We start from the raw sequence: 72,089 nt of genomic DNA on the forward strand, positions 1-72,089 counted from the left end.
CTCTCTTCTCAGTAATATCTTTTCTCAAAAGGAAATCCTTCACATTTGCATGGGGTACCAACAAATGAATCTTATTATGAGACAAAAGGTGTCTAAATTTCTTTAAAGCTCTAATGACTGCAAGGGCCTACTTCTCTACATAGTTGTATTTGTCTTCATATTCTTTAAGTCCTTCACTAAAGAAGGTTGTATGCCACTCTTCATCTTTATCATTTGTTTGAGTCAAGATAGTAGAAATTCTTGACTCACCACCTAGGTTATAAATGATGAAATCCTTTTCAAAATTTGGATTAATGAAAGTAGGAGCTGAGGCTATGATTTCCTTGATCTCTTCAAAACACTCCTTCCCTTCCTTGGTCCATGCAAAGACCATATTTTTCTTGAGCATAGCTATAAGGGGTTTTACCATGGTAGAAATATTAGGGATAAATATTTTCACAAAATTTATCCTACCCAAAAAAATTTGTAGCCCTTTCTTATGTCTAGGAAGAGAGAGAGCAAGTATTTCTTTTGGTCTCTCGAGATCAATGGTTAAACAATCCCTAGATACAATGTGTCCTAATAATTTTCCTTGATTGATAGAAAAGACACACTTTCTTGGGTTAAGGGATACCCCAAACTCTCTACACTTAATGAACACCTACCCAAGATAATCAAAATGATCTTCTCCATTGTTTGAATACACTATGATGTCATCAAGGTAAACTAATACAAACTTTTCAATTATGTTTTTGAAAGCCATCTCCATTGCCTTCTAAAATGTAACACCTGCATTAGTTAGTCCAAATGGCATCTTACAATAACCATAGGTACCCCATTTGGTGGTGAATTCAATCTTGTACCTATTGGAATCCTTGACCAATGCTTGATTGTAACCAGAGAGTCCATCAAGAAATAAAAATATCTCTGAACCACTGATTTTGGAAAAAATTTACTCCATGGAAGGAAGAGGATGGTGATCTTTAAGGGAAGCTTGGTTAAGGTCCCTAAAGTCCACACACAATCTAATTTCTCCATTCTTCTTCCTAATAGGGACAAGGTTTTCTACCCATGATGAGTGCTTGATGGGGAAAATTATATTAGCCTCAATCAATTTGGATAGCTCTTTTCTCATTAAGGGTTCAATTTTAGGATTCACTAGCCTCTATTTTTATCTTACTGGTTTGTCATTATCAATTAAATATATGGTATGCTGAAACAACCTTGGGTGAAAACCCTTTAAATCATCATACATCCAACCAAATAAATTGTTAAATTCTTGACATAGATATATAAAACTTTCTTGCTCAATTTTAGAACATACCTTCCCTATGTTTAAGGATTTCCCATCGACAACCTTGACTGAGATGTGATCATCTTTGTTAGCAGCTAGGTTCATGAATCTTCCTCTTGCTTGGTCATCAGGATTGAAAACACTTTGTAAGGTAATGAGTCCTTTAGGTAATTTATTGGAACCAACATTAATGATCTGATCACTATACTGATCCTGTAGTCTCAACTAGTTTCTATCTAAAAACTCTGCTTCATTTTACAAGAAGCTTACAATCTACTCATTATATTCAAAGACTTGCCAATGGATGTTATTTTCAAGGATGGCACGCTTACTACCATTTTGATTTTTTGCTTCCTCTTCTCCTCAAGATTCCCTAGCACATCATAAGATGTACCTATTGCTACAAGTCTATCAACATATCTATTTTCTTTTGTAGGGATGCTCTAAATATTAAATGCATTGAAACTTTCAAGAAAATCCCATAACCTATGTTTATAAGACTTGAGCAAATTTTTCTTAGTGATATTTTGATTTCTCACTTGATTAACCACCAACTCACTATCTCTATATACACTTAAGGCTTGAATCCCTCTCTTTTGAGCAAGTAGGAGACCCTAAATCAAGGATTCATACTTGGCCACATTATTAGTGCAACTGAATTGGAGCCTAAAATAGAAGTAATACCTTATTTGTACAGGAGAAATTAACATTACAACCACCCTTGATCCATTCTTATTTCTCGATCCATCAAAGTACAAGCTCCATACCCCACTCACATCCTCTTTAGTCTTCATAAGATTGTGAACTAAGGCCTATCTCAAGAGTTTCTATCATAGGATCAAATTGATATGCATTAGCCCATTGATCTAAGAAAAAATTGGGTATCTCTGCTAGAGAAGTGGCAGGCTTGTTCACTATGTCATTCTCCTCCATTTTTAGGATAGTGCAATTCATATTTATGAGATTAGGGGTGTAGGGTTCAATGTGATGGAGGGCTAAAGGATCTTCTCTGATTGAAGCTTTGGCCCCATATCTTGTTCTAAAAAACATATATGATCAATCTAAAGATATATAACCACCTATTTGGGTAGTGAAGTCTCTTGACAAACAGATGGCAAAATGTGGCTTGACTTCAACAACAGATATATCTTGAGTTACAGTGCAACCAAGGAATGCATGTAGGGCCATTTCCATATTCCTAAGGATCCTTATACTCTTGAAAGTACTACCATCTAACTATAATACATCTCTAACAATGGGCTCATATTTCATTTCTAAAGCATCAGCAACACACTTAGGCATCACTAAACTACTAGCCCCTAAATCAATCATGCAATTTTGGACTAGTTTGTCCCCTATAATTAGAAAAACATAAAATGGAAGGGGTATAACCTTTTTACTTATTTCCACCTCTCTTGATGGTTGTACTAGACTTGTTCCACTCTCCATGCTAGGTGGCTAATTCTTTGGTTCAATACTTTCCAATTCCTGCTGCAACAACCTCTTTTGCATGGGTATAGTAGCAACAACACCCCACATGGAAATATTCACATTTTTCTTCTTCATTTCTTCTACCACTCTAAATTATGTATTAGGTACTTTGGTAGAAGCCTTGGGAGCTACATTCATCGGAAGTTGAGATGGAACAACCTGAGGATCACTTACAACCTTTCTGATATTATTTTTCCTTTGCTGCTAAAAGTTATTTGATTGATCATTCACTACTTGTACATGAGGTATTGCGTTTGAAGTTGAGGCCTAATTGGGAGGAGGAGGGGTAACATCTCCAATGGCTCTTCTTTTGCTCCTAGTGTTATGCGCAATGGATACCTGGTTTACATTACAATGTTCCTCCACTTGTTGATTCATAAAAGAATGATCCATTGACTGCTGCAAATGGGCAATATTAGTGGACTGAGGGTCATTACATTGCTATCTAGCATATGGATCTTGTGTAGTTCCTACTAGGAATTCTTTTTCCTTCTGGCACATACAGGAACCATATGAATAATTACAAGAAGGACAAAAGTCTTGGTCTTGTGCCAAGTTGTTTTGAGGGACTATGGCTCTACTTTGGTTTACATTTGAGGTTGAAGCATGACTATTTTGTCTACTCTAACCAAAAGAGTTATTTCCATAATTATGATTTGGAGGCCTACCATTGTTTGAAGTTTTCTATTGCAATTGATGAGTCTTATTACCTTAAGCTTGTTGCCTTCTGAATCATAGAGAGATTGTCCTCCAATTTCTTATCTTGAACTTGCAACTTTTTCCCAATATCTTTCATTAATGCTTTCAACTCTCCTAGATCAGTAGATGATGTGGAAGGTTGAGGGACTAGAGAAATTGATTGTGATGTGGAAGTTGTGGGGAATAGGGGTCATTGCTAGTTGGTGATTTAGGACATCAGGGAAGAAGGGCATAGGAGGCCTTTGGGTGAACTTTCCTCCTTGTATCAATATGTTTCTTCCCTTTATTGTTATGTCATAAGCACTAGGTAAAGTGTCTCCTCCCATAGTTTGGATTGTGGTGGCAATTTCATTGTTGAAAGCTCTAAGGTAATGCAAGAAGGAATTACCAGGGGTAGGCTTTACTGAAGTTGGTATTCTATCCCATGTCTTCTAAAATCTATAGTTAAAATCGATCATATATTCATGGGGGGCTCTTTTTATAGTAGTCAACTATTCTAAAAGTGACAAATAGTCACTTTTGTCCTCAAAGTGTTTACATAGTCCCACTTCTAATCCATTCCAATCTATTATAGAACCATGAGCCAGACCTCTATACCATTGTAGTTCTTTTCCTTTCAAGGATGAGGCTAGAAGCCTTATTTCAAAATAATCTTCTGTAATACCATGGATATTGCAAACATTTGAAACTTCTTGAATGTGTTCTAAAGGAGAGATAGAGGTTTCACTAGTAAAATTTGGTATACTTTTGAGTGTAGCTATTGCTATGTCATGTCTTTGGGCCAATAAAAGAGGACTTCCACCATTAAAGGTGGCAAAAGCATGAGCTCTAGGTTGCACCATATAGACAAGTGATCTATTGATATGTGCTAATGGCAATCTAGGCTGAGATCTAACAACAAGAGGAGCAGAGATGGATCTTGCAAGTGTATTTGTTACTATTACACTCCTAAATGGTGATAAAGATACTGTAGTCTTCCTTCTAAGATTTGAAAATCAAAGCTCTTGATACTAAAATTTACCTCTAGAAGATGTCCTTGTTTTAACCTTGGGCATGAATCACTAAAACTTTGGCTTGGAACCAGATGTATTTGAAGCTTAGAGTCACCAAGTACTTGAAGAATGAGCCTCTTGAAGGCTTGAATAAAGAAGCCAATACTATCTCCTCATTATTAATCTCAAAATCTTCCTTTTGACACCAGTAGACTTGAAAATTTTTGAACCTTGTCCCATTGGGTGTGCCAAAAACTATTGTCACAAAAGGTTGCACCCTTGTCTAGAGTTTTTACCTAAGGACAACCTTGTGAAACATGGAAACAACCTCCAAGCTATGGGACTTGAACTGTGAGGTTGAGTCTCTGGAGAAGGCCAACTTCCTTTACTATTAGGGTGCACCTAAGTACTCTTGGAGAGAAAAAGGGAGAAGGAATGCATGGAAGAAAATCTATTTACTCTAACCTAAGGGGGTGATGCACCAAAATAGAGTGTTCAAACCAATAGCTACCCATACATGCACTATTGAACCGTCATGACACCAAAAGATATACACATTTAGACTTGGTTTAATCTAGCAATCACATGTAGATCAAGAAACCAAAATAAATGACACAAGGAAAGAGGAGGTTCACTTATATACCATTTATAGGCCAAAAGACATATTGTCATGCAAGATTAAAAATATCCACAATACACCAATGAGAGGTAAATAGTTCTTACACTTTACATTAATGGCTAAAGGAGATAAGGTAGAATGTCATATAGTTCAGAGCCAAACATAATTTACAGTGAAATTGTAGAGTAATATCAGAGAGGTCAAAGAAGATTTGACCTTAACAAAATCTACAAAAACTATCTTTATAGTTCAAGCATAACTGAGATGTTCTCTAACTGAAGTTACTCCACAACCACTACCATTAAGTGTTACTGACAATAATCATGCAGATCTAGGGAAAAAATTACCTTGGCATAAACTAAAAAATAATGAAATCCAAAATTCTACCAAAATAGGGCCTTGAGAAGATAGAAAATAGCACCATTAAACCATTCTAAACAAGTAGATGGATAGGATCAGAGATGGTGGAGTGTTCTCCTTCATTTACCAAGCATGGCATTCATTTGGGTGTGGTTGGAACTGATCATGAAGATTAGATCATGGAAGAAAACTTGAATCCCTTTGTTTCTAGCTTATGAGTTAGCAAAGTTAGCAAGTCAAACAAGTCTTGCAACTAGGATGAGCCACATGGGCCAATAATCTAATTTCATTTTTCCACCTTGCAAAAATCTCCTTGTGGTTGACCATACTTTTTTGACTAATTGAGCCACCCTTCAAAACCCTGACCTTGGTGGTCTCATAACTACTAGCCTTAACTGCCAATGCCTTAGTTGGGCCCATAGGGACATGTGTCCTTCAAGTGATTTCTTTCATTTTTTAATTACCTTGCATCTTCATATTGCGAGAAAGTTTCAATCATTGATCTCTATAAGATCACTGATTGTGAAATATCTTCACCACATTGTGCCACCTAAAATTTCTAGGCCCACAAACCACTCAGCACACACCTCAGCAACCTAGCACCCAACTAGCATCACCCTCTAACTTCATAATAACTTGACCCCACAAGGACATGTGGTAGTAAGGTGCTTGTCCACATTCCTTAACATCCTTGTATCTTCATAAAGTGGGTATGTGCCATCCATTGATCTTGGGAGATTAGACGGTCGATGAGAATTCATAGTTATTGACAATTTGTGTTAGTTCTTGACCAATGAAACATCTTACAACCCATTTTCCCTTTCTATGGCCCACAAAAGATAAATTGACCCCACTGATCCATGTGGTGCGATAGCACTTGCCTACATTTTCAAGAAGTCTAACAAAACATAGAATGCAGGAAAGCATCCACCAATCAAAATGCCAACTCATGCAGTGGCTTTCCCCTCTATGATCTATAAGAGAACAAAAACCCACTTGCCATAAGATAGTGAGGTGCTTGCCTACATTATGTAAAGGTAGTGCACTTTGATAAAGTGGGAAAGTGCTTGATGTAGATCTATGCAAGATCTGATGGTAAGGAACATTGTAGGCCAAGAGAAATAAACTAAGGAGATATGGAAATACAATACAGTCTTTTTATTTTTTTATTTTTTTATTTCTATGGCATTTAAATATTATTAAAGAAGGGAAGTAACTGTTGGGTGGGCATAGGCATTCAAATTCAAATGTTTTGGCGAGAGGGAAAAAATGGCCAACAATTACCAAAGGAACTTTGTAAATGTGCAGTGTTAACCAAGTTTACTTTGTCAACATAGGAAAATCATTTATGAGTTAGTGTCTACCGAGTATGGTCAACTAATGAAGGATTTTCTTGTTTTGGCATATTGAGTTCAATAGATTTGATTGTTGGTTCTAGCTGACTTAGGAGATGAATATTAAGTATTCTAAGTTGTATTCAAGCTGACTTGAAAATGTGTAATATATATAAGGTCAAGTTGATAATTGAACGTGTGGAACATAACAGAAGACTTGAAAATGTTTAGAGGAAGAGAATTAGAAGGATGAGAAGAATATCCTTATCGAGCTACAAAGATACATTCAATCTGGAAGGATCAAGTATACAAGCTAGAATTGAGATCTCTAATCAGCAATTCAGTTGTATCAGAAATCATATCATCTCATTGTTACATTCTAATGATTGTGGCAGTGATCTAAATCTCTTAATAGAGTTGGCTTAACAACTATTTGTAAATCCTCTAACAAGGTGACATTTCTATTTGAAGTGTCTTAATGACCTCTAACAAGTCCACTCCTAACAAGCTAATCAAATCTTCTAATAGGGTCACACCTAACATTATGTTTTGTAATCTTCAATAGGGTTGGCTCCTAACAGGGCTCACTTTAGAAGAGTGAAAATCAGTAACTAGTTACAATTGGTAGCTTTTCCCAAATTGGGTTTCCATGTTAAATCTTAGTGTTCATGCTATTTACTTTATGTATTTCAACTAAGTTAAATAAGAATAATCATAGATAATATCTTAAGATTTTCATATTAAGTAGTTTTCAAGTTATTTCAATGTTTACCAAGTTACAACATTTTCTAGTATATACCGAGTGTATGTGTATTTATCAAGTTACAATAGAATATAGTTTACTTAGAGTTTCTAAGTGTATTGGCATGTAAGGGATCTAAGAAATATGTTGTGGTAATTGATTCACCTCTCCCCTCTTAGTTACTCCTCTTATATTTCTAACAATTGGTATCAGAGCCTTTGGTGCTTGCAAAGAAGGTCTCAAGGACCTAAGTTAAAGGTTATGATGTCTTATAGAAGAGAGATTCCCAAGTTGAGCAGAGACAACTTTACATCATGGCAAGAACTTGTGAAGTTGCATTTGGAAACCATCAATGATTTAGGTTTGAAAAACTTAAAAACTTCTTACAAAGATCCTACTAGTACAATGACTATCGAAGAAATTGATGAAAAGAAAAATCATAATATCATTATGATTTATATAGCATCATCTCTTAACTATGTTGAATTTGATGAAGTCACAGGATGCGCTACTACTCATGAAATGTAGACCAAACTAAAGGATAAATATGGAGGTGATGATAATGTAAAAAGAGCCAAGCCAAAAAGCTTGAGAGGCCAGTTTGATAAGATTAAAATTAGAGAGGATGAAAACATTGCAAAATATGTTGGAAGAATCAAAGCTAGTGTTAGTGCTATCAAAGCCTCTAGCGAAACAATTGAAGATATAACAGTGGTAAGAAAGGTACTTAGAACCCTTCTTCCTATTGATGTAATTAGAGTGTTTGCTATTCAAGAGATGGGATATGATCCAAATAACAAGATAACTTTGGATGCTCTAGTTGGAAGATAGACTACATTTGAACTAGATAACTATGATAATTATACTCCTAGTACTAGCAATCTTGAGTCTGCATTTGAAGCCACAGTATCACTCAAGAAGAAAGCTAAAAGGTCTAAAATAAAATAAACTAAAAGTGAAGAGGAAGATAGTTCTAATAGTGATATTCAAGCCATTGAAGCATTACTTACAAGAAGGTATCCCAAAGGCAAAGGAAAATAAAAAGGTACAATTCTTTTAATCTATTTCTCATGTGAAGAAGTGGGACACATTGTTGCAAGATGTCCAAATCAAAGAAGAAAAAGATCAAAAGAAGCACAACAAGTAAAAAGGAAAAAATGATTTTAATAATTTCAAGGACTACAAGAACAAAGGTAAGAAATCTTATTTTATAGCTAAAGATTCAGATAGTAGTGAAGATGATGAAATGGTATATATTGTTGTAAAAGATGAATTTGATGAAGAAGAAGATAAAATGACACTTATATCTCATGTTAACAAGAATGATACATGGATTATTGATAGTGGCTGCTCACATCATATGATTGGTGCTAAAACTATGTTTGAACACATGGAACATTATGATGGTGATAGTGTGAGATTTGGAAACAATGAACCTTGTTGAATAAAGGGATGAGGTTGTATCTCACTAACCAATGAACTTAGATGTGATAATGCTTATTGGGTTGAAGGAATAAAGCATAATATAATAAGTGTGGCACTATTGAATAACATTAGATTCAAGGTAGAATTCATGAATGGGAAGGTCAAACTGCTAGATGGAAAAGGAAATCTGGTTGGGTCTGGAAAATAAACAAAAGGTTATCTATTCTACCTAGATCTTGATGAAAGTTCATGTTTTATTGCTCAAGTTGAAGAAATTTGGTTGTGGCATAAAAGGTTATGTCATGTAAACTTTGATAATCTAATCAAGATAAGCAAGACCAAAAGAGTAGGATGTATTACTAGTTTGAGGAAACTAGATATGGGTCTATGCAAAAATTGTCAAATTGGAAAGATGGAAAAGACTAGTTTAAAAAGCAAGAAATATCATTAAGAAGAAGTCTTAGAGTTGTCTCATATAGACCTTTATGGACCTATTGGAATATAGAGTTATAGTGGAGATAAGTACTTTATTCTTTTTGTTGATGATTATTCCCTCCATTGTTCTCATCCTTAATTTTTTCCTTATTTTTGTTTTATATTCTTCTAGTCCTCTTTCTTTCTCTTACTCATTCTTATGTTGGCGATGATTATTTTATTTCTTATGTTTTATCTTCTTCTTTCTCTCATCCTTTCTTTTTTCATAGTTTTTATCTTCCTCTTTTTCTTACTATTGTTTCTTATATTTACTTTTATTTTTATTTCTCTTCTACTTGTACCTTTTTCTTCTTCTTGATGGAACATGTAATAGTTGTAATGTCTTTTAACATTTCTTAAATTATGGGCACAATGAAAATGCATAACAAAGACATGAAGCATTTAATAAATCTAAAAGAAAAGTCTAAAGCATTTCAAAAATTTAAGTTATCGGGCAAGAGTAGAGAAAGAAACTAGAAAGAAGTTAAAATGTTTTAGATTAGATACAGGTCATGAATTCATTTCAAATGAGTTTAATGAATTTTGCATTGAAAGAGGAATTAAGAGACAAGTATCGACCCCTAGTATACCACAACAAAATGGTATAGCTGAAAGAAGGAAAAAATCCATCATAGATTGTGTAAGAACCTTGATGATAGAAAAGAATGTTGCAATCAAATACTAGAAAGAAGAAATCAATACTATAGTGCATACCTTCAATAGAGTACAGTTGAAGAAAGACTCAAATCAAACTCCTTATGAACTATGGTATGGCTATAAACCTAATGCAAGTTACTTGAAAGTATTTGGTAGCAAGTATTATATCTTAAAGGAATCTACGAAAGGTAAATTTGATGTCAAAGGTGATGAAGGAATATTCTTAGGATACTCCTATAGAAGTAAAGCATACAAATGTTTAAATTTATCCACTCATAAAATCATAGAGAGTGCACATGTGAGAATTGATGAGTTTGCAGAAAGGAGTGAAGAAGAAAGCAACAAGGAACCTTAAGATTACAGAAGGTTTGTTTACTATGAACTTGATACATTTCCAAATAAAATTAGAAGTCAAGAGGATTCACCTCTCGAGTCACCAAAATATCCAAAAGCTACTGAGTTGCAACCAGTGCAACTCGAGTCATAGTCTGAAGGATCCAAGTTGCAGAAAAAAGCTACCAAGCTACTGCTAGAGAAAATCGAGTCTGATGGACCCGAGTCACAGACAATGGGACCCAAGCTTGATATAGAAGATCATGAAGAGGTTAATGGATCAATTTCTAAATATAAAGTACCTATGTTAGTAAGATATGTTAGAAGACACCATGCACCTAATTAGATCATTGGAGACAAGTCAGATGGAATAATGACAAGAAACAAATTAAAAAGTACATGTTTGCTTGCTAAATTTGAACCTAGATCAGTGAAATATGTGTTGGATAATGAAAGTTGGATTGAAGTTATGAATGAAAAAATATAATATATGGAGAGGAATACGACTTGGACTTTTATTCCTAGACCCAAGATTAAAAATGTAATTGGTACAAAATGGGGTTTCAAAAATAAGTTGAATGAAGATGGAGAAGTTTCTAGAAATAAATAAAGGTTAGTTTGTAAAGGTTACTCTTTAGAAGAAGGCATTTATTATGGTGAAATTTTTTCTCTTGTTGTAAGATTAGAAGGTGTTAGAACTTTACTAGCATATGTGACACATAAAGGACTTAAATTTTATCAAATAGATATAAAATCTGCATTTTTTAATGGAATTTTTGAATAGGAAGTTTACATAGAACAACATGAAGGTTTTGTGGATCCTAGGAAAAAGGATATGGTTTGTAAATTACACAAAGAATTCTATGGTCTCAAGCAAGCTCCCATAGCTTGGTATGAAAGACTTCATAACTACTTGATAAAGATTGGTTTCAAAGAAAAAATGATAACATCTACTTATATATCAAAGAAGAACTAGACAAAAAAATTGTGTTGGCTAAAATCTTTGTGGATGAAACTTTATTTATAGGAAATGATGATTTATGCAAAGCATTTTTAGAAGAGATGAGTAAATAATTTGAGATGTCCATGCTTGGAGAGATAAAATTCTTTGTTGGATTATAGATATACTAGAAGAAAGATGGTATCTACATTACTCAATCCAAATATATCCAGGAGATACTAAAGAAGTTTGGAATGGAATATTCAAAACTAGTTGGAACACCTATGTCTACTAGACATAACCTTTTCCAAAATTTCAAAGAGGTAGATCAAACCACATATAGATCAATGATTGAAAAATTGCAATATGTAGTACACACAAGGCCTGATATTGCATTAGCAGTTAGTATGGTGGCAAGATTCTCAAAAACTCCTAAAGAAAATCAAATGATGGAAATCAAGAGAATCGTGAGGTATTTAAAAGGTATTGAAGACTATGGATTATGGTACAAAAAAGGAGGCAATTTATATTTGAAAGCATTCACAGATATTGATTGGGCAGGAAGTGTTGATGATAGAAAAAGCACCATTGGTGGAGCATTCATTCTTGGTAAAAGACTAATGTCTTAGAGAAGCAAGAAGTAGAATTGTATTTCTCAGTCTACAACAAAGGTAGAATATGTGGTAGCAATAGTTAATTGTTTGAATGTTGTTTGGTTCAAGCAACTATTGGCATGTATGAAGATAGAAATCAAGGATCTAATGATTATATTCTATGATAACACTAGTGAAATTAATATATCAAAGAATCATGTGATGCATACCAAAACCAAACATATTTTTATTAAATATCATTTTTTTAGAGAATTGGTACAAGATAAAGAGATAAGATTGGAATATGTGAATACTAAAGAACAAATTATAGACATATTCACTAAGCCATTACCTAAGGATGCATTTTTTTATCGAAGAGGTAAGTTAGGGGTCATTCCCTTATCTAAAACTCATTGAATGAAGTTTAGTGGTGCATCAACCAGAGCATGCTAAACATTAGACAGTTGATACAATATTGACAAAGGCACATTGCATATGAATCAATACACAAGTTACATTGATATTCACTGAATATTATCTTTGGCATGAGATGTCAAAGACAAAGAAGTTTGATGTCATATCTCATATAAATTTTATAAAGAGTGACAGTGTATATTTCTAAAGATGTCAAAGATGGAGAACTTGGTTTGATATGAAAGAAGGGAAGTTTGCTATCAGAAAAAGATGTTGGAGACAAAATTTTGTTGAGAGAGGAAGAAACTAAAGGTAGAAAAAGTTTACACTAATAGAGGGAGTTCTCATGGATGAGAATCAAAATAAAACTAAGGATATGTTCCTTGCTTTATTCTTGCTCTAAAAATTTCATTGTGTTATGACATATGGTGTTTCCATCAATGCCAAAGAGGGAGATTGTTGAAAACAATTGATTAATTGTATATTTTCTTTGATTTTACACAAAATGTCATATCATTTCCAATCAGTGTATGCCAAGCTCACTCAAAAATAATAAAAATAGTTTCTTGTGTTTGCCAAGCATTCCAGAGTTTGCCAAGTTTAGAAGACAATGTCTATCAAGTTCACTCGGCTGTCAAAAGAAAGTTTATAGAAGTTGAGTGTTAACCAAGCTAACTTGGTTAATGAAGGAAAATTTAGATGGGACCAATGTTAACTAAGGTCACTTAGTTACCAAAGGAACTTTGTGAATATACAGTGTTAAATGAGTTCACTTAGTTAAAACAAGAAAATCATTTCTAAGTTAGTGTCTACCGAGCAGGGTTGGCTAACAAAAGATTTTGTTGTTTTGGCATATTGAGTTCAATTGATTTGATTGTTGCTTCTAGCTGACTAAGGAGATGAATATTAAGTATTCTAAGTTGTATTCAAGCTAACTTGACAATGTGTAAGATATATATATATATATATATATATATATATATAGAGAGAGAGAGAGAGAGAGAGAGAGAGAGAGAGAGAGAGAGAGAGAGAGAGAGAGAGAGAGAGAGAGAGAGAGAGAGAGAGAGAGAGAGAGAGTGAGTTAGAAGGATAAGAAAAATATCCTTGTTGAGCTACAATGATACATTTGATCAGGAAGGATCAAGTATACAAGCTAGAATTGAGATTTGTAATCAGCAATTCAGTTGATCATTATAGCAGTGATCTAAATCTCTTAATAGAGTTGGATTAATAGTTATTTGTACATACTCTAACAAGGTTGCATTTCTATTTGAAGTGTCTTAAAGACCTCTAACAAAGCCACTCCTAATAGGGTGATCAAATCCTCTAATAGGGTGACACCTAACAATGCATTTTGTAACCTTTAATAGGGTTTACTCCTAACAAGGCTCACTTAAGAAGAGTGAAAATTACTAACTAGTTGCAATTGGTGTTTTTTCCCAAATTAGGTTTCCATGTTAAATCTTGGTGTCACTTGTGTTCATGCTATTTATTTTATGTTTTTTCAACTAAGTTAAATAAAGAAAATCATAGATAATATCTTAATATTTTCATGTTAAGTAGTTGCTGAGTTATTTTAGTGTTTACCAAATTACAACATTTGCTAGTATATACTAGGTGCATGTGTGTTTACCGAGTTATGAAAGAATACAATTTAATTAGAGTTTTGATTATATTGACATCTAAGGGATCTAGGAAATATTTTGTGGTAACTAATTCACCCCTCTCCTCTCAGTTACTCCTGTTATATTTCCAACACTTACAATGAGTTACTTTAGAAGCCACTTAAAGCCTCAACCCTCATTGCAAGTCAGTCTCATAGACACACACCTAGACAATGTTCCCAAAACTCAAAAACCGTAATTGAGTCCCATACCAAAAAAGTAATATTGATTGAATTTGGTTTCTTAACATGAAACCCAAAAAAAACCCAAGTTCTCATAAATGCTCATCAAAAGAAATCTTATTAAATAAATCTCATTTTAAATCATAAAATACATGATGACATCCAGTTAAATAATCATAAAAGAAATCACAAAAACACCTCTAGTGCACATCCCAACTTGGTGGACTAAACGATCCATAAAGAAAACCCATCATTAAGATAAATCTCTTTGTGCATATAAAATATCATGCAACATTATCATGTTATTAATTTAAATAATCTTAAATCATAAATGATTTAATTAGTAACATAAATATATATATTATTAGATTAAAATATTGATATTAATTCCATTTCTAAAATATTAAAATGACTTCTCTCTAATTCTAATATTAACATTTATTTTTCCTTTAATTCATAATGCAACTAGATATAACTCAAACTTACAATTATAATTATAATTAAGTTACCTACAATTTATGTCTATAACTTCTCTTAAAATATAACTACATCACAAATATATATTTATTAACTTATAGCTCCTCTCACATTAATAAATATATAACAAGTTATAACTAACTAAGAGTTCTAAAATGAATTAATATTAAAAAATTGTTTATAAGAAAATAAGTAGCATTTATTTATTTAATTTTTAAAATAAATAAAAAAATAAATTTTGAAATTAATAATTAATCATAAAAAAAAGTTTCTTTTATAAATAATTTCAAAAATTAAATTATATTTTTATAAAATAAAATAAACATGTAATTATTGTTTCCACATGCCTTTGATCTTCAAAAATAACATTCAAAGATAACATACTTCGTTCTCTATCTTGAATGTATGTGTTTTTTTGAAATTTTCTTCTCTAAAGTTTCAATTAAGGGTTTGATAATAACAAGTTTTCCAATTCCTCCAATTTAGATATGAATTTTCTACCGTTTGCATAGATCCAAGTTACTAAAATAAATCAAACAACCAAATTGCAAGCACTCAAGAGAACGTAAAGAATACTAATATTTTCAAATGAATTTACTACCATAGGTTTCAAACCCTTCCTTAATTTGTTGCTACTAATTAGGACAATCTAATGAAACCCTTGCTAATCTTAAACCCTTGAAGCTTTCAATAATTCTTTTGCTTTCATTCCAAGATTTGCTCCCCAAAACCTGTGTCTCCCAAATGAACTCCAAAACCCTTTAATAAAGAACCAGAACCCTAACTAGGATTTCTATTCTCCAATATTTCAAAAGCCACTAACTTTATTTAAAATATTGATGTTTTAATTATTTAGTCATTTCATGCACACTCGAAGGATTATTTATTAAAATAATCTTTTGATTTTTTATCCAATTTATTAAATTGTGCAAGTCTTATAAAAAATATAATTTTATTATTTAAATTAATAATAATTAAAGCCCATTATTTAAATGCAACTCTAATTTAATTATTATTAACTGATGAATTACATTACCAATATATGAACTCTTTAATATTTTAATCTATTTTTATCCAATTTCTTAGTTTAGACTTTTAAATTAAATCTTTTATATTGAAGCACATATTTAATTAATTTACAATTAATGAAATATCATCATATTTCAATTTCTCTTTAACTATTTTTCAAATTAGGCTTTCAAATTAAGTCTTTTAAATTAAAGCACACATTTAATTAGTTTTTAATTAATTAAATATTCTCATATTTTAATATTTTATTTTTAATCAAATAATATGCAATAATTCTCGATATTATATGATTAACCCCAATATTATAATTAAATCATTTACCAAATAAATCACATAGCCAAATTTGTATAAAAGCCACATTAAAAAATTAACCATAACTCAAAATCAAATGACACATGTAAAGATAAACTCATTGGTTTAAAAAGGGTAGACAACTAGATACAAGTCCTCCTTCTTAGGACAAATAATTAGGCTATGGCTAGGATTGGACTTGAAGATTATCTCCTCATTTTTACCATTGAGTTATTGTGACAAGGCATGTTCATCCTGGCAATTCAGGGAAATCGATGCTTAGTACCTGCGAATCTATATAAAAGATAAGCATGCACATGTGCATATATATCTAAGCTAAACATGCAATGGTAGGGAGTGGCACATCATGTAGATCTTGCTTAGCAAGTGACTACGACTCCATCCCTCAACCATATTAGGCACATCAAACATGTGCGCATGTGCACACACACACACACACATACAATACATGTGCAAGTATGGAGTAAGTACAATAGTAAATCCTAAATATAAATAACATCATATTCTAACATGACCATCTCATCATTATGAGGACTTAATAAGCAAATTTCTAAGACACATCATATGGCATCATCATAAAAGTAATTTGATTAACTAAGTAAGAGAATTTAAAGCATTATCACTGCAAGTATGAAATTGTTACAACCTAAGATAATCAATTACTCAATATATTGAAGTATTGCATTTAAAATATCAAATAAGGGCTAACACATCTATAGAAGAGTCATATTAAACTTTAACAACTAAGTCTAAAATGATAGGAAAGGAGAAGTATTACATCGTACATGTCTTCTCTTTTTTAATATACAAAATGTGGCATCTACATATGCACCTTACTACAAAGTTATAACATTTCGCATGAGATAGGGATGAGGTCCAGATGGATAGGGAGGAACAAATGGATAAGGTTGTTTCCCCTTTACGTGAGAGTACTGATGACATTTGTGATTCACCACAGAGGGACAACAAGCTTTCCTTCTTACATTCTGCAAAGCTCAAAGTAGACTCTATTCTCCAAGTTGATTTTTGGATGTATAATGAAATTATGGGGCTGAAGAAGAAAGTAGAAATAATGCAACACAATCAAGATTCTGATCAGGCCATAATTAATCACTTGGAGGTGCAAATGAGAGATATCCCCTAAAAACTTCAAGATTATGAGTTAAATCTTAGAATGCTCATCAAGGAAAGTGGTACAAAAATGGAGCAGGTAACATCAAGCATTTGTGACACTACAGCTAGCCTTGGAAAAAGAGTAAATGAAGACACTATTTCTTTGGAGGGCCCAAGTAAGAGGACAAGGCAGAGTTCAAGGAAGAAAGCCTTGCAAGTTGCTGTGTCTTCGGCTGCCACTTCCATTCAGAACACTACTATGATCTAGAAGGAGGCTATCAAGATAATTATAGAACTGCAATAGAAGCCTTGGGTCCTCTGTGTTGTTTCTATTTATGTATAGGTCCTTTATCTGGTCTATGTTTTTGGTTCTGGTTTCTAGTTTTGGTCCTATTTTTTTGGTAAAAATTTATTTCAAGTTCCAGGTCCTTATAAAACCTGGATACTTTTATTGAACTTTGCTAGTGGTTTAGGTCCCTGTAAAACCTAATTTTCATTCTTCTTTTTAGTAGGTTTCAAGACTGTTCCTGGTGGTCTTAATTACCTATCTTTCTTGTTTTTGTTAAAGGGTTTTGGGGCCCCTTCAAAAACTGCTTTTACCATAATCTAAAATGTTTTGCATGAGATATACACAATTTTTTAAAGAATATTTTACAATATGTAGAATAAATCATCTATATAACACACAATTTGCCTCACCCAGATATCCTTAGTACAAGGTTAAATAAAAGCCAATAATTTTATTTTTTTAAGAACAAGCATGGAATTAAACAACATCAACATGCAATTGATCATGAGATCAAAATGGAAGACTTAACCAACCAATCTAGGAAACCAATGGATCTCCAAGCATTACTACTTACTAACATGTTTAAAAAAAACTATAAAAGAATATGTAAACAAGAAATCGAAGATCTCTAACCTGTCAGGGCCTAGGAAGGGGCACATCCCAAGAGGGTAACCAAAACATCCTTTGACTCTTGACCAACAAGTCTAGAGATACCTTATTTTTGCCTAAGAAGGTTTTTGCAAAGATTTCAAGTGATACTTTTCCAATATTGTACAAAATTTCATAGTAGTATCAGGTGATACTTTTCTATGATCGTGCGATAATTCTTATAACTACTAGGCGACACTTTTAGGGACCACGTAGTAGACTTTACTACTACTATGTGATACTTTACTAGTATCACATGATAAAACTTACAATTGTCATGTGATACTTTCTAATATCATAGAATATTTCTCCTTAAGGCATGCCATACTTTTCTAGTATCTCCCAACACTAAAATTTTGTTGCTTAGGATTGGAAAGAAACAACTCAATGAATAAACAAAAGGGAAAAAGAGTTAGAACCTCCACACTAAGGAGTACTAGATATACAATAATCGAGGCCCAACCACTCAAATGAATGTAAAAAAACTAAGTATGATAAAAGGGATGAATAAAACATCTAATCACCTATTCCATAACATCTAGTGACCATGGAGTAAAATAACATCACAATAAAATACATTGGAATAAATAAACTATCTCTATGAACTTATATAACATAAATCACATGGAAACATCCTCTAGAAGATATAGAGAACCAAGTGAGCATCCTGCTCTGGAACTAAACAAGGAGAAAGGCCAAATCTATATGCTGGTCCCTAGTAGTGGTAAAGGTAGCTATTCCTCCCAACCATGTGGTATGCATAGGCCCACTCCTATCATGTTGATGGAGATAGTGATCTAAACTCAAACACATGCAACAAAATCATCCAAGGCTAACAGTCAAGCCAAATAGTATAGAGGACTAAAACCAAGATCATGAGACAATGCAATATAATAGGTCCTAGTTAGACGCTCTATGGGACTACTATGTAGGGACTCTAGTGGAGAGTAGGTCACTTGACATCATGGAGCCCAAGCTAAATATTGTGTGAAAACTCTCCCTCAAGAGGCCATCACATCATGCCCTCAGATAAATGTCATATAGACACATGCCCTCAGATATACCACTAGGCCCGTACCCTTGGATCAACTATTAGGTACTCACATTTTAAATATCTTAGTTTTATTACCCAATAATTTATTTAGTTATCACATTTTTAGAAACCTCTTCATGCTATCTTGTTGGGAGGTAACCAAGATAGTGAGAGAATCCCCTCCACATGTTTACCCTACATACCCATGCTCATCACATGATGAGTGCCCACAGGCATTGAATTTTCCCAATCCAACCCGAATGAATCATAACTCCATTGATCATAATTGGGAGTTCAAGCCCCATAAAAACTCAAAAAATACACATGCACGTGCTTGTGTGTGGCTACACCAACAAAATGAAGATCATAAATAACAAGGGCTAGATGAGAAACAAAAGACACAAGCATAACAACACTCAACTGAATATAGATCGAGAGTATGAATATGGTGCACATCCCAATGTAGATATAAAGATGTAATAGTGATTGGATTCAAATACTATGGATACTCAAAATCCATGACCAACACCATGCCAAGAAAAACCAAGAAAACTAGGTGATACATAAATCGAGGCAAAAACCTAAAAAAAATCAATGTTGATGAAAAGTTATGAAAATAAAATGCATTCTACCCTTAGGTAAATGAGCCATAGAAATCCAATAAAAATTGTGTTTGAACCCCATATGAAAAATTGGCCAACATAATAGTGAAAAAACCCAAATCTCCATCTCAAAAAATAGGGAAATGCTCATACCAGCCCAATTGGGTAGAGATAACAACCAAAAATGGAGGGGAACACTAGTTCTCAATCTCCTAACAAACACCTACCAAAAGTAGAAGATGAAACAATAAAATAGGAGAGCCCTATTTGATAGCCAAAATGGAAAATACATGAACCTAAACAATAAAATAAGAACCCCACTGAAATTTTCAAAAGTCATGGCAATCCAAGGTCTCTCTAAGCTAGATTTAAGAAGACTAGATCATCGTGATGATCCTAGACCTATAGCTCCTACAATAAATACAAAAATATTTCCTCTTGAAGAGGATTTGAGATTTTCTCTCAATTTTCTACTTCAAAAAGTGAGAAGTGAGGAATAAAATTCATTTTTGGATATATATTCACTTTTCAAGTGAATAAAAGGATTAGGATAATTAACCAAACCACCTAGTTAAACCCCTAATCCACTTAAAAAAAAACATGCTATTCCAATTAATTGGAATTCAACTACAACAAAGCTGTAAGGAATTAAATTAAATAAGATAAAGCCCAAAATTCCTTAATAACTTTCACAATAAATACGAACCTCAAAATGTACAAACATTCTCACTAGTCTAATTACATAATGCAAAAGAGTCTAGATTTATTAAATCACTAGAGGGTTTAATTCCATACAATGACAACATTGACTAGGTAAATACAATTGAATCACTAACTCCATGTGCCACTATTAGAGATATAAATCTTGCATACTAAACACCATGATCAAGTTCAATAGCATATAATAATAGAGCCAAAGCTGTAATAAATTAAATCACATTAAATAACCATTTATTTAATCACATTAAAACCATCTATTTAAATCACCCACTGCACCATAAGTTCATCCCAAGGAAAGAATGAACTATTTAACCATAGCATCAAATCCAAGTATCTAGAATCCAATAAGTCCATCATATAATAATAAACAAAGTATATGTCTAAATACAAATAATTATTTATCATCATAAAGCATCATGTCACATCAATACACATCATTATGTAGATATGATCAAATTGAACAATATAGCTTCTAACATCTATGATACTGGAAATCAAAATATAGTGTTTGTTGTCACTTAGGTTTGCACCCTTGTCAGGAGCCTATGCATGAGGACAACCTAGTGAAACATGGAAACAACCTCCAAGCTGTGGGACTTGAACTGTGAGGTTGAGTCTCCAGAGAAGGCCGGCTTCCTCTTACTATCAGGGTGCACCTAACTACTCTTAGAGGGGAAAAGGGAGAAGGAGAGCATGAAACAAATCTATCTAGCCTAATCTAAAGAGGCGATGCACCAAAATAGAGTGTTCAGACCAATCTCTGTCCATATATGCACTATTGAACCAGAATGAAACTAAGGATATACACATTTAGACTTACTTTAATCAAATAACCACATGCAAATCAAGATGATCAAGATGAATGTCACAAGGAAAGAGAGATTTACTTATATACCATTCACAAGCCAATAGAGATACAATCATGCAGATTATAGACTTTCACAAAAGAATGGCGAAGGCAAGGAGTTCTTGCACTTTCATACCAATGGTTGAAGGATATAAAATAGAGAATCATACAGTTCAGAGGCATAGGGGAATTTACACTGGAATTGTAGAACAACAGCAGCAAAAAGCCAGAGAAAGGTCCAACCTCAACAAAATCTACAAAAGTTTCCTTTATAGTTCAAGCATAATTGAGATCTCTTCCAGCAAAAGTGACTTTGTAGCTACCTGCCATTAAGTTCTGCAGAGAACAATCAAGGGGAAATTTGATCTGGATGTGGATCCAGACACAATGATTTGGAACAGGGCTCTAAGAAGACAGAAATGGTGCCATAACTATGCTCTGACCTGGTAGATGGATCAAAAGATGGGTGGTGGAGTGTTATTCTCTTTCTGCATTCATTTCATGGTAGTTGGAATCGATCATGAAGATTAGATTGTGCAACAAAACCGATTACCTTCATTTTTTGGTTTGTGAATCAGCAAAGTCAGTGAGTCAACCTATTTCTATAAGCAGGATGGACCATGTGGACTAACAACCTCTTTTTATGTTGCCACCTTGTGGAAGTCCTACATAGTTGACCATTTCTTCATCACTAACCGTGCCAACTCCTCCAACTCTAGTTATGACAGTTACACTAACTGCTAGTAGTTAACTGTCATCCTTGGCTGGGCCCACAAGACATCTGTCACCAAGGCGTTATGTTGCTATGGTTAAAATTCTCGTAGTTCTCCATAGCGAGATATCACCCATCATTGATCTTTCTTAATCTGACAATCATGGAGGTTCAGGAGATAACACGAGCCCATTTGACATGTGTCACTGAGGCACTATGTCGCTATGGTATATAGTGTGCAACTTTCAATAGCGCAATAATGCCAACCATCGATCTTCCTAAAATCTGATGATCGTGAAGACTCGTCGTAATACTATGCTTGTTCTTACCCGATCCCATCATACCTGGTGCCATCTCGGAAACTGCACCACACTTGAATGACACCTGGCAATCCTTGGCACACATACCTTGGCAAGACCTGGCCCCCTGGTCCACGTGGTGAAAGGGCGCTATGTCACTATGGTTAAAATTCTTGCAGTTCTCCATAGCGAGATATCACCTGCCATAGATCTGCCTTAGATCTATGGTGGTCCAAAAAATTGTACGACTGTGTCTCAAGCTGGCTGAATGGACCAATGAAAAAATGCCATTCTATTCTGACCCGTCTGACAACTGCCACTGAGGATAAGATGTACTATCACTTTGAAGAAGGGCAGGCCCATTACATCATCTATGCCACACATCGCCAAGGTGTTATGTCGCTATGGGTATCTATCGTGTAACTCTCAATAGTGACATGACGCCAACCATGGATCAAATTCACATCTACAGTGCTCAAACTCTTTGCAGGATTGCATACTTGGTTAATTGGATGGGCCAATAAGATCTGCGTACATACTCTAAATTGTCTGACAACTGCCACAGAAGACAAGACACCTGTTCATCTTGCAGCCCACAAGACAAAAATAGACCCACATGCCATGCGTCACTGAGGCGCTATGTCGCTATGGTTAAAATTTTCATAGTTCTCCATAGCGAGATAGCACCCATCATTGATCAGAACTGATCTAACAATGACCAAGATAGATCTGACTTCTCAGTGCATAGCCAATAGGAATTGGCGACATGTCAACTGTCTGACAAACCCTTGTCTACGGCCTGCCAAGGAAAGTAGGACCTATACTCCACACAGTTATATTTAGCCAATGAAAAGATGAATCCATTGCCAACGTGTCTAACAAATCCTCGCTGATATCTAATAGGGCACACCTGGGACCCACCATACTTCCAAACCTTATCGCAGGATCACTTTTTGTCTGGGCGCTATTTCGCTAATGGTGAGAAGCTCAAATTTTTTGATAGCGCCATGGTGTCCACCATGGAACTGGAAAAACTCAATACCAAAGAAAAAATTGAGGAAAAGGGGACCCACCTGACACACGGCAGAAGGGCACTATGTCACTAACATATCCACCATGCAACTTCCCATGGCGAGATAGTACCAACCATAGATATTCTTTAGATCTGATGATGGAAGACTTGTAGGCTGCAGAACATATTATAAGGTTTTGTTGGGTATTTAAAATAATATTAACTCTGCACACTAGCTGTTGGCAGGTAAAACATTTAAAATTTGAATCTTGGCGGGGCATAGAAAATGATAACATTTCTAGCAACTCATAAGGGATGCGAGCCTGCTATGCATAAGACCAGTGGCCTAAAGCATCCATTGGGCTACAAAGTAAAAAAGATGTAGATCCTATGCAATGTGAAACCCTAACCCTATTTTTGAGAGAAAAACCCAGAAATCTCTACCTCTACAACTGAAACCAGAGACCAAAACTCCCTACAATCTTCAAAATTTTGAAAACCTACTATCTCATAGAGAGACCACCCTGTGCTCATGCACTTCTTGGAAAATAGGAAATAAAAAAGAACAGAATTAAACTAACTATATACATGGAACCCCAAACCCTGTCAAAAACATGGCTTAAGGTAAATCCCATTGATTGGGATGGGCAGAATCTCACCATCAGGCCTGCTTAACTGGAAAGCATTGGCCTACTTACAATTGATAATTAGATAAGGACCACTCCACAATGCATCAAACTTTGAGTGTCTTCCTAGTTTTTCTCTATTTGCATCTCACTTCTGAACCAAATCTCCCTCCTTGAAGATCCTGACCCTAGCCTTCTTGTCAAAACTCCTCTTCACTTGCTACTGGTGTGCCTCTAGGGTCTGCATGGCTAGATTTCTCTTTTCTTCTAGCTCCATTAGTTCTACTATTCTCACTGTCATGGCATCATCCTCAATCAACTCTAGCTGATGAGCTAGTTCCAGGGCTAGAAACTCCAATGAAATTGGAAGCCTTGCTTCTCTACCATATACCAACACAAATGGTGAATTCCCTATTGATCTTTTAGGTGTTATCCTATCAGCCCACAGTGCAATCTTCATCCTTTTATGCCAACACCTCTAATTATCCTTTATTGTCCTTTTCAAGATCCTGATTAAGTTCTTGTTGGATGACTTGGCCAAACCATTACCCCAAGCATAGTAATTTGAGGATGTGCTCATATAGATATTATGATCCACTGCCCACGCACAAATCTGAGCTCCAATAAAAGACTTGGAATTATCTGAAATAATGGTTGAAGGGGCACCAAACCTAGTCACAATTCCATCAAGGAACTCAACAACTGAAGATTCGGTGGCATCCTTCAATGCCACTACCTCTATCCACCTGGTAAAGTAATCTATAACAGTTAAAACCCATTTGTGACCAGAAATGGAAGGAGGATTGATAGGGCCTATGAAATCTAACCCCCACTGAGAAAAAGGTTGATGCACCTGGATAGGATGGAGGGGAAGAGCTGCAAGTCTTTGTTTGCCAGAGAAGAAGGAATATTTTTCACACTTCCTTACATACTTATGACAGTCATGGAACAAAGATGGCCAATAATATTCAACCCTCATGATCTTCATTGCAGTTGTTCTAGCCGAGAAGTGGCCACCATCAAGACCATCATGAAGTTCCTTGATCATTCTTTTAGCCTGGTTTATATCAAGGCACCTTAATAGGGCTCCATTAAAATCTCTTCTAAAAATGATATCATCAACTATGACATAAGGAATTGACTGTAGCCTATACCATCTCCTTTTAGCTTTGTCTAATCCTTGAGGGTATCCATTCCCTAATAAGAAATCCTTCATGTCATCCATCCAATTCCTTGGACCATCATTTCTTGCTTCTTGTTCTTCTGTTAATACCATGAAAACTTCTTCATTAGGCTCTTGAGATGGTAACATCTGCTTACACAATCCCTTACCTCTTACCAGCTTAGTGACCTAGATATCAACATCATACTCCATCACTCTTGTAATCCAACCAGCCCTTTTCTCACTAATATCTTTTCTCAAAAGGAAATCCTTCACACTAGCATGGGGTACTAACAAATGAATCTTGTTATGGGATAGGAGGTGTTTGAATTTCCTTAACGCTTTGATGACTGCAAGGGCTTGCTTCTCTACATAACTATACATATCTTCATACTCCTTAAGCCCTTCACTAAAGAAAGCTATGGATTGTTCTTCATTCTTGTCATTTGTTTGAGTCAAGATAGTAGAAATGCTTGACTCATCACCTAAGGTATAAAGAATGAAATCCTTCTCAAATTTTGGGTTCATGAGAGTAGGGGATGAGGCTATGGCTGTCTTGATCTCTTCAAAACTTTCCTTTCCTTCCTTGATCCATGCAAAGACCATACCTTTCCTAAGCATAGTTGTAAGAGGTTTCACCATGGTAGCAAGATTTGGGATAAATCTTCTCATAAAATTGATCCTGCCTAGGAAACTTTACAGCCCTTTCTTGTGTTTAGGAAGAGGGAGAGCAAGTATTTCTTTTGTTCTCTCTAGATCAATGGTTAAGCCATCCTTAGATACAATATGCCCTAATAATTTTCCTTGGTTAGTAGCAAAGACACACTTGCTTGGGTTAAGGGAAACCCCAAACTATCTACATCTTAAGAATACCTATCTAAGATGATGAAAATGATCATCTACATCCTTTGAATACGCAGTGATATCATCAAGGTAAACTAAGAAAAACTTGTCAATCAATTTCTTGAAGGCCATCTCCATTGCCTTCTAAAATGAAGCACCTACATTGGTTAGCCCAAATGGCATCTTACAAAAAGCATAGGTACCCCATTTAGTGGTAAATGCAGTCTTGTACCTGTCAAACTCTTTAACCAGCACTTGATTGTAACCAGAGAATCCATCAAGAAATGAGAATCTCTTTGAACCACTAACCTTGGACAAAATCTGCTCCATAGAAGGGAGAGGATGGTGATCTTTAAGGGAAGCTTGGTTAAGGTCCCTAAAGTCCACACACAATCTAATTTCCCCATTCTTCTTCCTAACAGGGACAAGGTTTGCTACCCATGATGAGTGTTTGATAGGAAAAATTATGTGGGCCTCAATCAATTTGGATAGCTCTTTTCTCATTAATGGTTCAATCTTGGGATTCATTGGTCTTTGTTTTTGTCTTACTAGTTTTGCATCATCAACTAAATCTATGGTATGCTGAAATAACCTTGGGTCAAAACCCTTTAATTCATCATATGTCCAAGCAAATATATCATTAAATTCCTGACATAGATGAATAAAATTTTCTTGTTCAATTTCAGAACATGCATCATACTTAGCCAATAGAACATCCTTACATTCTATATTATGGGGTGCAATTGTGTGACTTATAATGTGTTGGTTGTATCTTACATCTCTTTCCCTCAAATTATCATAGAAAATGCTAAATAATCCTTGCACAAACTCTAATGAATGAGTTCAATCATCATTGATATAGAAGTGATAATCACTTAAAACCTTTCTATCATCTTATGTGTTATTATGTGAATTAATAAATGTCGTGTACAACAATTGACACTTGTATAGAGTTGTAATACATTAGTTATACTTCATTTTAACATTTTAGTGTTTGGTTTTGAGTGAAGTTAAAAATTGACACAATCATACATAGGAAAAAAATGTCCTTACACAACTTGAATTTATCATTTAACAATCTAGCTCAATGTGTATGATGTATTTACTCATAAACTTGTTATAAATAGGAAATACTAAGAGGGGGGAGGCAAATCAGTATTTAAAAAACTTTAGCCCAGAAAAGGATATCGTTAACAACTTTTTAACTTGAATAAGAAAGTAAACTAACCATGCTAAATAGTAAACATAAGCATCCAATAAGAGAACTCATAAAACCATATATTTTAGACTAGGGAAATCTTGACCAATGGAAAACTTTGGTCGGGATGATGCCCACAAAATGATCTACTAATAAAAAGTTTCTTCTAATTGATATTGACCTTGTTAGGAGTTTTTTACATGCATATAGTGTTTTGGTCCTTTTCAGAAGCCTTAGGCATGTTAGGAGTTATTATATACAATTATAAAATGTATGCAAGATTATCCCATTTCTTGAACATGCAATGTACAATATAGTTCTTCAATAAAAAGAGATAGTTACAAAAACCTCTTTACAATACTATTGATATCTTCAATATATGATACTGACTTTGCTACTCATCATAAAATTCACATTCCTCTGATCATACATCATAATTTTCATCATCAATATGGATTTTCTCACATAATACTTCACATAACTTAGCATTTGGCAATCTTCCTTTATACCTTTCTAATTATCAAATATTTGTTCAGTCGGCCTTTAGGCCTTTATACATTTACCAAAAAATATTTTAAAATCTTTCAAAATTAGGGTTAACATATAGGATGTTGTTTGTAATTATTTAATTAATTATCTCATAAAAATAATAAATCATTAACCCAAAATTACCCATTTCCTTATTATACTATCTTCTTCCTGTACACTGTTACAACTGGTAAACCAATCATAACTTTATTTTTATTGATTGTATTGTCCCGTGGACTTGACTGTATATTTTTCATACTTTGTACTATCTTTCTTCAAGTGTACATGTGCTAATATAGCCTCTATAAATCGTGCTGACCAAAAATTCATCTATTCTAATAGATAAACTATGTAACACTTGGAAATTTTCTAAGTATACATGTTGTAATTTTATCTTCTTATTTTTATTACTTCATATAGATGAAATGTTTCCATTAATGATAAAATAAAAATGTCTAACCTAGCCAAATTTCCAAAAATCTCCCCCTTTGGCATTGATGGCAACATATGGAAAAGCTAGCTAAGTCCCAAACAAAATCTTCAAAACTTTACAAAATTTGGCCTCCATAAAATTTCAAAAACTTTAGATCATTAGACATATCATCATTTCCTTATATCTCCTAATTACATAATAACTCTACTCATCTCTCCCTTATATATACATACAATTTTACTTGTCTTTAAACTTTCTAATTTAGTCTTTAACATCTTCATATCTTTCTTTCAAAGCATCTCTTTTTTTGTAATAATATCAATCTACTCAAGAGCTTCTTCTAGGTTCTTTAGTAACTATTTTTTATCAATAGGGATCTTACTCAAGATATTAAGCCTTCTTTGAGTAACTTTTCTCTAATACCTAATATTATAAATAGGAAATACTGAGAGGGGAGGGGAGGGGTGTGAATCAATATTTCACAAATTTTGGCCCAAAATTGGATATCTTTAACAACTTAATAGCTTGCATAATAATGTAAACTAACTATGTTCAACAATAAACATAACCATGAAATAAAAAAACTCATAAAACCATATTTTGTTAACTAGGGAAACCTTAACCAAGGGAAAACCTTGGTGGGGATGGTACCCACAAAATGGTCCACCCATCAAAAGTATCTTGTGAAAGATATTGACCCTATTAGGAGTCTCTTACATGTATATAGTGTCTCGGTCCTTGTTAGAGGACTTAGGCCTTGTTGTAAATCTCAATGCTATTAGGAGTTATTATATACAATTACAAAATGTATGGAAGATGAGGATGTTGATCTCTAAGCCTATATTGTCAATTAGTGTCCAAACACTTACTCATTTACTAGGAAAGATTACAAGGTCATCACTATGACTAAGTTATCTAGTAAAGGCCAAGCATAATATGCTTATACTAAGCGAGACTGAGATTTATGAACATTCAATAGAGACCAAGAATATTGATAAGTTCTCAAAATGCGAGAAAATAATTATATAGAAGCCAAGTAATAAAATGAAGAATTTTACAAGATCAATCAACAGAGCATTCAAGTGTCGAGTAGTACAGTTTTGATATGAGAGTTTGTAATGGCAAAAACTCATATGTAAAGTTTCTTGGCCAACTTTTCTATGACATTTAATATTTGAAGAGCCAGCTAAGATGTTGATTATGTATCACTATAGATGGTATTGATCCTAGGATCTATGTGATTTTACCAATAAAAAAATATGATGTAAATGGAAAAAGATGGTGAAGTGTAAGTTGTCGATCAAGATTTGGAACATTTGCATAACATCTATTTAAGGAGGATTCTAACCCTAGAATCATGACATTTGAGTGTATGAATAAGGAAGTAGAGATAAGGACAAATATCCTTATGTTCATGTGAAGGAGTGAAGGAAAAATTTGAAACAAGATCAAGCATAAGGAAATCAGAGCAACGAAGGACTGAAAAAAGTTATCAAATTAGGAGAATCAGATTAGTGATATAGTAAAGAGGAGACCCAAGATCAACTTACAAAGAAAACTAAGGGTCAAGTATTGAATCATTTATTGTTAATTAAGATAGGGTAAATCTCTTAATAGAGTGGTCCTAACAAGCCTATGTAAACCTCCTAATAGAGTCCTTACTTCATTGTGAGTGTAAGATCCTTTAAAAAGGTGAGACTTAATAGTCTCTTAAGCTTTTAATAGGGCAGACCTCTCACAAGATAGATCATATTTTATTATCAAACAATGTAACCCTAATAGGTTAACTTAATTGTTGCAACAATGAAGATTTGTGGGTTTCATCCCCACCCTAGTTTTACCTTCATCTTGAAGTGTTTCTTGGTAACCAAATCATTTCTTTTTGTGTTGATCTCTTTATGGATGTGATTTATTTCATTTATATTTCATCATTTCAATTTTAATGGTATATTTGTGAGATGAATTAGGTATGAATGAATGAAATTGGTTTTGAAGTCAAAAGTTTAATATCTTGATTCACCCCACCCCCCCTCCCTCAGTGTCATGTTTCCCACGTATATATTCCAACAAGTGGTATCAAAGCTCAGTTATCTTGTCAAAAATCCTAATAGCTTGAGAGGATAACATCATGGAAATGGGAGTGTAGAAGATGGGAAAAATTATTTAGAATCAGATGATTGAAATCTAGATTGTGTTGTAACAATTAGAAGTAGCAAAAGAGGAGTTAAGGAAAACCCCAAGGAGAAGGAGAGAGATAGCTATTTAGATAAATGACACTCAATACACAAAATTTGACACTGAAGGATTGCTGGATAGTGGAAAGACTAGAAACAATCATGGAGCATTAACAAAACTTTTAGAGAAGAATACTACCCCAACAAAAGAAGGAAAAGATCTCAAGGCAGCATATGAAACTCAATTAGTTACACTATGTGAAGCACTCAAACAAAAGAAGAAAGCAATGGAAGATAAGCTCATGGCTGAAGAAGAAAAAATGTAGATGGCTAGTAGACTTGAAGAGAGATCATTTGAAGTACATAATCTTACAAGTAACCATCTTGACATGATAAATTAGTTAGTTATTGCAAATTAGGAATGAGATTACAAATCATTGCAAATCAAGAAGCAAACATAAAAGATGTGGAGATCACAAATCTAAGACTACATAATGAGAAATTGAATAACGAGTTAAGACATGAAAAGGAACTCATGGAGAAGATGAAAAAACTAAATGAAACAATTAAGCATTTTGTATACATGATGAAGTCACCTAGAAAAAAAGATACCTATGGACTTGGATACAATAGGCAATCTTCATCTACTGAAGAAGGAGAATCATCCAAAAGTGGAGAAAAAAGGAATGAAAAATCAAAAGGAAAACCTACATGTAATTACTATGGGAAAATTGGTCATATAGCCAACATTTGGAGAAGCAAAAATGGTAAGAAAATATCTAAACCTAAACCAAGAGGTAATTGTTTTAATTGCAAGAAAGTAGACCATCAAGCACATGAATGTAGATCAAAGAACACTGATACAATTAGAAAGTTAACTAAATTCCAAGGTTACTACTAAAATTGTGAAAAGTATGGACATAGAGCTCATGAGAATGGACTTAAGAAGTCAACCTGGTCACCTAAAAAATAAACTCATATATAAAAGAAAGGAAATTCCTACAATTGGGATTACAATACATGGTATAGTTGTCACAATTGTGGAGAATATGGACACATTCTTGAGAATTACATCAAAACACATTTTAGAGGAATTTACAAGAAATGGTTAAATGGAGAGGTAGTATGTTTCAATTATCTCAAAGTTGGACACATCAGGAGGTCCTACAAAACCAAAACACCAACACCAATACCAAGTAATCAAAATAACAATCCCAAATGAAAGAAAATATGGATAGAGATAGTAAGAGATGGAAGCAGTAGAGTAAGAGAAGTTATTATCACCCAATCTGATGGATTAGGTGATCACACCACATCTCACTAAAGAAAGAAAGTATGTAGGAACTATATACTTAAATATTATATTTTACATCAATTCCTAGCATAGAAGTGATGAAAAGTCTTATCTGCATAAGTAAACATGCATTAAGAACTATTAGAAATTGAAAATCATAAAGTACCAAACATCAGTAGTACAATCTATAATGACTAAGCCTTGTAGTATAGACCAATTTATCAAGGAGGATAACATACTGACCAAGTGAATTGATTATGACCTAGTGAATAACCTTGATTGAGCAAAACTAAAGACCAAGCTAACTGTCATACACCAACTATGTACAAAGACATCAATTGTAGATCTAAAAATGAAAGATTGAAGGTATTTATCAAATTTGGTGATTCATTTTCATTCACATAGATATCAAAGAGCTCAAGAGAAGATTTTAAGGTGATCAAAGTGATTTTAGGGACTAGAGCAAAGAATCACAATAGATTATCAAAAAAATTGTGAAGTGAAGTAAGTATCACTCTTAATACCAATAAAACTATTTAGTGAAGATATTTGTGAAAAATTTTGTTTAAAAAACTTGTGTGAAATCACATCTAGAAGTGAAATTTTGAAGGATAGCAATGTTCAAATCATTAGGAATGATCAAAGTCCCCGACCAAACTTCAAAATTTTTGTGAACATTGATAACATTGTTTATGATATTGGAGCATTATCATCAATTCTACCCATATTTGTGATAGTTAAGGATTTAAGACCATGTTATCAATGCAAATTTGAAGAAATTAGAGATTTCAAGATTAGAGCAGCATATGAGAAGCTATGTTGATAAAATTCTTAAAGATGATTTCTAAATTATTGTAGAGAAAGGGCTTACCTATGCCTTAGGATTTCCTAAATTTTTCAAGGTTGAGTGTGTTTGAATTCTTTAGAATAACTAAGGGGGGTTTTGAATCAATTATCCAAGGTCCAAATATATAAATAAAAAAATTCACAACTTAGTGAACCCATATCCATAAAACATGTGCATCATGCATGCATCCATTAGATCATACATTCACTTAAAATTGTATGTTATTGTCAAATCAACTTTGGAGAAACGTAAGCATGAAACATAACACATGCCATAACACATTTGACATAATGATTTTACGTGGAAATCCAATTTGGGAAAAACCACCAGTAACATGCTACTAATCCTCACTCTTCTGAAGTGATGCCCTATGAAAGGCCTGTATACACTAATCTAATATGCTAAGAACACTAATTTAATGAAAAAAAAAGTATTTACACATTAAACCATCATAACATATAAGAGAGACTAAGATAAGCCCTCAATTGAGAATATGAACCATTAAGGGGTTCTCTCAATGAATGCCTTTCTTGTTTTGGGGATGAATCTATTTGCTTAGAATTGGTATGTGTGCTCAAATTCTCAAGATGGCTTCAATGGATGGAGATGGGTAATGGAAAATTGGTAGCTTTGTGAGCTCTCAATTTGCCATTATAAGGGTATGGGTATGGATTTGGCTCTTAAAATAGCATTATGACTTTACTAAAAGGATTGTGATGAAATGGCTTGGGAGGAGATTCAATTTATAGGCCAAGGGGTAGAGTGATGGATGGCTTAGATGCAAGGAGAGATGAAAGCTTAAGGAGGGCTAGGATGCACTCAAAAGAGAGCACATGGATTGTACTTGTTTAGCACCAATGGGAAGGTGACACTTGTCACAAGGAGGATGAGTGTGAGAGGATAGGATAAGGGGTTGGTTAAAGGCTTGATGAGGGAGGTTGAGTATCTAAGAGGTATGTAAGAGTCATGAGTGGGAGAGGTGTAAGAGTTATGAGTGGGCTTGTAAGAGCATTTAAGGGTTTGTGGGCTTCATCAAGTTTGTGGTTGGGATATTTTGAGGGGAGACTTTGGTTTGGTTTAGGAAAGTCTTAAACTTGTTTAGGGAATGTGACAACATTAGGGGGTGTATTAGGCTTGGGTTTAGGATTAGATTAGGGATGTTAGAGATGTGCAAGTGGATGGCATTACTGAGGTTGGGTGAGCTAGTGGCTAAGCTTGGTTAGTATGGGTGGATGGGGTGGATTAGGCTAAATGGAGGATTAGGGGTAAGTTAGGGGCTTTTAGATTTGAGGGATTTATTTATCAAATATATTTATTTAATAAATGGGGATTTTGGAATTAGATAGGAGAATAGGATTTAATTGATAAGTGATAGGTTATTTGATTTATCAATTAGGACTATAGATGATTAATTAAATTAATCAGCTAGGGGATGGCATATGATTAATTAAATAAGAATTTAATTAATGATGCCTTTAGAGATGGCTAAATTAGATTACCAAAGTAGTGTAATCAAATTTAGGTGTTTACAAGGCCAACCCTATTAAAAGTTACAATGCACAATGTTAAATGTGATCTGGTTAGAGGATTTCAATCACACTATTAGGAGTGAGCCTTGTTAGAGGACTTTAGATCATTCACTTGGAATGTCACCAAGTTAGATGATTTACAAATGACTATTAGGTCAACCTTAATCCAAAGGATTTACCATAGACTAATACAATGATTAGAAAGTAATAGTAAGGCTTGATCCGACAACAATTTGCAACTCACTTTACATATTACAAATCTTTATTTTAGTCCTTCATTTTGCTTCACTTTCACACACTTCAGCTCTGATAGCTTGTTCACCCTTCAAGCATCCATGCCTTTAAGTCTTCCTACTTTGAATGCCAATTGCAAACTCTATAGTTTGGCCACCATAAGAAACAACACCCTAGACTCCTTGTCTTTCTTGGGTTCTTGCGCATGCCAACTATTGTTTCATGCCTTGTACCCCCTTATAAAGAGAAATTAGATCTTTTTTCATTCAACCTCCATCATCCATTTTAGGGTTAGGTAGGATTTAATGAATCTACCCATATTTTTTATTTTACTACCTTCTAGAAACTTCTCCTTCAATCCTCTTTGAATTCACCTCAAAATAGTTCATCTTAAATTTTGTGCCACCAACTCATCAAGGCTATCTTCCACATGATTCACATAATCCAAGAAATCAAAATTTTCGGCTCAAATTCATAATCTTATTCATAATGTTGATACTTGGTATTAACTTGCATCTCATGAACGACACATAATGCATTTCTTGGCATCCACTATCAAATCACTTGTCATGAACTAAAGTTTACTACTTCTCAACATCAACTATACTTTACTTGGCTTGCACTGTATCGGTTGGCATGCACTAGAATTTGACAATTTGACTTTTCTTGGCTCCAACTAATTTTCAGCTTGGCTTACACTAACTTTTCTCAACACCTACTATACAGATTGTTAAGCTTGGCAAACACAATCTTTTTTACTTGTTCTTCTAAACTTAATCAATGTATCCATGCTTTGCAACCTTAAGTATATTATCAATGCACTCTAATATCATTGTCTTAACTAATCTTTGTACTCCTTTTCCATATCATAAACTAAACCTTTCCTCTAGGTTCTATTGTTACATCATTTGATCAAATCCTCTTCATCAATAAAACAAATGATAGTGCTCAAATCATCTAAGCAATTGTCTTACCAACAAGTAGTAGGTTTGAAATTAGTGACAAAACAATTATTGAAACACATTGTCATACTTCTATTAATCTATTTTCAACAATCTCCCTCTTTGGCATTGATGGAAAATCAAACTTAATCAGTACAACCAACAATAATACCCAAAAAAAAAATCCTTGTATTAAAATCTCTCCCTCTATTAGCAACTTTCATCTTTTGTATAGGTTGCAAAATTCTATTCTGATCAACAAACAATCAACTCATCCTAATGAATCCCTCTTGATCAATTCTTATATCTCCCTTTGAGTAGACATACCATGTTTCTTCTATCTCCCTTGGATTTCATTCTCCTTGTATCTTCTATAATCTCCTCTTTTTGGATTGCTTAATTTCTCCCTTTCTTTGTCTTTCTCCCTCTTTGACAAAATGTCAAAGAATTGTCATCTTAATATGTAGATGTGAACATTTATAGTTTCTCCCTTTGTCACCTAGCTTGTGACTAATTTGTAGCTCTAGCTCTTTGATTACTTTAGGTAGCTCCTAAAGTAAGATCCATTGCATTAATGTGTAACATGTGTCAATCATCTTGTTTGATGTAGGGCACTCCTCATACTTCATACATAGCCTATGATAGGGGTATTACCCCTAGTTTATCTCTCAGATACTCATGAGCATCCTTAGGTAATGCTTTTGTGAAGATATCATCTATTTTCTCTTCTGTGTTAACATATTCCATCTTCACCTCTTTATCTTGAACTAACTTTGTCAAGTAATGATACTTGATTGAAATGTGCTTAGTCTTTGTATGCATCACACGATTTTTGATATATTTATAGAACTTGTATTATCACAATAAAGTATCATAGGTTTAGTGATTTTCTCCTTCATACCTTTGAGTAGTTGTTTGATCCATACAGTGTTTGTACAATTTACCACAAAAGCAACATATTTAACTTTAGTAGTAGATTTAGATATGCAATTTTGTTTCTTGCTAGTCCATGTAAAGAACCTTTTTCCTAAGATAAATGCTCCTCCACTAGTGCTCTTTTTATAATCAATATTTCTAGCCCAATTAGCATCAATGTAGGCTTTTAATTCAAATTTCTCATTTTTCTTATAGTATAGACCATTATCTTCTGTGCCTTTCAGATATCTCATTATTCTTTTAACAAACATCAAATGATTCTCCCTGGGTTAGTAGAGAATATTTCAACTATCCCAATAGATAATGCAATATTAGGTCTATTATGTACTACATATTATAATTTTCCAATCATAGACCTTTACAATGTTTGATTCACCTAAGTTGAATTGTCATTCTTTGACAATTTATGTCTTGTCACCATAGGTGTGCTTACTAGCTTGCAATCTTCCAATCCAAGATTTTTCTATATCTCCTTTACATATTTTTACTTAGTGATGTATATACCATATTTCATTTTATGTACTTGCAAACTAAAAAAGAACTTGATCTCTCCAAACATAAGCATTTCAAATTCTTTCTTCATTTCATTTGCAAAAGTCTTACATAAAGTATCTTGACCTCCAAACATGATATCATGAACAAATATTTCAGATAGTAAAATACCTTTCCTTTCTCTATCTTCAAGTATAGATTGTTGTTATCATATGTCCTCTCAAATCCAATCTTCAAAAGATAATTATGAATACTTTCATACAATGCTCTTGGTGCTTGCTTCAAACTATATAAAGCTTTGTGTAGTCTCCATACCATGTATTTTTTTTTAGCATCAAAAAATCCTTTTGGCTATTCTTTATAAACCTCTTCTTCCAATATACCATTCAGAAATGTAGATTGGACATCAATTTGATAAACTTTGAAACTTTTGTATGCAAAATAAGCAAGCAAATTTCTTACTCCTTCCAATCTTGCAATAGGAGTGAATGTTTCTAAATAGTCTATCACTTCTTCTTGTGCACATCCTTTACAAACTTATATTTCCCTATTCCTTGTGAAATCACCATTTTCATCTTACTTGTTTTTGTACCCACTTGGTACCAATCACATTTGTATCTTCTAGTCTAGGAACTAAAGTCCATGTCTTATTTTTCTCAATTTGTTAAATCTCTTCTTTCATGGCTTTACTCTAGTCCACCTCTTCTAAGATATCTTTTACTATTTTAGGTTCATGCATCCTAAGAAAACATGTATCGTTTCTCAACTTGTTCCTTGTCATTGGTCTAGCATCTTTATCTCCAATGATTTGTGTTGTAGGGTGATGTCCTTTGACATACTTTAACAATCTTGGTTCTGCTATGTTTTTCTCATTTGGTCTTTCAACTTATGAATCACTATGTACATCTCTATTAGGTAGTTCAACATCTCTTTCATGTACACTAATCTTGTAATCAGAATGTGCCTCAACTTCATTCTATAACTTGACACCTAAATGTAGCTTAATTCCTGAATGCAACTTGACATTCATGGTATGTGACTCATTAGCCATTGAAACTTTCTATTGATTTGAAACTTGATTTACAACATCTTCTTCAATAGGCATACCTTCATAAAAATATACAAATTATTTGTATTCCTCTAGTTCCTTCATAGGTTTAGCCTCATGTACTTCTGTATATTCATCAAATTTCACATTTTCACTTTCCACAACTTTGTTAGTGTTAGTATTTAAACACTTATATGATTTTCTTCTTGTGCAATAGTGAAGGAATATACCTTCTTCACTTTTTTCATCAAATTTACCATTCCTATAATCCTTGAGAATATAACACTTTCTTCCAAATACCTTAAAATATTTTACATTGGGTGAGTATTCATGCCATAGTTCAAAAGGTGTTGAATGAGAACCTTTCTTGACTTTCACATGGTTCAAGGTATACATAGTTTTACTTACAACTTCTCTCCAATATTTCAAAGCAATATTTTAGTCCATCATGAGTGTCCTAACACAATCCATTATAGATCTATTCCTCTTTCCAACAATTCTATTTTTTGGAGGGGTCCTAGGGGAATATGTCTATCTTTTGATTCCTCTGTCATTACAAAACATCTCAAACTCATTTGATGTAAATTATCCTCCTCTATCAAACCTCAAACATTTTATACTTTTACTTGTTTCCTTCTAAACTCTTGCTAAGTACCACTTAAAAATTTGGAAAGCATCAAATTTGTGTTTTAGAAACATAACTGTCATCATTCTAGAATAATCATGAAAAAATAGCATAATGTACTTATCTCCTTTGTAGCTTTGCACATCAAATGCCCCAAACAAGTCAATATGAACAATCTCTAATATTCTTGTAGAGGTATGAGTCTTACTCTTAAAACTTGACTTTGTCATTTTTCCTAATTGGAATTGTTTGCAAATTATATTGTCATGTTTCTTCAACTTTGGAAAACCTTTGACTTTTCTCATGTTATTAATACTAACCAAGTTATCAAAATTAACATGACACAACCTCGTTCCATAGCTGCACATCATAAAATTCTACAACTAAAAAAGAAGCATCCTCCATATCAAGGTAGAATAGATTACCTCTACTTTGATCACCTTTTCCAATTAGTTTTCCATTAGTATCATATATCTTAGCAATCTTGCTCTCAAACTCAACCTTACAACCTGAACTATTAAGTGGTGACACACTCAACAAATTATATTTAAGTCCTTCAACATAATAAACATTGTCACATAAAATCTTTTATTAGATAGGGTGCATCATTACCAAACCTTACATTATTTCCATCATAATAATGAACTTACTTTCATCTCCAATCATGTGATGTGAACACTCATTATCAATTACATCTTTCATTCTTGTTGACATAGGATACTAGTGCAATTGCCTCATCCTCATCAAAAACATCCTTCATTGTAACATACACCACTTCATCATCATGATCATCAGATCCATATTTACTTTCTTCTTCATCAATGTTGCAAGAATTCTTGCCTTTGTCTTCATAATCTTTGTTAATTTCATCTCTTCTAATATTGTACTTGTCTCCACCTCTATAATTTTTCTTCTCTGGACATCTAGTAGAAATACGACCAACCTCATACAATTGAAACACATGATAGGTAACTTACCTTTGAATTTTACTTTACCTTTATGAAATCTTATTTCTAGTAGTGCTTAAAGTTGTTCTACATCTTCATCATTTGTATCACTATCACTAGAAACATATTTTACCATTTTCTTCTTCTTCTCATTAGCGTCCGTTAATGATAGCTTTTCTTTGAAAGAATATTCAACATTGTCAAGTTTGAAATTATCAAAATTAGATCGCTAAAAATTAGTGAGCCTACCTACCAGAACTTCAAGAGTTGGATTATAACCTAGTACACATCTCAGTTCTTGTATTAAAAAAACTCTAATAGCATAAATGGGCAACAGTGTTCTCAAAACTTTTCTTAGTATAGTCTTGTCATATATCTTACCATTAGCTCCTTTTATTGAATTAACATCTTTTATCCTAGAGCAATATTGAGCAATATTCTCACGTTCTTGCATCCTCATATCATCAATCTTACCTCTAAGATTTTCAGATTTGGATCTTATAACATTTGTGTCTCTTCCATATATAGTATGAAGAGTAACCCACATTTTGCACTATCACAACCCTTGATATCATCAAACTTGGCATAATTTAAGGCAGAGGCAATCTTTGACATTTCCTAGTTATATTCTTCTTCTTTTTCTTCAGATCTTTAGCAGTTAGTGCTCCAATAGGATCAACATGCTCTATGGTGATTGTAGATTGTGCATGATCTCCAAGACCTCCAAAGTATAGCTTCATCATAATTTTCCATGTAGAGAAGTTATCTCTATTAAGCTTGGGTACCTCTCTTTTTGACATCTTGATCTTTTTTCTTTTAGTACCTTCAAACAAGTCCTCTTAGGAAGATGAATCTGATACCAATTGTTGGAATTCTTTAGAATAAATGAGAGGGGGGTGAATTATTTATCCAAAGTCCAAATATACAAATAACTTTTTTCACAACTTAGTGAATCCATATCTATACAACATATTCATCATGCATGCATCCATTAGATCATACATTCACTTAAACTTGTAGGTTACTGTCAAATCAACTTTGTAGAAATGTAAGCATGAAACATAATAGATAATATAACACATTTGACACAATTATTTTATATGGAAACCAAATTTGGGAAAAACCATCAATAACATGCTACTAATTCTCACTCTTCTAAAGTGATGTCTTGTGAAAGGCCAACCCTATTAAAGGTTGCAGTGCACACTGTTAAATGTTACATGGTTAGAGGATTTCAATCACTCTATTAGGAGTGATCCTTTTTAGAGGACTTTAGATCATTTACTTGGAATGTCACCCAGTTAAAGGATTTATAAATGAATGTTAGGTAAACCTTAATCCAAAGGATTTACCCTAGACCGATACAATGATTAGAACATAACAATATGACTTGATCTGATAAGAAATTACTACTCACTTTGCAAATTATAGATCTTTGTTTCTATCCTCCATTCTACTTAGCTTTCATACACTTTAGCTCTGATATCTTTTTCACCCTCAAGCATCCATACACTTAAGTCTTCTTACTTTGCATACCAATTGCAGACTCTATAGTTTAGCCACCATTCAAAACAACACCCTAGACTCCTTCTCTTTCTTGTGTTTTTGCACATGCCAAATGTTGTTTCATGCCTTGTATCCCCTTATAAGGATAAATTGGATCTTTTATCATTCATCCTCCATCATCCATTTTAGGGTTAGGTAGGATTAGGTACGATTCAATAAATCTACCCATCTTTTCATTTTATTCCCTTCTAGAAGCTTCTCCTTCAATACTCTTTGAATTTTGCTCAAAATGGTTCATCTTGAATTCTATGCCACCAACTCATCAAGCTTATCTTCCATATGGTTCACACAATCCAAGAAATCAAACTTTTTAGCTTGAATTCATCAAATTCACAATCTTGTTCATAATGTTGACACTTGGCATTAACTTGCATTTGATGCTCATCACATATTGCATTGCTTAGCATCCACTATCCAATCACTCGGAAGGAACTAAAGTTTAATGGTTCTCGACATCCACTAAACTTTACTTGGCTTACACTATATCACTCAACATACATTGGAACTTGAGTTTTCTCAGATCCAATTAATTTTCTGCTTGGCTTACACTAACTTTTCTCAGCACCTACTAGGTAGATTATAAAGCTTGGTATAAACAATTTTTTTTACTTGTTCTTCTAAACTTAATCAGTGTATCCATCCTTTGCAACCTTAAGTAGATAGTCAATACACTATAATATCATTGTCTTAACTGATCTTTGTACTCCTTTTCCATATCATAACTCAACTTTTCCTCTAGGTTCCATTTTTACCTCAAATCCTCTTCATCAATCAAAAAAATGATGGTTATCAAATCATCTAAGAAATTATCTTACCAGCAAGTAGTAGGTTTGACATCAACAATGATTGAGACACATTCTCATATTTGTATCAATTTGTTTTCAACAAAATGGATCAAGATCATGCTCAATTGAGTTCATAACATGAAAATGTTGATAATTGGCTATATGAAGTGATGTAATTTTTTTCATTAATGGAAACACATGATGTACATACTTGTGGTAAACCTAAGAAATAAAGATTCTTAGCTTTTGGCACTTACAAAATTATCTAAGTATGAAATTGGTTTACAGTACTACATTGTTTTATATGTAAAATGTTTCTGGCATTATATTATGACTAGTAAACTTAGATGGAGATAGTATACATGTTGATGATGATGCGTATAACCTCAGACATGAGTACAAATGGTAAAAAAAAATAGATATTCACTTTTCACTAGTGAAACAAAACAATGGAATTAATGGTAAAGGAACTATTTTGTTTACAAAATAATTACTTGACCAATTAGGGCTGACATCCTAGATGTTTACTCTAAGTTGGAAAAGTATATTATGGTCTTAGCCAACCTAGTAGTAATTTTTGAAAATGCATTATATTTATGTAAGGGACATCTTGCGAAATGAAATGTGTTGTGATGAGAAATTGTATTGTAATAAGTGATATGTGAACTTTTTGTGAAGCGATATATGCAAAGTTTTTGAGAACCTAATTTTGTGATTTTAGATTGAGTTGAGGTTAGAGATTACTCAAGAAAGAAGTTACAACACCTATATACCTAAGGATTGATTACTTATTTGGGTAGTGGGCTTTTCTTGTAATTGGGAGTGCATGTTTGGGCAATGAGCTCTTCTTGCATCTATTGTACTACAACTCCTAACTAGGTTGGAATCTCCTAACAAGGATTCAAAAGTCTCCTAATAGGGATTCAAAAATCTCCTAATAGGGATCCAAATGTCTCTTAATAGGAAATCTCTATACTAAATTTTCTCATTGACTCCTAATAGGGTCCATCCTCTAACAAGGAACATATATATTAGTATATTATCTAGTGGGTATCATCCCCACTGGAGTTTTCCCTTGGCCAGGGTTTCCCTAGTTTACAAAATATGGTGTTATGAGTTCTCTTTATGCATGATTATTTTTGTTTTTTAGCATTAATTTTTTACTTTCTTATGCATGGTACAAAGTAATTAATAATATCCAATTGGCAAAAAAAGAATGTAGAATATTGATTCATCCCCCACCCCCCCAGTATTCCCTATTTCTAATAATTGGTATTAGAGCACAGTTAGTTAGAAGAGGATTTACAACTTGAGTAAGATCCCGATGGATATGGAATAGTTGATGAAGAACCTTGTAGAGGCATTTGAAAAAAATGATCTCCTGAGTAAGGAAAGAGATAAGCTGAAAGACAGATATGAAGACTCCAAAGTATACATTGGACAATTGAAGGATAAGATTGAACATCTCAAATCGAAGCCTGAATCTATTGAATCTTTTGATGATAATGAATATTCAAAAATGAAAATAGAGTACAAGATCTTGAAGCATGAATTGAAGATTACCAATTTAAAGTTGAGTTTGAGGATTGATCCTAGCAAAATTGGATTTGATTTGAAGACTAAAAATTCAGATCTTAGAGAAAGTCTAGTGAAGAATACATCTAAATTTGAAACATTGAAAGAAGGTCATGAATAAATTCATAAGTACAAAACTATTGTAAAAGGTGAACTAACTCAGTGCAAGAAACAACTTGAAAAGCTTTACACTAGTAGAGAAAAGATTGATGAATCTATGTTAATATAAAGACCTGCCTATGATAAAACTAGTCTTGTATATCTATTTAACATGTCTGCAAAGAATCTCGAAAGTAAATCAAATCTGAAAGAAAAAGATAAATTTGATTATAAGATTGAATGCAGATAATCTTCTAATAAATCCAAAGAAGTTGAGAAGGAAATTGTGAAATCAGATGAACCTAAGCAAGTGGAATTTCCTAAGCAAACCATGTATGAATTTAAAGGTAAATATTTTTCATGAAATGAAATAGGTCATATGAAAAGAAATTGTACAAATAGATCATTTAATCATGTTACAAAATTTTACTATCATAATTGTCATGGTATTGGTCAAAATGTAATTGATTGTAGAAGAAGATTGTGTAGAACCTAATTTTGTGATTTGAGATCAAGTTGAGTCATAGATCAATCAAGAAAGAAGTTACAACACCTATATAACTAAAGAGTGATTAGTTATTTGGGTAGTAAACTCTTCTTGTGATTGGAAGTGCATGTTTGGGCAGTGAGCTCTTCTTGCATGTACTGTACTACAACTGGGTATGTGTAGGATCATGGTCAACCAAACTATGCTCCTAAGTGGCAATAAAAAATTAGAAAATTAGGGTTATATCAACTTGACATGCAATTTTCTACTTGTTATTAAAATTATATCAAAAAGTTGAGAGAAAATAATCTCTAGCGAATTGAATATAGTTTCTAAACTACTAGGACTTATCTCAAAAAAAAAAAAAAAATTTGATTGGTCTGAGTTTTGAATTTTAATGCAATATTACAAAAATTTCAGAACAAAAATAAGAAGTAGACGTATGTCCGACTAGCTTAATCAAAATCAAATGATAATATTTTTTAATAATATTCTAGATATAAGTAGTAGACTCATGCTTGGATATGACACATATTTTTGGGTATTTTTATTCTAAATAAATAATAATTAATTGATTTTTTACTTTAGCATTTTTGGAATAAAAAAGCTCTCATGTCTAACCACCTTAACTAATTTAAAACTCTGTAAAATTCAATTTTTCATTTTTTTACTTATAGTAGAAGAAACATAGAATGTGATGCATCTCTTGGATCTAAAAAAATGTTGTACCATTTGAAAGTTATAGTTCTTTTTCAAGTAGTGTGTCAGTTAACACTTTATATGTAACTCTATTAGAAAATAAGTAATAATTACTTACTAAACTCATAATTTGACAAACCTTACATTTATGGAAAGATAAGAACATTCTTAAGAAACCCTTTTCATTTCATTAAATTTTGATGAAAAAAAAGTCGTCAGCTACATGTTTAAAATAAAAATCACATAAAAATAGGCCAAAAACACATTTTTAGGATGTTTTTAAAGTTGACCATATAGATTTGGTATCAAAAGATATAGTAGACCTTATAAAGATATTAATTGTTTTCAATTAGTATTAGGGTGGGTGGAAAAAAGTTGGAATACATTTTGAAATGGTTTGAGATATTTCAAAACTACAAATTTTTTAGATTGCCACTTTTTGGCACACCATGATCCTACACATACCCAGCTCCTAATAGGGATTCAAAAGTCTCTTAACAGAGACTCTCTATACTGAATTTTCTCATTGACTCCTAATAGGGTCCATCCTCTAACAAGGAACATATATATCATTATATTATCTAGTGGGTATCATCCCCATTGGGGGTTTCCCTTGGCTAGGGTTTCCCTAGTTAACAAAATATGGTGTTATGAGTTCTCTTTATCCATTGTTATTATTTCTATTCAACATTACTTGTTTACGTTTTTATGCATGGTACAAAGTAATTATTAATATCTAGTTGGTGACAAAAGAACGTAGAATACTAATTCACCCCCCCCCCCTCTCAATATTCCTTATTTCTAATAAAAAATTTGGTTGTAAGGTGGGTCGATCAAACTTAACATTTCAATCATTCACAAGGTAACTAGGTACCCTATATTGGATCTATCAAAGAGTATAAGGAGTAGAATGAGGAATGAAATTGAAAACCTAACCAAGGCAAAGTGGAATTGTCATGGCATGTCAATTGATGATATCGAGGATCCATTGATTGAATTTGTTGGTCATGTGATTGCATAAAAATTCTATCAATCAATATTGAACAACATTTGATGTGTTGCAGTTGATTTCGGCTACAAAATAGTAAAGAAGGATCATTCATATGATCTTGTTGAGCTCCAACTACACCAACTTACAGAGAAGCTAGAGGCAGTGAGAAAAGAAAAGAATACCTCTTGTAAGTTTGGTTCCCTACTAGTTTGTATATTTTTATATGTATAGAATTATTTCCTACCATTGGAAGGATCGGATGGGATAGGTATAGGACTACTATGGAGAAACTAAGTGACCTAATAGATAGGTTAGGAGAGATTTTTTTTGGAAGTAATGGACAATTATTTTGAAGAGTTCAAAGTTAAAATGAAGAACAAAATGAGGATTCCAAAGTAAGTTGTAGATAGATATTATGATGAAATATGTTTCATTGTAGAAACAAATTTTGTGTATGCATAGACAATAGAACAGATGGTAGTATGGCTAAGTCAATGCCCTATGAGGTAAATGTGGATCATGTAACAGTAGCAATTACTACACTCTTAGCAGAAGATATTGATGCTAGTGCCGAGAAGTTTGGCACATATGAGATTATTATTGTTGAGCTAACTACTGAAGTTGACACACATAAGGGAGGAAAACAAAGGAAAATAATGGTTTTTGAGGCTAGTAATAAGGAACAAGGAGAAGGGTCAGGACAACCCACAAAGGCCAAGGAAGGAACAAAAAAAGATCTTGTAGTTGTCAAGCCAAGAGCCACCAAACAAAAGAAGGTTTTTATAATAGAACCTAAGTTTAAGGATGACCTCAAGAAGGATGTACAAGAAATGGTGATACCTCAAAGTCCAAAGAGAAAGGTGATCATCACCATAAAAAGGTCAACAGAACCTCCTATTGAGCTATTACTAGGAATTCCATCAAAGAAGAGGAAGCATGTAGAAGATCAAGCTAAGACAAAGAGAAAATTTATCATTACACAAGAGGAGGGGGAAGATGAATAAAAGACCAAATATGATGAGACTAACAAACTTCAAGTAGTGAGGAGACTCCCTCCAGTGACTATGGATTAGGTATATGTAAAACTAATAGAATTAGAAAGAATTCTAGGATTCAAAGACATATGGTATGATTCATTGAACAATGATGATCATGTTTAGGCATACACCCCTAGAATTGGAAACTAGATTTCCAATGGGATTGTACAAAAGAGTGGATGCCAAGTGGAAATGGGCATTGTCTACTAAGAAACAAATAAGAGAAACAACATTGGCACAAGTTATGCCAGATTTAGGGAAGACACGTATGTCTATATCCATTAAATATTTTGTTAAGAAGTTTATGTTGAGGGATAGGGCATACAAATTTTTGAAGACTAAAGATCCTAAAGTTGAGCAAGATAGTATTAAAATATGGAAATAGGAATTTGGATTGTTTACTCCATCTATAGCAGTGAGGAATGCTAAGATGATATTGAATTTGAAGATGATTATAAGCAGAAAGTGGCCAAGCCAAAAGAGGAGATTCAACAACTTGTCAGTGGGTCCAAATAGAAAGACACTATAAGAATTGAAGATGATACTGGCACCCCTCCACCTAATCCAAACATACTAATAGAAGAAGACATTGTTGGAAATCTGATTGAAAACATCATTTTTCAAAATCAAAGAGGGAGATTGTTGCAAGGAAGGAAGTTGGTTCATTAATAATGTTTTCAATCATTGTTTTGTCATTGATGTCAAACCCACTAATTGTAGGAATGCCAATTGCTTAGAAGATCCAAGTACTATCACTTAGTTGATTGATGAAGAGGATTTGATCAACTAAGATAATGGTTAAATGATGTATTGATAATATACTTGAAGATATAGAGGTCGGTCACACTTAGAAACACTAGAAGTATAAGTTATAACAAGGTTAACTGCAAAGCTTAACTAAGTTCATGAGTGAGTGCCAAGCAAGCTAGTTCAAGCCGAGAAATTTTTTAGTTGGAGTTGAGTGCCAATAAAATTTAGTGAATGTCGGGTAACACACTGTGTGTCGAGCACCAAATTTTCAATAGTGCCAAGGTGTTGCATTATGGAAAAGTCAAAGATTCACCAGATCTAAGCTAACATGGTTATTATCTAGAATTTTGTGAATCAGATGGAGGATAAGGATGATGAGCTAGTGGCATAGAATTCTATGTAAACCATTTTTGAGGGAATTCAAGAGGATTCTTCAAGATGTTTCCAAATGAAACAAAATGTGGGTTAGATTCAATGAATCCTACCTAATCCATTCAAACTAAAATTAAAGGAGGGAAGAATTAAGTAGGAAAGAGGATTCCAGACTTCTATTGAAGGAATCATAGACCATGAAGCTAGAGTTGTTGAAGTGCCAAATTGTGAAGTGGTTGAAGGGTTTCTAGGAGAAGGAAGAACAGAGTATAGAGACTTTGCTTTGATAAGTGCTTAGAGAGAGATGACTACACTAGTACATTTAGCATCGAGACTCAAGGAGACTAAGCTTGAAAGAAGGGAAAGCTGTCAGAGTTGTAGAGACTAAAAGCTAGGAAATGTTATGAGCTGAGAAGTGACCTGAGATTTGCAAGATAAGTTGTGAATTGTAATCAGGTCAAAACCCTCTTATTGTTACTCTTTAACAATTGTATCAGTTAGGGTAAATAGAAATCCTATGGACTTAGGTTGGTTTAATAGCCATTTGTAAATCCTTTAATAGGGTGACATTCCAAGGGAATGTTCTAAAGTCCTCTAACTAGGCCCACTTCTAATAGGGTGGTTAAATCCTTTAACCAAGTCACATTTGATAGTGTGTTGTAGCCTTTAACAGAGTAGGCCTTTCACAGGGCTTCACTTCAAAAGAGTGAGAATTGAGTAGCATGTTATTGGTGGTTTTTCCTAAATTGGATTTCCACATAAATTATTGTGTTACATGTTGATTTTTCATGTGTTATGCTTGCATGTTGATTTATAGTAACCTATTGAATAGGAATGTTTAAGCTTGAATGAATGAACATCTTGATGGTCACACTTTACTTAGTGAAAAAGGTTGAATTGGATATTTGGACCTTGAATAACTGATTCATGCCCCCTCTTAGTTATTTTAAAGAATTTCTAACATAAATTCAAGGTCTAATGAAAGACTCAAGCAAACTCTATACTAAACCAATTTTTTGACAGATAGTTGAATATCCAAAACTTGAAGTCAAGAAGATTGATGACGCTATAGTTATAGAGGCTACAAGTGTCGAGAAACTTGGTAAGGAATTAATATTATATATACACCAATGACTCATATGCCAATTTTTTAAAAGGAAGAAAAATTTGATAAAGATTCATGCACAAAGTTGCTAGAATTTGAAGTCACATAGAAAGAGAAAGAGGCTACTTCAGCTCTTATTCAATTGCCAAGTGTAAAGGTTGCATAACCAATAAATGTAACTCCTATGAAATAGGTGATCACTACACAAGTGCAGTGACCAAAGGTAAGATCAAGTGAAAAGGAGAAACAATTGCAAGTATCACTACCAAGTGATACACCCTCAAGATCTCAAGATGTGACTCATGTAAATGAGGAAGATGATGAGTTAGTGAAACTTGATGAGGTAATTACAATAGTTACATATGATTTGAAGAATATTACATTGGAACAGATGCAAGAATTGGAAATCTTGTTAAGTCATAAGGCAAGAAAAGAACAACTGAAAAGAGAGAAGAAGAGGAGACATGTATTACATGCTGTTAAAGATAGTTTGATAAATACATTTGGAATCATAGATATGAACAATCAGCATACAATTCTAGAGTAGCTAGTGTATGCAGTTTGTAGAATTTAGACAGATGATATAGAGACAAATGAAAAACTATTACAATGGTCTCAGAGAATAATGAAGGATAAGGTATTACATAAAGTCTTACATGAACTTGTATAGAGACAAATTGAGCTTTCTACATCTATAACATAGTTGGAAACAATTTTGAAGGCCATCAATTCTTTATAATTAAAATTGTGTGATATAGATTTCTTTACAATAGATACTACATGGTCATTAGAGTTATTGCATATGGACATAAGAGTAAACGTTATCACATTGTGAAAGAACACAAGTTCAAGCTCATCCTCTTACAATGAAATGAAATTCAGTCACAAAAGGTTAGTTGAGATAATAACTAGAGATAGGAAAATAAGGCACAAAATGAAATTGATTCAAATTCAGTTTTTGCCACATATAGAGATAATTCAAAATGTAATCTCTATTGCTAGAGATATTTTGAAGAAATAGAAAAAATTTACACATATTGTTGGATTCATTAATCTAGATGTTGAGATAGAAATTCAATTTCAAATTTTGGAGTAGGTACAGGAAAGATGGAATAAAGGCTATGCCAATATTGTGACTAGTCATCAACAATTCTTTGATAAATATCAATTAACACCTACAACCCCAAGTTCCATTAGTGACAAAATCAAGGGGGAATGAGAATGAATATGATGAGGAATGAAGATGATAAAAGGAGATATGAAAGAATAAGACAAGGAGAGTCAATATAAAAATCAAGGACTAGATTATATTATAGTCTCCAGGGGAGTATACATTTTGAACAAAATGATTTCATGACAAAGCATTTTTTCCACTAATGTCAAAGGGGGAGATTGTTGATCTCTAAGCCTATGCTACTAATTAGTGTCCAAAGACTTAGTCATTTACTAGGCAAGATTACAAGATCATCACTACGAATGAGTTATCTAGTAAAGGTTGAGTATACAATGATTATACCGAGTGAGATAGAGACTAGTGAGAATTCAATAGAGACCGATAATATTGATAAGTTATTAAGAGTTGAGAAAATAGTTATATAGAAGCCAAGTAATGACATGAAGATGTTTACAAGACCGAGCATCAGAGCATTCAAGTATCAAGTAGTTTAGTTTTGATATGAGAGTTTGTAATGTCATAAACTCATATGTAAACCATTTTGGTAAACTTTTCTATGACATTTGATATTTGCAGAGCCAACTAAGATGTTTATTATGTGTCATTGTAGAAGGTATTGATCCCAAGGCATGTGATTCAATCAATTAGAAAATGGTATGTAAATGATAGAAGATGGTGAAGTGTAAGTTCTCGATGAAGATCTAGAACCTTCACAAGATGTCTATTTAAGAATGATTCTAACCCTAGAATCATGATATGTGAGTGTATGAAAAAGGAAGTAGAGATAAGGACAAGTATCCTTATGTGCATGTGAATGAGTGGAGACAAAGTCTAAAAGAAGATCAAGTAGAAAGAAATCATAGGAGTGAAGGGTTGAATAGAGTTATAAGATTAGTAGAATCATATCAATGATATAGTAAAGAGGAGACCCAAGATCATCTTGTAGAGGAAACTAAGGGTCAAGTACTAAATCAGTTATTGTTAATTGAGATAGGGTGAATCTCTTAATAGAGTTTTCCTAACAAGCCTATGTAAACCTCCTAATAGAGTCCTTACTTCATTTTGAGTGTAAAATCATTTAACAAGGTGAGACCTAATAGTCTCTTAATCTTTTAATAGGCCAGTCCCCTCATAGGGTAGATCATATTTTATGATCAAACATTGTAACCCTAACAAGTTAACTTTATTGTTGCAACAATACAAATTTATGGGTTTCATCTCCACCCTAGTTTTACCTTCATCTTGAAGTGTTTCTGGGTAACTAGATCATTTTTTTATGTGTTGAACTCTTTATGGATGTGATGTATTTCCTTTATGTTTCAACATTTCAGTTTTAAAGGTAGATTTGTGAGATGAATTAGGTATGAATGAATGAAATTGGTTTTAAAGTCAAAAGTTTGAGATCCTAATTCACCTCCCCCTCTCAGTATCTTGTTTCCCATATACTTATTCCAACAAAGGCCACTACCCAAACATGCAATGTACAAAATAGGTCTTCAATATAAAGAGATAGAGATAAAAACCTCTTAACACTATTACTAATATCTTTAATTATGTCTTATAGTGTCTTTGCTCCTCATCACAAAATTCACATTACTTTAATCATACATCAAAATTTGCATCATCAATATCACATTTTCTTAGAAAATACTTCATGTAACTTCACATTTAGTAATCTTACTTTATGTGTTACTAATTATCAAATATATGTCTAGTCAGCCTTCATTCCTTTATGCATTTATGAAATACAATATTAACTCTTGTTGAATTGGGGTTAATATCTAGGATTTTGCTCCTATTTAGTTAAGTGATTATTTCATTAAAAAAAATCCTTAACCCAAAATTACCCATTTCCTTATTATACTTTGTTATGCATGTACACTATTGTAACTAGTAAATCTGTCATAACTATGTCTATACTAATTGTACTATCATGCAAACTTGATTATAGATTCCTTATACTATGTATTATCTATCCTCAAGTGTGCATGTACCAATATAGCGTCTATAAATTGTGCTAACCAAAACTTCATCTATTCTAACAGATAAGCTATGTAACACTTAGACAATTTTCTAAGTATACATGCCTTAACTTTATATTACTATTTTTGTTACTTCATATAGTTTATATGTTTGCATAAATGACAACATCAAAATGTCTAACCTAGCCAAATTTCCAAAAAAACTATTTTCTCTCAAGAAATAATTTCATAAAATCAGCTACACATATATCATTTTTTACTAGTTCACACCTCTTTAACTCTTTTCCATCTTTAACACCATATGCAACTGATACTTTCAAAGAGAAACTGGTGTCTTAGCAATTTCATGTGTGCTATCTAGATATAGGCATATATGCTATCTAGATATAGGCATCTATGCAACTTTTGAAAACCACCACATTGAAGGAAACAACCTTCCAAATAATTGGTCTTATAATAAATGCACCCATCATCTCATTTACATAATACACTTGCAATAAATTCTCTTAGTGATTTAGGAGGTACTTATAGACCACATTCCCGCAATATATCATTAGTATGCAAACTACAATATATATATACAATGATAAACATAATAATACATAAAAATATCAACATAACCCTACAACAACATGTAGTGCGTGTATGATTTATCTTAACATAGAATAGTTTGGTCATCTCAAAAAACATTTGGCTAATTTTAATTTGAGGAAATATTGAAGAAACATTTCATAAAATTGTGTTTGAGTCATATCCAAATAATGTTTTGTATGTGGCTTAAGGTTCATTTTTCCAATTCATCTTATAACAACGTCTTTTTTTTTTGGTCAAGTCCTTGTTTTGTCATGTCAAAAGTTTCAATTAGTGTTCTTAGTGCATCAACAATAAATTTATCCTTAGGTTAACCATAGTGAGTCGATTGATAACCATATGACTATGTTTTTTTCTTATACTAAAAGGCTATAGAAAAGGGTCTGCAATCTATTGAACATTTCTTGGGTTCTCCCTACTACCATTCAACAATTTTTTAATGGTTGGAAGCCACCTTCTAATAATGCCTTAGTTTTGAGATTGTGAGATTTTATTCTCCTATTTCTTTGCTAGGTTGTTTGGAAGGAATGTAATGATAGGGTGTTTAGGGGTGTTGAATCTAATCTAGATCAAGTTTTTTGTAAGATTAAGAATATGGTGAGTAAGAATATTAGATCCAGTGGAAAAGATTAACAACCTCAAAATGAATGCGAAGAATTGGTGATTCAGAATTGGAATTTAAATGGTATCAATTTGATGCAAATTGGTCTTAACCTTAGGAATCTAGCTAGATGGGATTATCCCCTGATGCACTAGTATATAATAAATTTTGATGGGGGGTTGAAGGGAATCTTATGAATTTTTGGTTGTGGTATCATTATTAGGAATGTGAATGGGGATAGGATGGGAAAAATGGCCATTCCTATTGGAATTCAAACTAACCATGTTGTAGAGGCTAGTGCTGCCCTCTATGATATTATCTATGCAAAGATTTTGAATTTGAATAAGATATGGCTTGAGGGGGACTCCCTTAATATAACTAATTACCTTAATAAAGTTACCAATTCTTCTTGGACTATTCATAATATTATTAGCCAAGCCATTGATCTTATCAATTCATTTGAAATCTATGTTCTCACTCATAATTATAGAGAAATGAATCAAGTTATTCACTGGGCAACTAATGTGGCATGCAAGAGTGAGGAAAAGGTAATATTGAACCATAATGATATGATACCTATTGAGGGGTGCTTACTAATCAAACATGACCAAGTTAAAAGTAAGAAAAAGTGCTTCATTAATGATGATTATGTCAAGAAAAAGTAATTATTATATGGATAGATTTGGGAAGTGGTAGGCTATTATGAGAAGGACAACGTATTACCATTCAATACCACATGGATTGTGGGTCTTATTTTCCACTCTATTCCTTGGTTGTGATATTGACTACAATATTCAGTTGTAGAGGGTTTTTCTTAGAAGAGAGGAAATTCATCTTGGAGACAAGAATATGGGAGGAAAGCAAAAAATAATTGAACCGACTAGTTGTAAAGTGTGGAGGAAGAAGAAGGAAAGATGGGAAATTCTTAAGCAAGGGAACTCTACTAGTTTTATGGAAAAGTTAAAAGGAAAAAACCTTGCTATTACCCGATAGTTCATTAAGACTTGGAAAGATGGGACTATTCTAGTGGGAAATCAAAGGATGGAGGTGTTTGAAGACATCATAGCTGAAGATATGGGCCTAGAGATGGAGGGCATTAATTTTTACTAGGATAGGAAGCTCATAGATAGGGCGATCAATGAGTTTGTAGATTCAACCAAAGAACACAATAGAATGGTTATAATAGGTAATTCCTACTTTAACCTAGCTTCCATTTTGCACCCTTCGAGATTTTTTGTGTTTGTGATTATTGAGTATCTTACTTTGGATTGGCACTTCACTAAGATTTATGGTCACCATTTCATGTTAGTCAATCATTTTAGGCATGGGATTAGGATAAATATTCCTATTTATCTTAGACAATATTTGGGTAATTCCATTCTTGCCTTTAAAAATGATCCTGATGGATATCATGCATGTCATGAGGAGTTAGTGGTTCTCATTATAAACCTTCTAAAGTCAAAAAAGGTGGATAAGCCCAGACAATGTAAGAAAGTGATTGATTATGAGATGGACGTCAATGATTCAAAGGAGGACTTTGATAAGGATACCAAGGATGAAGTGGATGAGGTGGATGTAAAGCAGAACATAAAAGGGGATTTGGATAGCACTTCCAAGAAGAAAAGGAAGGGAAAGGGGAGTGAGTCAGATCAAGAAAGTGACTACAAGAATTAGAAAAAGGGCTTTTCGAAGAGAGGAAATGCAAGGAAGGTCTCGGGTAATAAGGGAAAGAATGTGGATAGGGTATTTGTCCCCTCTAATGATGAAACTTTAATAAAAAGGATGGAAAGAAAAAGAAAAATGGCATTTTCTTAGGATGAGGGTGATGACAATGTTCCCAAGGAGGTGGAATTGGATAAAAACAAATAAGGGGAGTAGGAGAACTATTTTGAACATAGCATGGAAGAGGATGAGAAGGGGTTCCTAAAAGGAATCTTGGGTAAACCATGGTCAATTTTGAAGGATATTAGGACCCTTAAACAATAAATATAAGAGATTTCAAAAGATTTTGAGTAGCTCAGTAGGACAACAAGGCAGGAGCATATGTTGGGTTAGCATATTGGTAGGCTATTTGAAGTCATTGGCAATGTAGAAGAGGTTAAAAAATTAATGAAGTGGGTGCCAACAATTGAAACCAAAAATAGGAACCTTGAATAGCTAAGCAAAGATATCCAAAACAAGATGGAGAGCTTGGATGCTAGAGTAAGTAATATGGAAAAAACAATCAAGAAATTGGCTAACCAAAATTGCAGCATTTTGAAGATTGTGGTTGATAACTTCAATACATTATCAAACAAGATGAATCAGGCTAAAGGACTTGACTCCTCTATTTTGAATGAGGAATAGGGCCTGAGAAAGTGTGCAAGGGTCAATTCTGAGAAAAATGAAGGAGTGGAAGTGAAAAAGCTGGATGAAATGAAAGCTTCTGTAGAAAATATGAACATTTTAGTAGATCAAGTTGTGGACCTGTTGAAAACTCTATCACCATCTGGGTGCTATCCTTTTGCTTTCATTTTTCTTTCTTTTACTGCATAGTTGTACTTGGCCTCCTATTTTTGTGTTTGTTTATTTGTTCTCTGAGGCCTTTTATTTTCTAAACTCTTTTGTTAGTTCTTCTATGATACTTTGTTAAAATTTTTGGGTCCTTTAAAACCTATTTTTATGTAATCAAAACTTTATCCTTAGGTAAGAGTCCACCTTGGAATGAAACAAAATAAGTATAATTAGAATTCTCAATTTTCTCTCGCCTTGCTAGGGCTTTAACTAACATTTCTCTACTTATCCTTAATAATTTACTTATTTTTCTTGTTATATGAGGTTGTTCTATTTCATTTCTCGTTATGGTTTATGTGAGGACATGTTGGCTTCTATTAGCATCTTTACTATGTACTTTTGAACTAGTGGATTGGTATGCATTAAAGAGATTTCTAACAATGCTTAGATTTCACTACTATTTTAAGATGTTCTTAACCCCAAATTTCTCATTACCTCTATAAATTCCATATTTTTTAGCATTTCAACAAGTTGGCATCTTCCACTATGATTTAATTTTTCAAAATAGTTATTCCAAATATTCTTAACAATTCTTCTACAATTTCTTTCTAACATTTTATTATGCATTGGGTTCAAAATATTTTCATCAATGATAAAGAAACTTTGGTTTTCTATGAGTTATTCTAGGAGATGTTGATGTAGGTACGTGCTCTATATTTTCATTACTTTCATTATGTTCATTCATCACGCCAACTTGAGATGTCACATTAGGTGCATTAGGTGATGTAGGAGTATTTTTCACAATCATTTCAATTGGAATATGTTGAATATTTTTTCTTTATCAAATTAGGTGCATTTGTGACATCAATATCAATAGGTGCATTGATCATGTCAATTTGAATTGGTATATTTTCATCACTTACATTTTTAGGCATTTTATGATGTACCTTCACATAATCTCCTCATATGCTCCCTTGTTTGTGTCTTTGTTTCCTCTCATTTTTCAATCCTTTCTCTCTTGTTCTTTCGCATGATTGACCTAAAAAAATTAAAATTAAAAAAAAAAAAACAAAATTAAACAAGTTTGCATCATTATTTTATTCTCAATCACAAGATACAAACATAAAATAACACATGGACACAAGAAAATAGATCAAATTCATCATTTCCAAGAAAATTTCTCTACAAATAAAAACATGAACAAAATACATGATCAAAAAATAAATAAATAAAATTGCATCATTATTTTATTCTCAATCACAAGATACAAACATACAATAACATGTGGACAACAAAAAGATATATCATATTCAACATTCTCAAGAAAAAAATACTTTTTTACATACCTAGTGCAGAAAGACATGTGAAATAGTAGTAGAATTTTGTGGGCCACAATTAAACAATATATTAATTGTTGAATTTTTTTTAATTTACACTTTTCAATAACTCGATCAGGATATCGATAATCAAATTAAGTTGTTGATTCTTCATTATAACATCCATAGGATCTCATAACCTGATTGGGTTTTACAAAAGCCAAAGACGGAGTGAGAGGGAGAGAGAGAGGGAGAGAGGGAGAGGGAGAGGGAGTGAGAGGGAGAGAGAGGGAGGGAGTTAGAAGATTGAGAGACAAAGAGAGGTCAGGGAGGGAAGGGGAGAGAGGGATATGGGTTAGGCATTGAGAGAGAGAGAGAGAGAGAGAGAGAGAGAGAGAGAGAGAGAGAGAGAGAGAGAGAGAGAGAGAGAGAGAGAGAGAGAGAGAGAGAGAGAGAGCATTTGAACACCAAGTGGGGGTTCTTTTTTTTTTTTTGGATCTTGATAGTCCTATGACTATAGGGGGAGAAAGACATATTTTCTAAATATCATATTTTTTAATTGAGATGGTGAGAGGGAATGGATAGGTTTTTACTATAATTTTCTAGGTAGTTTGATAGCATATAGACAAAATAGTCTTGTGGTTCTTTTTTTTGTGTTTGAGATAATGGACTCTTGATATTGATTAGATATTTTGGTCTAAATATCTAGTTTCCTAGATTACAATTAATCTTGCAGTTGCTTCTTTTTAATTATCAAACACTTTTTTTGTGTCCCTATCAAATGAATAAATCTATTATTTTATGCACCCATATGTTGTATATTGAAACATTTGACTCCTTTCAGTTTCTCTATCATACAGGAGGGTTATTAAATAATCTTATGGTTATTTGTTAATTTTCTTGTTAATTACCTACATGCATAAGCACATTCATTTTGTGTTTATGAATTAATGTCAAAAAGCCTTTTATATCTTTAGGTTAAAGATACGCTTTGTTATTACATTCATTGAATATCTTCTAAGAGGGAGTTTTACCCCTCAATTCAGAGGATGGTTATCAACCAATGATAACTCATTGAATTGATGGTTAAAGTTGTGCCTTCATTCAAGAAAATTGAGTCATTATTTTATTTTATTTTTGAAGGACAAATCTATTTACCAACATATATAATATTTAATTGTAAAGATAACTTGTTTATATATTTATAAATATTGAATTATAAATATTTAGTTTATTTATGATACACATAACTTGATCGGGTTATTATTGTCCTACTAACCAGAGAGGGTTATGTGAATTCAATATATTTTGTATTCACTCATTAATAACCTGATCGAGGTTTGCCTTAGAAAAACTTGCTCAGGTTATTTGAAAATATAAAACCTGATTGGGTTATGTCTTGGAATTAGCCTTGGGAATTAACCCAAAAGCTTGGGAGCTCATTTTACCTCCAATTTCATTCATTTAGACTTTTTTCATCTTTTAAGATAAATCATGGTCTTTGCCTTCATTAGGTTTCCAAACGATAAAGTGGGTATCTCTAAAATGACCATCTTCACCTGTCACATCTTCTTACCTTTCTGAATATGTATTTTTTTCTTTTTTTCAACAATATTAACATTGTAAATGTTAATTGGTTTTACCACTATCTTCACAATCCTCATAAACACATGTCTAGCTTTTTGTTAACAACTTTTAATATACTTAACCAAATACAAAATAAATTACATATTATTGTTCTACATTCTATTCTAAACACTTTTAAAACAATAATTTACTATTGTTTTGATGCAATTTATGCTTTGCACATGAATAAGTACCAAAATTCTAGTATGCAGTCACTTCAATAATACATTAAAAAAATACTCATTGGAAAATTACACAAAAATACATAACTTCTAGATATCACTCTTAACTATTATCCTAACAAAGGTATTTGCAAAATACTAAATATAAATAGGTGTTTTTTGTTGTATATGAAAATAGCTCTGTCATATTTTTCTAAAAGAAATTAGAATTATTTTTCATGCGCACAAGGTTTGAACCATCTAATCTTATCCATTTTGTAAAAACTTGAGTGGTATAGAAAGTAGAATCAGAGTACTATAGTTTTCATTTTTTATGTGCATATTGTCATTTTGAGTGGATGACCCTCAAACGTCTCGTCCACATTGTTACCTTAATTTTAGAGAAGAATAAATGTGTCTAGTTATACCCCCTTTTTTGTACACCATCTTGGTGCACTTAACCAACTCATCCATTCTACTATCAAATGAAGTAGTGAGATCAAGATTTGGTGCATAGAGTTCAATGGGTTCTTTGTGTCATTTCATTGCACACATGTATTTCATTATTGCATTCATTAGTTCCTCTTGCTCTAGCAGAGGATTTATATAGGTTCTTTACCTCAAATATCACATATTGAACTATAGGGCCCCTTGATGTTCTTTAGTAGGTGAAATTTTTAATTGAATCATGATGTGTTAAATATCATGTAAGATTATATAATTTGTATGGAAATTTCTTTTTAAATTGTGGAAATTTTTAAAATTATAAGTTAAGAATGAAGATCAAGAAAGAAAACTTGTTGAAAATAAATTTTTGGATAAAATATAGGAGATGCAAAATTAATGGGAAGATATCTAAAATAAAGAAGATGAACTTTTGTTTGGAAATGAATTTACAAGATTTGAAAAACAATAAAACAAAATACAAATTTATATAGAATATACTAGGAATTTTGAAGGAGAAATGAAGGAATAAGAAGTCTAAAAAATAAAATAGAAACAAAGAGGAATCAAATTAATATAGGAGTGTTAATGAAATATCTATAGAGTATAAAATTTTGCAACTAGAGTTTTCTATGGTTCAACAAGAAGAAAGATAAAATAGGTAATAGAAAAAGGAAGTTATAATAGATATGGGAGATGGTGAAATGTGGTGGATAGTTAGTGAAAAGAGATCACAAAGGGAATAAAAGCACATGCTAAAGAGACAATAGAGTAAGCATTTCTCATCTAAAAAGGAATAGAGTGAACATAGTATATTTTCACATAAGAAATGTTTCAAAGTCATAATCTATGTTTAAGAAATGGATTTGAAGGCTTGCTAGATTGTTCCCTTTCTTATACATCATTGCAAGGGTTAAATGATATTTTGTTTATCGTCATATTTGGCATGGATCTTTAATAGAGCTAGAGATCTTCAACAATGATCCCTACTTTAGAAATGAAATATTAAAAATTTAGAAACATTTATTTTATTAATATTTTCTAGAAATAATTGTAAGATGTAAATAAAGATTAAAGAAATGTATGATAATCAAATGTAATTATAATTATTTAGTAAGATAATTGAATTAATGAATAAATAGTTATTTTAAGAATAGGGAACTTAGTTTTTAAAATTATGAACATTTCTTATACATAGTTTTTCTTAAAAAATTAACTAGATCAAATTACAAATAATAACATAAGATAGCATAATAATTTAATATTAATTGTTATATAATAATAATAATCATACAATATACAATTTATTATTATTATAACATAACAATAATTTCATCCTATAATTACAAAAAATGGCAAAAAAGCAAGAAATGCGAAAAAGGAATACTTTTTTGAAAATCACTTTCAAGCATATCAAAAACCCTCCCGCGATAAACATGAAATAGCCAAATATGGTCGCTTGAAGAAAAAATTCAAAGCATTAATGGATGGAAATTGGAAGGAAAATTCCTCCCGAGATATGGAAAAAAAGTATGAAGCCCAAATAATAGAAGAAGAATCTAGAACTAGACTTCCTTCTCAACCAAGGAAAATAAATTTGAACCTAGTCAAACATCAATCTGATGAATCAAAAAAAATCTAGGGGTTTCAACAAAAACATAGAAGACCTAAAAATTAATGAGTTTTGAAACCCTAATTCGACTCCATTTTGAATGCAATGCAGCCATTTAGAAATTGTAAATTAGCATGAATCAACAGGAATGGAAGACCATTATCAACAAAAGTAGAGGAGGTGAATATATAAAAACTAAAATTCAACACTAGATAAAATGAATGAAGGCATAAACCAATGCCTCAAAGAGAAAGAGGTATTTTGCTTCAAAACAAAATACCTTAGCAGAGTAGAACTAGCAACTCCATTGAAACAAAGTAGGTATACATTTCAGCCCCCCTAGATTTCCAAGCCAAACAACATATTGATTTTCCACCCCCTAGCATAGACTTGGGCTCTAGTAAATAAGCAAGAAGTTGATGATTCAATGCAAAAAAATATGGAAGAAATTTAGAAAGGAACCAAAGAAAGGTTGAGATCAGTCTATATTCCACCCCATCGAAAGATGAATAACATATCAAAAAAGCCAAGTGAAGGAAAAAACCCTAAATTAAGTAACTTTGTGGAGGAGGATTTCATGGACACCATAATAATCAATAATATACACAACAAATCTAAATGGAATGCATAGAAAAATGTGTTCACATTTATAGGAATGACCCAGATAAATACAAAGCCAATTTGGAAAGGTATTTAGGAAAAATCTCCCAAGAAAAGGTAAGTAACACATTATCCCATGATAAACATTACTAGTTTTTACAATGTCTAGATATAGAATCTAGAAATTAAATTTTAGAGTTATCAAATTGTTATTACAAAGGATATCACATAGATTTCTTAGAATGGAAACCAAATTTCAATGAAAATAATAGTAAACATAAATAGGAAACCAAATGGATGGAATGTGTAAACATACCACTAGAACTAAATGAAAATCACATTTTAAAAAGAATAGGTCAATCTTTGGGAACATTAATAGGGTTTGAAAAAAATAAACATAAATCACATATAATTAGATTTTTAATAAAAACCAATCATAATGACTCCATAAATAAGAAAATTATAAAAAATAGATCAATATACAACTTAACATTCACTGAATATACAAGAGAAATCAACAAGATAATTAGAAAAACAACATTAAGAAATTACCAAGGATAGGTAGAAAAGAGGATGGCAGATTTGAGGAAAATAGGATAATAAGGTCACCAAAGAAGATCAGAGTTAAAGATGTAGGAAAAGTAAATAGAGAGCAAGAAACCCAAAAAAAGGATAAAAGAGATAGAAGATGGATCAATGAAAAATATAGACCATCAACATTCACTTGAGATATATAGGAAATGTTGAGATTGTACAATAGAGTTGGATTCAATAGATGAGATTGAGAGCAATATCAATAACATAAAGAAGCTTACTCATGACATCATACTATTAAAAAATGAACTTGAAGATCAGTATATCATAGCAAAAACAAATCATAAAAAATACAAAGGAATAAGAATTTTGGAGATTGAGGCAGAGGAAACACCAAACAATTACAATAAACACTTTAAACAAGCAGAGGAAGAGATTAGGAATAACCAATTAGGGAAAGAGAACCACTGAGAAGTAGAACTAGAACAAGAAAATACCCAAGAACAAGATCAAACAATGAGGCAGAAAGAGAAAAATCTATACATCCCACTAGTAGACTTAGCTCAATGGAGTAACATAACTATCAAGAAAAAAGAAAAAAAGAAGAGCTACAAATTCTAGCAGACACCAAGTAATGGAAAGCACATGTTCAATCAAGGCGAAGAGGAATCAAGGAAGGAGTTAGATATAGGTAAAGAGGCATCAATAACTTAAAAAATAATAAATAAAATAATTATGCAAGAAGATGAATAGGAAAATCAAGTAGAGGAAGTAAGGGAAGAATATGGACCCCTAGTGGAAAGCTCTACTAGAAAGAATGAAATAAAAGAAAAAAGTCAAGAGGAAATTAGGCAAAGTCCAGAAGTAGAATAGGACCTAATGAATAATCTACTTATCAAAGAAATCTTAGTAGAGGACCAACAATCACTAGAAGTATCTGAGACAACAATAAAAGTAATCAACCAAACAAGGTTGAAAAACTTGGGCTTAGCAATGAATCACGAAGGCATAAAGACACCTATATGTGGAAAGAAAAATTAGAAAAGAGGACGAAAATCATTGAAATAATTGAGGGAAGCAATATGTCACAAAAAGGAAAAAACTAAAATAAAGGAAATTCTGCAAGGAGGGAAGGGGAAAAACCTTCCCAAAGAACAATGAAAATCACTACATGGAATGCTAGGGGCCTAAACACCCCTAGCATGAAACACTTATTAAAGCATAATCTAACAATTTTTAATATAGAGATTCTATTAATCCAAGAAACAAAACTAATTAAAGAAGAATGCATCAGATTAGGGCAGAAACTAGGAATATGGAAATCAACATTTAAACCATCATAGGGAGCCTTAGGAGGATTGGGCATTATTTGGAATAACCAAAAAGTTAATTTGGAAAACACCATTTCTCACTCAAATTGGATGGGAAGTAGAGTTTCTAGCAATAAGATAAACCTACAAATGATAGAAACTAATGTCTACGGACCTATAAAAATAGTAGAAAAATTAATAGTCTAGAATGAGATAAGCAACTACATCATAACATTATAGGAAGATAGCATCATTATTGGAGGTGACTTTAATGCAATTTTAAAGAAAGATGAAAAATATGGAGTTAGAACAATGTCTAGAGCTACAGAGGATTTCAAGGAATGGGTAGAAAAGAATTCTCTCATTCACATTCCAACATCTAATGGAATGTATACTTGGAATAATAAGAGAATATACTTTAGCTACATTGTAGAAAGATTGGATAGAATTTTCTTTGAAGGAGAGTTAAATAAGCTGAACAAAGAAATCAAGGTAGAAATATTGCCTATGGTAGGATCTAATAATTTTCTAGTAAAAATTGAAATCAAAGAACAAATGAAACCAAGTAGAAACCCATTCAAGTGTGAAAAAATGTGGTTCATGGACAAAATTTTTATGAACAACATAAAAAACTGGTGGCAAGAAAAATTTCAAGTTTATCTTTGTTTCCAAATTGAAGAAAATAAAAGAAAAGATAGATATAGAAGAGAAACTAGAAAAATTAAATAAAGAAGTTATCAAAAATGGAATGAATAATGAAACCTAACAACTTGAAAAAGAATACCTGATAAAACAAGAAGAAATATTGGCCAAATAAGAAGTATTCTGGAAACAAAAATCTAAAGAAAAATGGCTGACGAAAGGAGACCGTAACATGAAATACTTTCATAATAGCACATTACATCATAAGAACTGTAATAACATATCAAAAATAAAAAACAAGAAAGGAGAATCTATTGATAATCCATATAGCATAGAAAATATCTTCATAGAACACTTCAAAGATACTCTCAATAACTATGAAGCATCCAATAGAACTAAGCAAGAAGAAATGTTGAAAACTATTCATAAGCTCATCACACTTGATAATAACAAAATTCTTAACAAACCATTTATGCTACAAGAAATCAAAACAACCCTCTTTAATATCAATCTAGATAAATCTATTGGACCTGACTAATTTCAAGCACTCTTCTTTCAAAAATGTTGGGAGATAATAGGAGAAGATTTATGGAAAGCATTGGAAGCAACTAGGGATGGAAACTTCTAGCAAAAATTAATCACACCTTTTTAACTCTCATACCTAAGAAAAAAAAAAGCGTAGAACTAGGAGACTTTAGACCAATAGCTCTCTATAACACTTTTTACAAGGAATTCTCCAAAACCTTAGCTAATCATCTAAAAAACCTTCTCCCTAAGCTAATATTAGAAGAACAAATAGGTTTTGTACTAGGGAGATCTATCATAGATGGTACCTCAATCATCCAAGAGACAATCCATTCAACAATAAAAAATAATGAAGCATGCATGTTACTAAAATTAGATATTCAAAAAGCTTGTGATAAAGTGGATTGGAGATTTTGATGTAGATCTCTTGAAGCTTTCAATTTTTCAAAACAATGGATAAACATCATCTTTCAATGTATTTCTACCCTAAAAATTTCAATCCTCATGAATTGGACACCAAAAGGATTCTTTAGTATTTCAAGGGGGATCAGACAAGGTGACCCTATCTCCCCTTTTCTATTTATCATTATGGCTAAATCCTTCGGTAGAACAATCAAATAAGCACAACTCCAAAACAAAATCATAGGAGTAAAAGTCACCAAAAATGTAGAAAATACCACCCACCATCAATTTGTTGATAGTAAAATTGTCACCGAAGTAAGCACCAAAATAGAAACAGAGCATTTCAAAAATATCCTTAATAATTATATTGAAGCTTTGGGCCAAAAAGTCAATGTAGAAAAATTAGAATTTTTTTTCTTAAACACAATAGGGGAAAGAGAAGATTACACATGCAATAGATTTGGATTTAAAAAGGGTACATTCCCCTTCAAATACCTAGGAATACACTTGGAAAAAGGAAATCTAAGCAACCAAGGCTAGAAACAAATGCTGGAAAAGATAGACAAACAAATTGAAGCTTGGAAAGGAAAATGGCTAACCAAGGTACAAAAAGTTACAAAAATCAAAGTAGTGTTATCAGCCTTACCTACTTACCATCTTTCCTATTTGCAACTGCCAAAGAATATGAATCAAAAAATTGAAAAGAAGTTTAGAGATTTCTTCTAGAATGGTTTAAAAGGCAAAAAGAAAGTGACATTAATCAAATGGGAAAAAATATATAGACCCAAAGAAGTAGGAGGTCTAGGAATCAAAGACCTAGAATGGTAGAATGAAGCCCTAGGAGCCAAAAAAGTTTGGAGAATGTATCAAGAAAGAGATAGCATTTGGGCAAGAATTCCTTACAACAAATATTTAGAAACAAAGGAAACCACCTCAATATTTAGAACTAGGAACCCGTCCAAAGGCTTGGCATCCTAGAACTTCCTTGTGAAGTGTCACCCCCTCATAACCAAATACATAACTTGGGATGTTGGGAAAGGAGATAAAGTGTTATTTTGGGAAGACTTCCAGAATGGATACCCTCCCCTCAAAAAAATGGGTTTGAATCATAATATCAATAGTCATTTAAAGAACAAATGGGGATCCAAAGTTAAAGATTGCATCAAAGTAATCCAAACCCCTATGGATACCTCTTGGGAATGAAATTCCTTAAATTACTGTGGCCTAAATCAGACAAATCAAGAGTTCCTAGAAAAACTTTTGAAAGATAGGCTGATCAAAGTTAAAAATAGGGAGGATAGGCTAATCTGGGCAACATCCAAAGATAGAACTTATAAAGTCAAAGAAGGATATAAAAAAATAACTAACTCACACAAAAAGGAAGCATTAAACATCCCAATGAACCTATGTTGGGACCCAGTAGGGCTTCCCAAAGCTGGTATCTTTCTATGGGCAACCATCCAAGAAACAATCCTTATAGCAGACAGAATTAGAAAGTTGGCATTAGAAGGACCATCAAGATGTATTCTATGCAAAGAAGAATCAAAAACTACTAAGCACCTCCTTTAGCAATGCAAGTTTATGAAAGAATGTTGGACTTGGCTCAAATCAAAGCTTAATTGGACTACCCCTTACTAGAAAGATGGTAAGACCATATAGCTGGATGGCCAAAATACATTAAAAAGAATGTATATGGAAAACTATGGAATATCACCCCAGCAATCTTAGTATGGGAAATATGGAAAGAAAGAAACAGATGAATCTTTCAAGATAAAGAACTTAATTCACTAACACTCTACAACAAAATTGAAGCAAATATAGTGGAAGTTATGAATAGTGATTTAAGAAAAAATATGATAGAAGAAGGCTCATTTAATGAATGTGATGCTGAAATAAAAAAATAATGGAATCTTATAATAAATTTACACCTAATATATAAAAACAATAATAAAATCGATAGGAAAGAATGTAAATAGGAACCACCACCGAAAGGTTGGAAGAAATTGAACTTCGATGGGGCCTCCAGAGGCAATCCTAACAAAGTAGGAATATGATGTATAGTTAGGGAAGAAATTGGTAAATGGATTGTGAAAAGAGCATATCCATTGGGAGTGACATCAAATATCATGGTGGAACTGGAAGCAGTAGAAGAAGGTCTAAAGATATGCACAAAGCTAAGAATCAAAAAAATTATAATCGAAGGAGATTCATAGATAGTCCTAAACACACTTAGAAAAGGGAAAACTCCAAAGTGGATTATAAATTCTTGATTAGAAATTACCTTAAAATTATTGGAAGGATTTGAAGAAATAAGATTCTCCCATATTTTTAGAGAAGGTAATAATGAAGCAAATCAACTAGTGAATGTATGCATAGATGGAGAACACATCTTAACTTTTAATCATAAATACTTTAGGTAGATCACAAAGTATCCTCTTAATCAATCATTGAATACTAGGCTTCATGATCTCCCAAATCGGCACATATTTTAGTACTTGCCTCTATGATTACATAAATTTGGCTTCTTGGAAGTTTAATCATCAAAGTGACACTCCAAAGATGACCTAGAGGGGAAAGCATCATCAAATAATCTTAGGTATGGCATCATTATGCGAAGTTCTAGATCCTTTGCTCCATGTGTGCATTATACTATTCTTCAAATTGGACTCCTCATTTCTACCCTCCCCTTTTAGTAATTAGGTCAGTATAGCCTCTTCATTATGGATACTAACATATGCCTATATCATGTCTTTGAAAGTAGAATGATGGAATTTTGTGGTCTAGTCAAGCAGGAAAGATGGAACTAGTTATTTCGACCGATTGATGACATGGGTAGAGTGGCTATTAGTAGGGTCTTGGGAGAAGGGGTATTCAACTATGAACACTCATGGAAAAAAAATAGTAATACATTAGGGCTTTGGATAGGATGTTTAGCTAGGGTAGGAGTAGCTAAATGGGACATTATCATATTAAGCCTCAATATATTCAACCCAAGTTGGTTGAAAGGATTGGAGGAAGTTGTTTTCAATATTGAAGACAAGCTTAAAATCACCTTCTTGGAGGCATGTATGGAATATGAATTAGGTAGCCCAGAACTCATGAGAAGGCCAAAATGCCCCTGCTCCATGATTCGAGACAACATTCTCTTTTATAGAGAATGGCCAAAAATGGAGGCAAGTGTACAATTTCTACCATGCTGGAGAGCAATCATCAAGGACCTAACAAGAGATTGGCTTCTAAACTACCTAAAAGCTTTTGATGCCTACATCTCTTGAAGGTGAATTTCATCGACTTTGATGCTATCAAATTCTGCCTTCCCAACTATGATAGGTCAAGTAGCGTAAGGAACACTTATGAATTTCCTCTGGGCTCAAGGGCAAAAATTCTTCAAGAAGCCACAGTGATATTATGGTCTTCAACAAATGGAGCAAGGCAAATTAACTAAGTCAATGGGTGTATTCGATGTTTCTATTATGGTTCACTTTTTCATCTTTCATTAATATAGCTTTGAAGATGATAATACTATAGTTTATCTAAGTTTTTGATAATTGTCTGATGTTAGTTTCATGTCAACATATAATGTATTAATCTTAGATATGACATGGCTACATTTTATCTCAGTAGCTCATACATTGTATAAAGTCAAAAAGAATATGTCAAGTTGCATTGTACCTAAGTAGCTAGGATAGCTTTTTGGGTTTTCTAGATTGTAAGCTTGTTTTACCATATTTAAGACTATATAAATATGAAAACTATATTTCACATATATTGTCTCAAAGTTTTTTAGATCTGGGTTGAATTCTAGCTAAAAATTCTTTAGTAGGGCTAAAGTTCATCATTTTCTAAATTGAAATATGGTTAACTTTTGTCTGAGTTTAAAGGAAATGATTCAGCATGGGAGAACAAGATTTTATGATAAATAAAGATTTTAAGAATTAAAATTAGAAAATGGGTACATTAATTAAATTATCAATAATACAAGTAAGCACTTACACTCAATTTAAACTGTAAATTTAATCTATCCAGTCAGATGTATTCAAACTCCCTAACAATAAGAAACCTAGGAAAGCATGGATTTGCCTAAATTTGGGCATTCATTTTTATATTACTTATACACATTAGACCAATTTGATTCCTTTGTAATTAACCTTATTTTGGTTGTAATAATATGATCTTTGATTAGATTTTAATTTAGGATTAATGATTAATGATAAGAAGGATTACCCCTCTATCAAATTACCCAGCAGAAAGAGCCCTAGAGGTCATACCCCAGCTAAAACTGGCTCTGCTGAGGTGGAGGAGGAAATGGATACTGATGATTCTGACAAGGTTTCGAAGGAGGAGCTGGATGAGGAGAAACTGAGAAAAAGACAGAAGAGGGAGGGAGAGAGCATGGAGCGCTCCAGTAGTCAGGAAAAGGATTCTCTGCCCATTCCCCTCTCCCCTATACATCCTCAGCCTCCTTTGGAGGAAAATGACAACTCTGGACAGATTGAGGGGGAAGTGCAAGTTAATAACAGAAGGAAGGCTTGGAAGAACTTCAATGTGAGAACGGCCACTATGGGAATCTACAGAGAGGCGATGAACCCCCAACTCCTGGTGGATGACCTCGAGAAGCCTAGACTCAATGAGCTAATTGACCCGGCTATGATGGCTATTTCTGATAATGCAAGAGAAACGGGCATGAATCTGTTGAAAAATGCCTGCAATAGCATGATCGACAACTTCAGATCAATTAAATGGCTTTTCCATGAGCTTGAGGATGTCAGAGATAGGGCTTCCCAAATGGAAAAAATCAAGAGCAAGACAGGTGCAGAAAGCCAAGGCGACCGAAACAGCTGGGAGACTCTGATGGAGAGGAGAGTAAAAAATATTGAGAACTACAATCACAACCTGGCAAGTCAAATGATCTCCCTCCTCGCTTCGATCAACGACAACATCCTCTCTCTCTTGGAAAATCTCAAAGACAGGAACCAGATGGAGGAAGATGATAAACAGAACAGAGACAAAGATAGGCTGGATGTGGATAAAGCCAAGGACAGCACTATGGAGTAGGATTTGATGAACACCCAGGATCATAAGGCAGAAGAGCAACAAGAGTGCGCCAAAGCTGCCCAGACCATGCTCGAGATGGAGAAGTAGTCTGCTAGGTTGGGTCTCTGTCCTTTGGTTTTTGTTTCTCCTGGCTTTGGCTTATTGTCTGGTCTCTATTTTTCTGGTTGGTTCTCTGGCCTTTTTAGTGGGCAGTTGTTTCGGGCTGGGCCTTTGGGCTTATTTTCAGCCGTAAGGCTTATGTTTTGGCTGGGCATTTTTTTGCTTATTTTCAGCCTTTCTTTTTGTTAAACTTATGGGTTTCAGGACCCCTTAAAACCTATTTACCTTATCAAAAACATTGTATGGTGGTTAGTTTGTGGTGTATCTTATGTATGCAGGGATTATAATCAAAATTAGGCGGCAATCCTCAGAGTGCAAGAGAAATGTTAACACTAAAATCTATCAAGTATAAAAGAAAGAAAAATTTATGATACTCATTTGATTACATTCTTATGGGGGTATACCCCTTTGAGTCATCTATAATAAAGGACTATGGTCTTTGGCTAGACTGGAGGTTTTCTTTCTCTGTTCTTTACTACTAGTGCTCGTCAGAACGAAGAATTTTGTAATACTTATTAATTTTTAATATAATTTAAAGTTTCAGCCATTTAACGATAAAAAAAATCATCTTATAATTACAATACATAAATAAACAATTAAATTCTTAATAAAAAATAATAGAAAATGCATAATTTTATTAATATTTTTCAAGAGATAATTGTAAGATGTAATGAAATATTAAAGAAATGTAAGATAATCAAATGTTATTTAGTAAGATAATTTAATTGATGAACAAAATAGTTATTTTAATAATAAGATACTTCATTTTTAAAGTTATGAACATTTCTTATACATAGTTTGATTTATTAAATTAACTAAATCAAATTATAAATGATAACATAAGATAGCATAATAATAAAGTATTAATTATTGTATAATAATAAAATAATCTTATAATATACAATTTATTATTATTACAATATAACAATAATAACATGATATAATCATAACACTTAAATATACAATAAAATTATTAATAAAAAATAGTTTAAGATAGATAAAATATATACTAAAAAGTAAATCTATGAAAGATAACTCAACTTATAAATACTAATTAATTATTAATTGTAGGATGGTAATATAGTATTAATTATTTCATTATCTTATTTAAAATATATTATTATTATTGCAAAACCATATTTTGAGGTTAAATAGATTTTATGTTTATTTATTAATCATCTACAATTTATATAAAGTAGGTTGTTTAGCATCTATAATATTTTATAGGATAATTTGTTTTTATGTGATAAAATAATAAGTTAAGAAAATAGTTTATACTACTTTTAGTATTAAAAAATTTCACATTTGAGATTACATCATAAGGACTTAATGAACCACTAATAAAAAGATTGACACACACCCCAACCTAAGAGATTGTTAATAGCTACATCATATATCCATATAGAATCATATACACCATGTATAAAATCTTGACAAGAGTTATCGATATACAACCAAGATTGGAGAACTAGATACAACATAGTCAAAATAGTTGACACAAAACAAAAGAAACTATGCATCCTTCAGTTTCTAGGAGTCTAACCTTTTCAAATATTAACATTTTGAGCATTATGGATCCCTTGAGTAAGACCCTTGTATCCAATAGGCATGTCATCAATCCTGAGATTCTGAATGAACTAGTTCAAGTTATCAAGTTCCCTTTGATTGAGCATGTCCTTGTGTATAGAGAAGTAGTGGTAGGAGATCACATCCTTCTAGGGAATTGATAGTTGACCTTCCTTCATCAGCATCATAAATATGTTCAGGAATGTTTCCAAAGAAACAACAACCTATGTCATAATATAAAAGTTTGAGTTTACATCCAAACTTACTAAGTTGTCTCCTTCTCCTTTGGAAAATATCTCCATTCCTATCCTTCGACAAGAGCCACAAAATATCACAAGTTAAGATAAACCAAAAAGTGTTAGTCTTTAAATCAATATATTCCACAAAACTAGAAAATATTTCAATCCATGAAAGACCAATATCAATTTATACCACTTTTTATAAAATATGTTTATAAAAATGGAAATTTGTATTTCTTTATGTTTCATATATAATTTAACAGAACTTTTTAATATTATTCTTTAATTAAATTTTATATATCACATTATTGTTATTATTATTTTAGATTGTGTTGCATTAATCTTTATTAGTTCCTTCCTGATTCCAATTTTTTAATTTAACTAAATTGACTAGCCAATCATAATCAAGTATTAAATTCTGATAAATAAAAGCATTATAGTTGATTGTTCATATTAATTTTTAATAATTAAGAAACATGATTTCTCTTTTTTTTTAGTGGTTGAGGCAA

The sequence above is a fragment of the Cupressus sempervirens genome, chromosome 2 (assembly GCF_028749045.1).
Source record: "Cupressus sempervirens isolate cs-2001-9-10 chromosome 2, ASM2874904v1, whole genome shotgun sequence".
NCBI lineage: Eukaryota > Viridiplantae > Streptophyta > Pinopsida > Cupressales > Cupressaceae > Cupressus > Cupressus sempervirens.